General features: G+C 42.4%; 1 protein-coding gene and 1 pseudogene across 3 annotated transcripts; one reads left to right on the top strand and one right to left on the bottom strand.

Annotated features, from left to right (window-relative positions):
* Positions 1–2,396: 2,396 nt before the first annotated feature.
* On the top strand, positions 2,397–8,842 carry LOC118402337 (UAP56-interacting factor-like; annotated as a pseudogene). The gene is made up of 9 exons (XR_008077499.1): positions 2,397–2,611; positions 3,130–3,267; positions 3,441–3,613; positions 3,809–4,044; positions 5,619–5,691; positions 5,805–5,868; positions 6,419–6,496; positions 6,698–6,830; positions 7,297–8,842. The product of XR_008077499.1 is annotated as a UAP56-interacting factor-like (transcript).
* A 5,905-nt stretch (positions 8,843–14,747) lies between these two features.
* On the bottom strand, positions 14,748–55,222 carry LOC118402336 (TSC22 domain family protein 2-like). Of its 2 annotated transcripts, XM_035800467.2 has the most exons (4): positions 52,687–55,222; positions 26,123–26,188; positions 16,042–16,093; positions 14,748–15,762 (listed from the first exon to the last, which is right to left on the bottom strand). In XM_035800467.2, the coding sequence occupies exons 1-4, from the start codon at positions 54,528–54,530 to the stop codon at positions 15,337–15,339; spliced, it is 2,388 nt and encodes a 795-aa protein (XP_035656360.1). In that variant the 5' UTR covers positions 54,531–55,222; the 3' UTR covers positions 14,748–15,336. The 2 variants fall into 2 exon arrangements, with proteins under 2 accessions (XP_035656360.1, XP_035656361.1); XM_035800468.2 differs by lacking the exon at positions 26,123–26,188 and having other exon boundaries at positions 52,687–55,205.
* Positions 55,223–56,088: the final 866 nt, after the last annotated feature.

The raw sequence follows: 56,088 nt of genomic DNA, 5'->3' as shown, positions 1-56,088 counted from the left end.
CAGCTCCTGTATTCTTGTAATGACTGTGACACTCGAAGGTAACTCATATGTTGAGTCATTCGATGCTATCCGAATGATATCCCTCAAGCCTTTGTCCTCCAAAATGCGGACATGCCTCCAAGCTGTAGCTATCCACATGGCTGTTGCTTGTGTTAGCTTGCTGCTAGTCAACTTGTCCATAGGCCTCCTGCGCGCACCCTAGCCTGCCGAAGATGTCCTCCATTACTACTAGTAACGTTACTAGTGTTGCCGGTGTCAACAGTATGTTTCTGTAAGGACCGATGCTGGAGAAGAGAAGCAGGTACGAGGAGTCAACATTTAATTGTAACAGACAGGAAAACAAGACAAGAACAGTGTTAGAACCTGGTAATACACAGACTTCGGTCAATTAATGCAGCAGCGAGGAACAGAGCCGGGGAATTGACAAATATAGGGGAGGTAATAAACAGGTGATTGAGTCCAGGTGAGTCCAATAAATTGCTGATGCGCGTGACGAGGGAAGGCAGGTGTGTGCAATGATGGTGGCAGGAGTGGGTAATGCAGAGCTGCCCCACGCCCTCGAGTGCCAGGGGGGAAGAGCGGGAGCAGGCGTGACAGTTTCGCTTGTAAATGATAACAAAGACTCGATGTACTTTGGTAATAAACAAATGAAGCCTTGCAGTGGATGCAAATTACTTTGGTTTTATTCAGAGAGCCATCTATGAGTGATTTGAAATTGAATTTGCCTTACTAGCATTCTCCATCATTCAGTCATACAAGTTGCTATCTAGTAAAGTGGCTGTCAAACCAGCGCATTGGCTACCAGACTTGAATTTGAACTATGGATGGTTCAGGGGGTCAAGCTAAAAAGAAAATGCGTCAATTAGAACGTCTTCGGGATCGGTGTCCCTTCCACCGGACGGTTGAGTTAAAGTAGGCTAATGCGATTAGCATGGACGGTTGAGTTAAAGTAGGCTAATGCGATTAGCATGAGGTTGTAAGTAACAAGAACATTTCCCAGGACATATCTGATATTGTCAGAAAGCTTAAATTCTTGTTAATCTAACTGCACTGTCCAATTTACAGTAGCTATTACAATACCATGCTACTGTTTGAGGAGAGTGCACAATTTTGAACATGAAAAGTTATTAATAAACAAATTAGGCACATTTGGGCAATATTGAGGCAAAATGTTGAAAATAAATGAAAATGTTAATTGGAACAGTCTAAAACGTTGCACATACAGTGATGCCATCTATTGGCCAAAATCTAAATTGCACCTGGGTTGGAATAATATATTATGCCCTTTCTCTTGCATTTCAAAGATGATGGTACAAAAAAAATACAAAAGAACATCTGTTTTTTTTTTCTTTGTATTAACTTTTACCAGATCTATTGTGTTATATTCTACTACATTCCTTTCACATTTCCATACATTCCTTTCACATTTCCATGCAGCAGAGGCAACTCTAGGTCTTCCTTTCCTGTGGCGGTCTTCATGTTTTTTTGCGACAGCACTTGAAGAAATGTTCAAAGTTCTTTTAATTTTTCCGAATTAACTGACCTTCTTGTCTTAAAGTAATTATGAACTGTCGTTTTTCTTTGCTTATTTGAGCTGTTCTTGCCATAGTGTGGACTTAGTCTTTTACCAAATAGGGCTATCTTCTGTATACCACCTCTACTTTGTCACAACACAACTGATTGGCTAAAACGCATTAAGAAGGAAAGAAATTCAACAAATTAACATTTAGCAAGGCACACCTGTTAATTGACCTAAAACAGGGAATATTTACTGGTATTTAAATGTCAGGAATTGTGAAAAACTGAGTTTAAATGTATTTGGCTAAGGTGTATGTAAACTTCTGACTTCAACTGTGTATATATATATATATATATATATATATATATATATATATATATATATATATACACAGTGGTGGGAAAAGTACCCATTTTCATACTTAGTGAAAGTCACCCAGTAAATTCCTTATATCAAGCAAACCAGATAGAATAATGTTCTTGTTTTTTTTTATTTTTACAGCTAGCAAGGGGCATTTGTGTTTAGTGAGACCGCCAGATCAGATGCAGTAGGGTTGACCAGGGATTTTGTCTTGAAGTGCCTTGAATTAGACAATTTTCCTGTCCTGCCAAGCATTCAAAATGTAACGTGTACTTTTGGGTGTCAGGGAAAATGTATGGAGTAGAAAGTACAATATTTTCTTTAGGAATGTAGTGGAGTAAAAGTAAAAGTTGTCAGAAATATAAATTGTTAAGTACAGATACCCCCCCATTTTTTTTACTTAAGTAATTTACACCACTATATATATATATATATATATGCATTGTGTGTTCTTTCTGTTCTGTAACAGAAGGTTTATTGGGTCTACTGGCATCTAAACTACACATCCCAAAATGCTATTCGTGTCTAGTGCGCGTGTATTAGACGTTTGCAGAGGGAGTTGAATTTCACGTAGATAGCTAGGCTAGCTAGCTTGCTATAGTTTGCAGTTGAAGCGCAGTTTGTAATTTTATCCATAACATTCTCCAGATTTTTACAGTATGAGTAACGTTGGTTTTTCGGCTGTACGGGGGAGCACTTCTGAGGGACCTGATAAGGTTGACATGTCTTTAGGTAAGGCCGCTCGCGACACTTGATGTGGTGGTTACCAGTAGCTCGGGTTTGGTTGTTGTAACTAGCCATAGCTAATGTTCGCATGTAAAGTAGCTGGCCAGCTAATCGGTTATAAGGTCATAATATACATTGTTATATAACTAAATATATGTATATACATTTCACTGTCTATTTCAAAGTCTAAAAGCTCTTACTACTCTGGCAACTTTGTTAGCTAGCTGCGTTCATTCAATGCGACCAAGCCAGCTAACGTTAGCTACAGTAACGTTAACTAGTTACTATTTTGTAGGTCTTATGAGTTGAACATTAAGCTATATGTATATATTTGGCCCATCCAAACGTCAGTGTGAGTAATGAATGTAGCTACAGTTAGCTATAATGTACAAAGTCAGTTCAGACTTCCAGGAGTCAGACAAACTTTCATTCATATGCTTGGCATTTAGATTTTACATTGACTACAAAAAGAGCTCACTGGCGAGTCGATTTATAATATTGTTTTGTTCATCTTACTTCCCTAGATGATATCATTCGTCTGAACAAGAAAGAGCAACAAGCACGGAGGCCAGGCCCGGGGAACCGCAGGCCATTACAGAAAGGAAAGGGCTTTGTGCAAGGGAAACCAGTTGGAGCGAGAGCTGGAGGACAGACCCAAAGAGGTGGGTACAGTATCTTTGTTTGTGGTGCTCATTAATGCAGCTAGTTTTCTATTGTTGAATAACTTCATACAGTCATTCCTGTGATATTTGAAATGGCAGACTTTAGCTCCACTTATAATATCAATGAACCTGTTCGAGACATCACATTTAGATTGTCCACATGTCATTTCCAGGAGGTGGTGTAGCAAGAAGGGGGGTAACGAGAGTGGGTGTTGGAAGAGGCCGGAAGATTCCCCCTCTGGTTGGTCAAAGCCGGGGTCAAGGGGTTATCACTGGACTGGCGGCCTGGAAGACGGCAGCCGTACAGAAAGGAATCAGTCCACTCAACCGACCGACTGTCAACCAGGTACTAAGGGCTCGTACATCGGGGACATGTTCATCAGGGCAAAATGTTGCACTTGGTTTTGGACCGTTTTCCTGTTTCATGCCTAATGAACACAAACAACCCTTGTTGGGAATCGAAGAGTAAGAGGAGTGAGTTAGTTTTCAAAGGAGCCCTCGCTCCTCTGCTCACCATCTCTATTTACGTCTTCCCTCTTAGAAGTCACGGCCCTTCAACAACCAACCGCGGCCCTTCAACAACCAACCGCGGCCCTTCAACAACCAACCGCGGCCCTTCAACAACCAACCGCGGCCCTTCAACAACCAATCGTGGCCTTTTATCCAATCAGCCCAATTCAGACAGACGCAAGGCCAGAGGAGGCCGTACAGACAGACAGACGTACAGAGAGGCCCCAACACGATGACACAGACAAGACCCGTTCAGCTGCGGGGACGGTAACAAAATTACAATTGCAGAATTTACTCTTGGAATAGTCCCCTCCATGGAATATAACCACGTCACACTGTCAGTCAGTACAAATTCACTATTTACCCCTTCCCCTTGACCTTAACCCTTCTATGTTTGCAGATCTGTATCATTCAAGTAATGTGGTGGAAGCGCCATATCATGTTTTCCATTAGAAAAATGTGGCGTCGGACATTTGACCGGCAAAATTTGAATTTACTGAACATTTTATAAATGTACCAGACCCATGTGCATTGGGTGCGTAACCTGATTGCAGCGTCCAGCCGCTGTGCTCAGAATGACAGAAATCATATTTAGAATAAGGTAATTCATATTAACAGAACGTGCATGTCGAGAATGCAACAATGTGCGGTCCTTCTTACCGAATTCTGATTTAAACATGTTAGAATAACTGGCCACATTTCCTCAGCCAACAAGACGATTAACAGCTTATTGTTTGGAATAGGCTATTTCTTTCTCAGACTATGGACAGTTGGGGGACGATAGATCTGAAATTCATTTTTTTTTTGCCTAGGCTAAAAAAAAGTGTTAAAAAATAAACTTTAAAAAGCAATCAGTCTGACAATGCGCACAAGGCAGTAGGCTACGTGTGAATGTTTGTTCCATAATGCAATTAGTGGGAAAACACTGTTTTCAAAAGGGAACTGCAGATGTGAGCAGTTTCTTGTCACAGAGATTACATTTTGAAGCAGGGTAAGATATTGCCTCATAGTATGTATCAAAACATTCAAGTTTCAAACAATTAAGTATATGTTTTCACTATGCATACTGCCTCCAGTTCATTGCAAAGTGGTGTGTGCCAAGCTGATGAAGCCTCCCTGCCTTCTGTTTCCGTTTGAGTCTGCGTTCAAAACAACTCTGAGCTCTGACTCATGACCACTGGGGAAAAAAAGAGCTCCAACTGGGCAAAATCGGTTTGATCGGTCATCCAACTCGGGAAGAAGATCACTAATGTCATGATTTGACCTATTCCCCCCTCCCCGAGTTCCTAGTTGTCTTAAAAGCGCCACAAGATGCAGCAGCTCTTGCGCTGTCTGACAGATTTTCCACTCAAAGGCTCTGTATGCTGTAGGTCCTACACGTGATAAATAGATTATGCAAATATCAACTAATAAAAATGACCAGTCAAATGAATGTACATAGACTGATATTTCCATCAGTGATTAGGCTAAAAAGCATTCATTCTCAATGGGATTTTTTCTTCCTTATGTTGGCCGGTGCCAATTTCATTTATCGTCTTCTATTATTTTTGTTGGGGTCAAAAGTCGGCTATTACTGGTTAACGAAAAACCTGCGCCATACTGTATACACACCGTATACGTATTCAGGCCTGTAAAATCTGCAAACATCGAAGGGTTAACTTCAAGGTGAAAGGGTAGGGAACGAATTGGGATTGGCTCAGTCTGACACTGAGAATCAGTGTCTCCTGTTAAGTATTTCCAAGTGGTCTCCAATGTCCTTCGTTTGTGCAATGACGTCATGGATTTAAAAAAAATCTCCGTTCCTGTCTCAACCAACCTTCCATCTTGTGTTCTCCTTGTAGGCCTCTGCCCCCTGTCCATCAAACCCAGAGAGAAGCCCGCCAGGCCACGTTTCTCTTCCACAGGGGCCTCAAGGTATGCTCTCTATTTGTCTGTAGGTGTCTGATCGTAGGCAGCCTTTTTTTTTTTTTTAGAACAGACCCAGTGCATGAAAAGTTGTCTCACTTGTACATTCGTCCATACTGCAGGTTCATGCCCAGGTGCAGAAGCCAGCTCCAACATCTCTACCCCTACTCCAGTTAGATCTCGCCAGTGAGTATTTGACCTGTGTGTTGATTAGGGCTGTGAATATCCATATTGCAAGAGGCTGCGATTATTTTTGAAATGCCACTTAGCTATCTGTAATGGCCATTTTATAAAAAGGCTTTGTTTATTGCTTAATCCCACACACACCAAGCCCCGCCCCCTGTCACTCAAGCAGGCAGTTCCTAATGCTCAAATAGACTGGTACCAGTGATGGAGTGTAACAGCTTGTTCTTAATCAGAGAGGATAAAGTGAAGAGTATTCTAAAATCTTTGTCGCAAGTATCTAAGTATCTCTGGTCTATAATCGCAAGTAAAATCACAATATTCGGTACAGAAATCTCAGATTTTTTACCATATCGTGCAACCCTAATGTGGATGGGTGTGTTTGTGTGTGAGAGAATGAACACACCGACTCACCTCTTGACAGACCACATATTCTTCTGTATAATTTGGTGCACCCTCATCATTCTTGAATACCACAAATGTTACCTTTGCTTGTCGTTATCCACAGGTTGTCTTTACGCTATGTTTGTCTGTTTGCCTGTCTGTCCACCAGATGGCGCACGTCAACAAACAGCAGTGGGATCCTGACCGTTTCCATCGACAACCCAACTGCCACCATGATGCAGCCTGAGTGAGTCCCATTATGAGCTCACATAGACCACTTTCAGATCAGAGGCTGACTGAGTACACAGGACCAGTAGTTTTTCCTTAACATATGACCTGATCATAATGAAGGGCCAGAGTTTTGCCTGGACAATTCACATAGTCAAGAAATACTCCTGGGCTGAGATAAACAACCACTCGCCATGTATTTTCTTCTCTGTTCCCCCAGGCCTCCCAGTGCTTGGTCCCTGCACCCCTCGGCACCCATCAGCCCGGCCCCAGTCAAGGTGGAGGAGGAGAAGAAACCAGTACCACCTAAAGGAGTCCCCCTGCAGTTTGACATCAACAGCGTGGGGAAACAGGTGAAAATAAGATAAAAGTGCACAATCACACAGTGGCTGTGTTTACACAGGCAGCCCATTTCTGAGTTTTTGCCCAATTGTTGACGAGTCGATCTGATTGGTCAAAATACAGATTAGTGGAAAAACATCAGAATTAGCCTGCCTGTGTAAATGCAGCCCAAGTGGCTCGGATCTTGTCCTGATGAGCATATACATTTTAAGAACTGTGTTTGAACTAAATAGTCAAGAGTATAACTCCCCCAGGTGGTTCAAAATCAAGGTTTCACCCTGTGAATTGGTGAGTACAGGGTCCTATTCATTAGGGCATGCTCTATCAAAATGTGAAAATGTTTTAAAACATGCAATGCAAAGGTAGACAAGCGTTTGTTATTTGAAATGTTCAGATTGCATACATTTTGTGCCTAGTCAACATGACCCAGTTGTGTGACGTGAATTGTTGGTTTTATCCAAACTGTTGTCACAGCAGACGGCGCTGACTTTGAATGAGCGATTCCGCATCCTGAAAGACCAGCGCATCGCCACTGCGCAGACCAGCAAAGGCAGCCGATTCGTCACCGTGGGTTAATCCAACGATACGAAGGAAACCTTTGTGTTCCACTCAGACAGACACGCACTCTGACCCACACTTATCTAATTTGCTGGAACCATTCAAAAGGTCCCTGCACTGATCTTAAGCTGATTCTCCTGAGTGACTTTCCTCATGGAGCAGCAGAATGAGATACAAAGTGCACTACTCCTCAAATGTGAGAACTATATACGGGTGCAGTTATTGTGGAATATTTTTTTTTTTGTACCATGATAGGACACTCATTATTCATAACAATGTATACTGACCAAAAATATAAATGCAACAATTTCAAAGATTTTACTGAGTTACTGTTCATATAAGAAAATCGGTCAATTTAAATAAGTAAATTAGGCCTTAATCTAATGATTTCACATGACTGGGCAGGGGTGCAGTCTGGGGAGCCAGGCCCAACCAATCAGAATGAGGTTTTTTCCCACAAAATGGCTTTATTACAGACAAATACTCCTCAGCTTCACCAGCTGTCCGGGTGGCTGGTCTTGGACAATCCCGCAGCTGAAGAAGCCAGATGTGGAGGTCCTGAGCTGGCTTGGTTACACGCTGTAAGGCCGATTGGAGGTCCTGCCAAATTCTCTAAATCTACGTTGGAGGCGGCTTATGGTAGCGAAATTAACATTATGTTCTCTGGCAACAGCTCTGGATGACATTCCTGCAGTCAGCATGCCAATTGCATGCTCCCTCAACCTGAGACATCTTATGGCGTGTTCTGTGACTGCAATTTCTTTTTTTCAGCACAAGGTGCACCTTTGTAATGATCATGCTGTTTAATCAGATTCTTGATATGTTACACCTGTCAGGAGGATGGATTATCTTGGCAAAAGAGAAATGCTCACTAACATGGATGTAAACAAATTTGTGCACAAAATTTGAGAAATATTTTGTGAATATGGAACATTTCTGGGATCTTATTTCAGCTCATGAAACGTGACCAATGCTTTACATGTTGCGTTTATATTTTTGTTCAGTGTACTTAGCTGTTGTCTTCAGGAGCTTCAACATTTGTCTGGATGTAAAGGAAAATCCCCTTTCTCACAAGGAGTGCAGCTGTGGGAGTTGTACTGAAGAACATTGGAAGAATGTTTTTCAATACGGATGTTGCTTTGTGCCAGAAGGAAAGGGTTTTGTTTAGTGTCTTTTATTAAATTCTTTTTTTATTGATGGGACATTTTTTTAAATACTATTTGTTTTGTTTCAAATATAGAAATGTGGGACTTTGTTTCCCTCTCTAGCTAGATTTCCATCGAATTCACAACTGATTGTTCATGCTAATATTCTAAAGTCTACATAAAGGAAATACACATTTTCCCACCTGTGGAGTTTTTCCACCAAACAGACTTGTTGCAGATAAAAATCAGGGGTGTGTGATGACGAAGTGTAGACAATTTACTTTTAAGTTTTCATGTACCGAATAAAAATCTGAAGTTCATTGTTTTTATCTCATTTTCAACTCTACTGATAGTTTTGACACACTGTTACTTGTATAGACTACATTTCCATCCACAGTTTTTATGTTGTAAAAGGAAGTGCTGAAGTATTTTTGCCCAATACAATCCTTAACCACAGTTCACTTCACCTTTTAACACCCATCACAGGTATAAAATAACGTAATTTATGTAACATAAATGTGGTAAAAATGTGTATTTCTTTTGGTTGTGATAAATGTGGGCTGCTGTCCTATAGGAAATGCTGTTCGGTGTATCTGTGGCATATTTTTTTGCTACCTTTTCATACCCAAGTAGAGAACTGTAACCAGGTTTCCTTCCAACCTTTTATAAACTCTGCAACAACAAAAAAACATCCTCTGCCAGCTGCGTTTATTTTCAGCAAACTTTGTGTAAATATTTGTATGAACAAAACGAGATTCAACAACCGACATCAACTGAACAAGTTCTCTCCTCATGGACTGCACCAGATTTGGCAGTTCTTGCTTGGGATATTACCCCACTTCCACCAAGGCACCTGCAAGTTCCCAGAGATTTTCTGGGGGCGATGGTCCTAGCCCTCACCCTCCGATCCAACAGGTCTCAGACGTGCTCAATAGGATTGAGATCACGGCTCTTCGCTGGCCATGGCAGAACACTGACATTCCTGTCTTGCAGGAAATCACGAGCAGTATGGCTGGTGGCATTGTCATTCTGGAGGGTCATGTCAGGATGAGCCTGCAAGAAGGTTACCACATGAGGGAGGAGGATGTCTTCCCTGTAATGCACAGCGTTGAGATTGCCTGCAATGACAACGAGCTCAGTCCGATGATGCTGACACATCCCCAGACAAAGACGGACCCTCCACCTCCAAATCGATCCTTCTCCAGAGTACAGGCCTCGGTGTAACGCTCATTCCTTCGACGATAAACGCAAATCCGACCATCATGGTGGTCCTTCTGTAGCTCAGTTGGTAGAGCATGGCGCTTGTAACGCCAGGGTAGTGGGTTCGATCCCCGGGACCACCCATACGTAGAATGTATGCACACATGACTGTAAGTCGCTTTGGATAAAAGCGTCTGCTAAATGGCATATATTATTATTATATTATCATCCCTGGTGAGACAAAACCGCAACTCGTCAACGAAGAGCACTTTTTGCCAGTCTTGTCTGGTCCAGCGATGGTGAGTTTGTACCCATAGGCGACGTTGTTGCCGGTGATGTCTGGTGAGGACCTGCCTTACAACAGGCCTACAAGCCCCGAGTCCAGCCTCTCTCAGCCTGTTTTGGACAGTCTGAGCACTGATGGAGGGATTGTGTGTTCCTGGTGTAACTCAGGCAGTTAACATCCTGTACCTGTCCCGCAGGTGTGATGTACCGATCCTGTGCAGGTGTTGTTACATGTGGTCTGCCACTGCGAGGACGATCCTGTCTCCCTGTAGTGCTGTCTTAGGCGTCTCACAGTACGGACATTGCAATTTATTGCCCTGGCCACATCGGCAGTCCTCATGCCTCCTTGCAGCATGCCTAAAGGCACATTCACGCAGATGAGCAGGGACCCTGGGCATCTTTTTTTTTGGTGTTTTTTTTGGAGTCAGTGGGCGATAGATGCCATGATCAATGGTCAAATGTGTAGAATTGCAAGAAATTTAAAACTGCAAAATATTCTCTCATCCTCATGGCAAAATCAGCATGAGATTATCTATAAAACAGCACATTTTTTTCTCCGCCCCATGGCAAACTGTAGATTTGCAGGAAATTAGCTGTTTAATACAAAAAGTGGTAGTCCTGCTCCCACTACAACTTGGGAAAGCATGCAGTTTATTAGGCTACAGATTAAATAAATTATGACGAGTGTGTTGAAAGATCACGGTGATGAGCCTAATGCTCTTTCCAATTAATAGCCTATTCGGGTCTTATTCTGGTGACATGATGATCAATGCTTGGCTGCCATTTGAAAATAAAAAGTATCTTACTCTTTTGTACATAATATAACGTAGGTAGCCAGAGGCGTCATGCCCAAAGATTTATTTGTTTTTTTGTTGTAAAACAAAACATTTTGTTTCTCTAATACTGCTAGCCACCTAGTAATTTTATGAACTTGGCTTTAGCTAGCACAGATAGATTTCCAATCTCCCAAACTCATAACTAGTTACCAACAAGCCACTTCAGCCTACCAATCAAGTTAGAGTAGCTAGCTTGTCTGACTATGCCTGCTGGCAAATTTGGTAGACTTTAGAAAAGCAAGCAAATACGAAATGTACTGAATAAGACTAATTCCTTTCAATCTTTTACCCAGATTTTAGCAGATAAGCGTATTTAGTTTCTTAAAAAAAAAAAATAACCACCAGGAATGCTTAGACATGCAGAATTAAGCATAATGATTATGGCTCTAGATTGCAGGAAAAAAGCCATTTCAGATGTTTAAAGTCATTCTACATTCTCCAACTTTCGGACAGGGGCATAGCCCATCTTCGGACCACCCTCACGTACTTTCTGCCCCCTCAGATGTTTTTGGTGCATGACTCCCCTGACGGGAGACTATCTGCTCTGTCTGTAAATTGTTGGCTGGAAGGCACTGACTAGAGTGCACATGCCAAGACCAGATTGGGCACATTTGCTGTATAACGCAAAAAAATGTTTATGACAAAACCATCAGTAGAGTTGAAAATGCAATGGAAATCCATTTAACTTGTATGTTTTATTCGGTACATGGGGATTAACCTGAAAGCATTATTTTTATTTACACTATGTCATCACACAGCCTTTTATTTGCAATTAAATCCATTTTTTATTTATGATTAGGCATCGCTCAATACTAACTACAAAGTCATTATTCAGTTGAATACATCCGAAATGAATGTACTTAATCCCGGTAGGCGTTTACCCTCCACTACACCACTGCTACAGAGCATACCCAGTGTTAAAAATAGAAAATATATTCCTTAGGAAAACACCATCCTGTCAGTACCTTCACAGATGCTGTTGTGCTAGGCTAGCCACCTAACATTTGCTTCCCAGTTTATTTTAGGAGAGCAGTATGCCTCCAAAAGTTTGGTCGGGATCAAAGAGAGAGAGAAGGGGCATTGGTTGGTTGGCTCCGATCCATATTCTTTAAAAAAACTCTGTAGCAGTTGTTTCTTTGGTCTTGAATGTAACAGAAATGGCAAAAACAGAAGACGGTATGTCCCAAACGGCACCCTATTTCCTTTATAGTGCACTACTTTTGACCATAGCCCTGTTTGTTACTTTGGCTCAGCATGGCTTATTGCATCACCATGGCATATCATGTGGTCATCATGGGGTAGGCTAGAAAAGGTTCGAACAGCTGTTTATAACTCAAACACCTGTTTTATGATTTTCTGGACAACCTGCTGTTAGCCTACTACTACAGCCTGCCACTTGCTTGTGATCATGTATTGTCATAGCCCAATACCTCGGCTCTCATCTGCAGAGAGCCAAACCATAGACATCCACCCCAAAAGCCGCTTGGGTGACCAGCAGGGACGGATCACAATGCAGCCGCACCAGCCTATGCTCCAGTACCAGCACCGTTGAGTCATGGCCCTTCTCGGTCTACCCATGGTGCGAGGACATTGTTATCCACCACAAGAGGGTACCATCGCTTGAGATGGTGAGAAAGGTGTCCGGTAAGTGCCGGGCCAGGTCGGCCCAATCACTGGGCTCCGGTGCCTCGGAGCAGACCCTCGCCAGCATCCCAGAGGATGGCCCCATCCTGGTCCAACACATCACCCAGGCCGTGCCCGAGGAGACTCCAGGAGGTTAGAGCTGAGCTGGCTGAGGACGCTGCACCTAAACCTGCCAAGAAGTCCTTCTGGAAGAGGCTGCGAGGTTACTTCAAGAGGACGAAGACCCGTGCCAAGAAAACTGAGATGCAGCAAGAGGACGACGGACAAAGACGCAGATAAAGATTTGACCAGGGGATGCTGCTTCCCCTACCTGGACTCCCTGAAAAAAGGTATTACTTAAAAAAAAAAAAAACTGTGGAAATGTATACTAGTGTTTTCTTGATAGGCTACGTTATAACAGGTTCTCTACACTTCATGAATTTAAATATTACACAAATTGAAAATTCAGGTTGGGTTATTATAAGTATTCAAGCTCTTCATAAAATGTTAATAAGTAGGGTCCAATGTCAGCCGTGTGGAGAGTCCAACTGCTATGACATGGCTAATAGTCAAGTCATGAAGTGAGCGGACAAACGTTTTCAGCAAAATAAATTTGAGAACACTTACAAAAATTCCAACTGAGGGTTTGTTCTGTACAGGTCACAGGTAATTGCAGAAGAGCCAGGGGCTGATTTGGGATTGGGCATATTTTCAGACCAAATCGTTCAGTAAGGAATGAGTTGCTCTCGACAGTCTGGCAAACCAGTCTTGTAGGAAAGACTTTTTAGGCCAATTCCAAATCCTCCTGTAAACCCTGCGCCCTATAGACGGGTTGGTTGTTTAGCAACCAAACTGACGAGTGCACAACTACAGGGCAAAACAGACAGGATTGGCTTAGACTATTAATATGTATTCTATATTTAGTTACTAAAAGTTTAAAACAAATACATTTGCACAATGAACATATCCTTTAAATGAAACTTTACAGTCAGCTAGTTAGCTAATTTTAGCATAAACATCAGTCAAAACACAGTATCAAGATACAAGCCACCTACGATTCCCAGCATGGCAGATTCTTGCCATCTGACCGTTCAGAATCATAAACACCTTCCAGCCACATAGATGATTTGATTGGTATAAGCAATATGGTGAAGCTCTCACCTAGCCTATCAGAGGGCAAGATGGCGCTATTACCAGTTAGATTACACCTGTCAATTCCTCCTAGGTGCAGGGTTTAGGGGAGGATTTGGGATTGGACCCATTACTCTTCTCTGGTTAAGTGTGTGACGTTTGCTAAAGGCAAACTAATTAGAATGGTACATCCTTTAGGCATTTATGGAAAGACTTTAAAATACTTCAAGTCTCCTGTGGTTCCTAATGGGTAGTCATTTCACAAAAAGTACTCAGGTTTTCACAAAATTTGAATCGGAAGATTGCATTTATTTAAATAGATACAAATTTGCAATGTAACAAAACTATTGGCATATGAAATTCAAACACCATTTAAATGAAAACATGGCTCACTTCATTTCTTTGCAGCTAGTGTCTAACACTAGTTTGTGTTGCTCAACCAAAACCCTAGCTCTGTCTCCATGTCTTCCCCCATTTACATTGTTCACAGATCTTACAATAAGAGTGCTGAAATAAAAATGAGGTAAGAAAGTGGTTTGAAGCTTACAGATCATGCAGAACATGCTAAACAGCAACAAAAATATTTTGTTGTGAAGGAGTAAAAAGTAACAAAATACATAGAAGTGTGCAAAAATAATAGAATTACACAGCTTTGCATCTTTGGTTACAAAGTAGGTTTTGAACGATTTCACAGCATTTTTTTGCCCCCATCCCGGAATCAAATGCACAAGACGATATTAGGGTAGGGGCGGGGAAGTATGGCAATAAACTGTCAATTTGAGACAAAGAAACTAGCAATTGGATTGGAAGTTGTCGTCAAAATAGCCTACCGCAGATTCATGTTCAGATTTCCTGTCACAAGAGTTGGTGTTCACCTGTACAAACTTTGCTATGAGCATAATACTTTACACTCTATACAAAATGTACATTCAAACTAGATCTTGACTGATGCGGATAAACAATTTCATTGTTAAACAGCCCATTTAGTGTTAGACGTGTCAGAGTTTCTTTATTATTGCCTACATATTCGACTGGTTAATGCAATAAACTGCCCATTGGATGTAGGGCCAGTTATTTTTAACACTAATGACAAAAAAAAAGTAATACAAAAAAAAAAAAAAAAGGCTCAATGTTTATTTTTATATATATATATTTTTTTTACATGTTTTTTTTTTGTGAGACATTGTTCCTTTATGAAAATAGCAGCCCAGTAATAAATAAACATTAACAGTAGAACTTTAGAGACTGATGCATGGATTGGACTTATGTCGAAGAAGAAATGGTGGCGCGGCTCCGAAAATAGATCTCTCCCACTTACTTACAACATGAAACTGCAAGGCTAAAAATAAACCCCTTCGACTCGATTCTCTGAAAAAAAATAAAAAATAATCTGGGACACGATGATTTGTCCTCGTGAGTATCCCCTCTCCCTTTGTGTGTTGCCCCTGGGTGGGGAGGGGCGGGGGTCAGTCAAAGCTCCAGCATGGCACCACACAAGAAATACCTACCCCCCTTTCTCTCGCTCATACTCTCACGATGATTGCATTAACACTGGGAAGGCCGAACAGCCGGCATACAGTACACACACAGACACAGTGAAGCACTGCTCTTGGATGTGGAGGTCAAGCTGGTGGCGAACAAGACAATATTGTTTTTTGCTTCGTATGCCAATTTAGAATTGGAGGATGTTTTTTTTACTTTTTTTTCTCCCCCCTCTCGATAGGGAGGGAGGGTGCACTTCAAGCGGAGTTGAAGTTGGGCTGCGGTTGCTGCGAAGGCGGGGGCTGGCTGGTGTCAAGCTGGAGCTGGGGTTGAGACAAAGGCTGTAGTTGCTGGGACTGGAGCAGCACTTGAGGCTGGGTTTGAAGTTGCTGGGACTGGGCCTGGAGTGGAGGCTGTGTTTGAAGCGGGGCTTGCGGTGGAGCCTGTAGTTGTAGTTGCGGCTGGCCTTGGCCCACCCCTTGCTGTGGAGTCGTGCTGCAAGAGGAGTTTGTGTCGGCCGGCCGGACAGAGAGCTGAGACAGCTGGTCGCTGTTGGCCAGGGATTTCAGAACGGCGTTCTCCTGTTCCAGCATAGAGTTCCTCTCAAACAGCTCCTTGATCTGCTCCTTCAGCACCTCCACCTCCTCACGCACTGCATACATCAGATGGCTTTTCACCAGGTCCTGAGGAGATAGAAAACAAGGGACATGCTAACAGTCATTACAAGAGGACAGAACAGAAAAGTAGTCCTCGTCATCAACACAGCGACCAGCTCAGAGCAGGAAAACTAGGTGATGGGGTCTCTAGATGGCAACTTATTTGAATTAGTGGCACCTGAGCAAATTAGTTGAGATTCATTCCTTACCAATACAGTAGTTCCATTTCATCAACACGATTTAAAACCAAAATGAGAGCAAAATATGATACTATAAAAATGATTATGATTCAATAAAAACCCTTACCATGGCTTGTTCTATTTTATTATCAATGGCAACAACACTGGCTCCAGAGGCACTATAAAAGAAAGAGAATATTAGAATGAAGACAAATCACAGGTGAATTATTTAACCAATCATTATTTTTCAATTGTATTTCACCTTTATTTAACCAGGTAAGCTAGTTGAAATAGGAAAAAGAAAGAAAGTCTATATACAGGTGTGTGAAAATGGCATGAGGTGGTAAAGGCAATAAATGTAAATAGGCCATAGTAGCGAAGTAATTACAATTGAGCAAATTAACACTGGAGTGATAGATGAGCAGATGGTGATGTGAAGCAGAAATACTGGTGTGCAAAAGAGCAGAAAAGTAAATAAAAACAATATGGGGATGAGGTAGGTAGATTGGGTGGGCTATTTACAGATGGGCTATGAACAACTGCAGAGATTGGTTAGCTGCTCAAATAGCTGATGTTTAAAGTTAGTGAGGGAAATATAAGTCTCCAGCGATTTTTGCAATTTTTTTTCCCAGTCATAGGCAGCAGAGAACTGGAAGGAAAGGCGGCCAAAGGAGGTGTTGGCATTGGGGATGACTGGTGAGATATACCTGCTGGAGCTAGTGCTACAGGTGGTGATGTTATAGTGGCCAGTGAGCTGAGATAAGGCGGAGCTTTACCTAGCATAGAATAGGTGACCTGGCGCAAGTGGGTCTGGCGACAAATATGTAGCGAGGGCCAGCCAACGAGAGCATACAGGTCGCAGTGGTGGGTGGTATAAGGGACTTTGGTGACAAAACAGATGGCACTGTGATAAACTGCATCCAGTTTGCTGAGTAGAGTATTGGAAGCTATTTTGTAAATGACACCGCTGAAGTCGAGGATCGGTAGGATAGTCAGTTTGGCGGGGGTATGTTTGGCAGCGTGAGTGAAGGAGGTTTTGTTGTGAAATAGGAAGCCAATTCTAGATTTAATTTTGGATTGGAGATGTTTAATGTGAGTCTGGAAGGAGAGTTTACAGTCTAGCCAGACACCTAGGTATTTGTAGTTGTCCACATATTCTAAGTCAGAACCGTCCAGAGTAGTGATGCTAGCCGGGCGGGCGGGTGCGGGCAGCGAACGGTTGAAAAGCATGCATTTGGTTTTACTAGCGTTTAAGAGCAGTTGGAGGCCACGGAAGGAGTGTTGTATGGCATTGAAGATCGTCTGGAGGTTAGTTAACAGTGTCCAAAGAAGGGCCAGATGTATACAGAATGGTGTCGTCTGCATAGAGGTGGATCAGGGAATCAAGAGCGACATCGTTGATATATACAGAGAAAAGAGTTGGCATGAGAATTGAACCCTGTGGTACCCCCATAGAGACTGCCAGAGGTCTGGACAACAGGCCCTCCGATTTGACACACTTAACTCTGAGAAGTAGTTGGTGAACCAGGCGAGGCAGTCATTTGAGAAACCAAGGCTGTCGATAAGAATATGGTGATTGACAGAGTCAAAAGCCTTGGCCAGTCGATTGTACTGTGCAGCAGTCGGTCTTTTATTTATTATTATGGTCATATGACAAAAATAGAGGTCTTTGGCCACGCACACCAATGTGTTCTCCAAATAATGTCATTAGCCTCACAAGGGGAGGGTGCTATAGAGTAGCCTATTGAAAACCGGGGATCCAATAGTATTTTTTCAGATTATTTGTTAAACATTTTTTCTCTGAGACATTGTATTAGTATAAATTATTTGTAAAATGTATTTAACAGTATTTCTATTTTTTGCTAATCTTTATAAAGGGATCCAATAATTCCAGACCCCACTGTATATACTGTGCTTTTCACAAATTGAATGTGCAACGGAAACTGACAAAACTACAGCGAACACATCGTGTGACCCTATCCATCAAAGTTATGAGGACCAGAATGGAAATAAGTCTCAACTTTTTGTATTGCATTGTTTGACGCAAGAATGCATTTTAAAAATCTGTCAAATGCATTCATTCATTCAACAGGTGTAATAATTCTGCAATGTGACCTTTAATCGTCTATTGCCCTGTAACTCACATCTGTAATCATGAAGCACTTTAAAAGCTGGTCATGGCACACATCAACACCATCATCCAAGACCCACTCCAATTAACATACCACCATAATAGATCCACAGATGACGCAATCTCAATTGCACTTCACACTAGGGCTGGGCGATATGGCCAAAATGTCATACTATTTTTCTAAATTCTTGACAGTGAATGTTAAATATATACACTGCTCAAAAAAATAAAAGGGAACACTAAAATAACACATCCTAGATCTGAATGAATGAAATATTCTTATTAAATACTTTTTTCTTTACATAGTTGAATGTGCTGACAACAAAATCACACAAAAATGATCAATGGAAATCAAATGTAATCAACCCATGGAGGTCTGGATTTGGAGTCACACTCAAAATTAAAGTGGAAAACCACACTACAGGCTGATCCAACTTTGATGTGATGTCCTTAAAACAAGTCAAAATGAGGCTCAGTAGTGTGTGTGGCCTCCACGTGCCTTTATGACCTCCCTACAACACCTGGGCATGCTCCTGATGAGGTGGCGGATGGTCTCCTGAGGGATCTCCTCCCAGACCTGGACTAAAGCATCCGCCAACTCCTGGACAGTCTGGATGGATGGAGCGATACATGATGTCCCAGATGTGCTCAATTGGATTCAGGTTTTGGGAACGGGCGGGCCAGTCCATAGCATCAATGCCTTCCTCTTGCAGGAACTGTTGACACACTCCAGTCACATGAGGTGAGGTAGAGCATTGTCTTGCATTAGGAGGAACCCAGGGCCAACCGCACCAGCATATGGTCTCACAAGGGGTCTGAGGATCTCATCCCGGTACCTATTGGCAGTCAGGCTACCTCTGGCAAGCACATGGAGGGCTGTGCGGCCCCCCAAAGAAATGCCACCCCACACCATGACTGACCCACCGCCAAACCGGTCATGCTGGAGGATGTTGCAGGCAGCAGAACGTTCTCCACAGAGTCTCCAGACTGTCACGTTTGTCACATGTGCTCAGTGTGAACCTGCTTTCATCTATGAAGAGCACAGGACGCCAGTGGCGAATTTGCCAATCTTGGTGTTCTCTGGCAAATGCCAAACGTCCTGCACGGTGTTGGGCTGTAAGCACAACCCCCACCTGTGGACGTCGGGCCCTCATGGAGTCTGTTTCCGTTTGAGCAGACATGCACATTTGTGGCCTGCTGGAGGTCATTTTGCAGGACTCTGGCAGTGCTCCTCCTTACACAAAGGCAGAGGTAGCGGTCCTGCTGCTGGGTTGTTGCCCTCCTACAGCCTCCTCCACGTCTCCTGATGTACTGGCCTGTCTCCTGGTAGCGCCTCCATGCTCTGGACACTACGCTGACAGACACAGCAAACCTTCTTGCCACAGCTCGCATTGATGTGCCATCCTGGATGAGCTGCACAACCTGAGCCACTTGTGTGGGTTGTAGACTCCGTCTCATGCTACCACTAGAGTGAAAGCACCGCCAGCATTCAAAAGTGACCAAAACATCAGCCAGGAAGCATAGGAACTGAGAAGTGGTCTGTGGTCACCACCTGCAGAACCACTCCTCTATTGGGGGCGTCTTGCCTATAATTTCCACCAGTTGTCTATTCCATTTGCACAACAGCATGTGAAATGTATTGTCAATCAGTGTTGCTTCCTAAGTGGACAGTTTGATTTCACATAAGTGCGATTGACTTGGAGTTACATTGTGTTGTTTAAGTATTCTTTATTTTTTTGAGCAGTGTATTTTCTGAGGTCTTGGCTGATTTCTTTTGATTTTCCCATGATGTCAAGCAAAGAGGCACTGAGTTTGAAGGTAGGCCTTGAAATACATCCACAGGTACACCTCGAATTGACTCAAATGATGTCAATTGGCCTATCAGAAGCTTCTAAAACCAGGACATAATTTTCTGGAATTTTCCAGGCCGTGTCACCTTAGCATATGTAAACTTCTGACCCACTGGAATTGTAATACAGAGAATTATAAGTGAAACAATCTGTAAACAATTGTTGGAAAAATGACATGTCATGCACAAAGTAGATGTCCTAGCCGACCTGCCAAAACTATAGTTGGTTAACAATACATTTGTGGAGTGGTTGAAAAATGAGTTTTAATGACTCCAACCAGATATGGATGTGGTTACTTTTACCAGCACAGACTGATTGCATGGGTTGACATTTGGTGCCATTCTAATCAGTGTGTCAACTAATTGCACCATGTCATGATTAACACTTCAGAAAGCTGTCCTGCACATCCGCTTCTTTTTTGTTTACTCGGGCTCTAATGCTCACACACACACACTCAGAGGTTCCCTCAAAATAAGTGTTGATGAACACGGCGAAGCACAAGACATTATGTTCTTTCACCATCCACATGTACTTGTCCAAGAGGAGCGGAAGCACAAGCAGATTACCATCATACGGGCTCCTCCAGGGAGGAACGTTCTCCCAGCCCTTCAGCCAGTACAGTGACTTTTTGTACCACAAACCTACACTTTGGTCTCGCTGACAAGAGGATGATGGATAACCAAGGCTGAGTAAGACAAAACATTTCACATGCAAGGAGGCAGTAGGCACACTTCCCCAAAACGTATAAAAACACAATGTACACACAAGCTTGAGGCAAGCTCAGTGCACACTCACTACACCAGACATGGATTCAAATACTACTTGAAATATTTTCAAATACTATATCTGTGATTGATTGAGCTTGCCTGTTGCAATTGAAAAGACTTGAAAAGTATAACCCCCCCTCCACCACCACCTGGCCCTTCAGGCAGGCTAAAGCGAACGCTCTAAGTATTTGAAAGATTTCAAAACAGCCAAAGAGTTATGTATACCCAGAAAAACAAACCTCACCCTACACTGCTCAAATTTGTTTCAATTAGGTCAGTTCCTAGCGTGCACACAGTCCCTCCTATTAGGTTTCCTGCCTGCTGTGAGTTTTCAAAATGGGTCTGACCCAACGGCTCTCTCCCTCTAAAAGCACAGATCTTGTGATGGGCCCCAAGCCCAAATACCTCCAGACTAGTCCTGTGTCAGTATGAGACCAAAACAATAAATCAGTTCAAATGATTCAATCAAATGCATGGGCTAGCCTAAATCATTTGAAGTAGGCCTAGTCATTTTCCTAAACCAAAACACTTAGTCACTGGTCCTATTGCACTTTAATGACAAGACAATCAGGCTCGTAGTGCATTAATAATATCAAAAAACAACCAGTAATAAAACATAAGGCTCTCTAGCGAGCTACTGTACACTAAAACTGCCTAACTGGGGGCGTAAACCTTTAATACCAGCGTTCCGGAATTCAGACACTGGGACAGACCGAAGTGGAGTGCGTTTATTCATTTGAATTAAAGACGGCTTGAAAAAGAACAACACTAGAGAACACGGGCCTGGTTTACAGGAAACGATATAATGGAGTACATTAGTGTAGTTTTTCCATGTTCAATAAAGAGTTTGGAAAAAGCCAGCCACTGGCAGGGCTATGGTGGAACCTCCACCATTTTGGGGTGGATGGTAGAGTAACTACACAGCTGTGGCAGAGTTGAATTTACACTAGACGTGTGACCATGAGGACAGTGACACCTCGGTCAGTTCTGGCCAATAGGCACAGTAAATAGAAGAGACTGTGCTATTCAGTGTAAAGGACATGTGGGGGGGGGGGCAAAAATAGCTGGTGCTGGACCAGAACAGGTGGTATTCAGCACAGGTAAGAGCTGCCACAAACCAGCTGATCATAGATCAGTCTGGGCAGTGCCTACTGCCCACTCAAATTAAGCTACTTTAAGAATTTGTGTTTGGTGAAATCCTACCAATTACATAATCCTTGCACTCCTCAACAGACCAAGAAAAATAACAGAACTAGCTACCAAAGCCAGAATGGCAGCATGAGTGTCTAAAAGTCGTACACAAATTGTCAAACAAACTAAATTACTCCTGAGAGTTGTGAATTTTTTTGGTTTAAGGCAAAACAATGTGTGGCCAGGTGGTGTAACAAGCTTCAGTTTTCTCAAGCCCCTTTGAACATGTGACCTTCTCTGAGCCACTGACTCGTTAAAGCCACGTAGGCCTAACTCTTTGCTAAAGCTTCTGGCTTCAAACACGTACAGTACGTAGTGTAAAAGGTACTTCTCCGGCTCTACCTGGGTAAAGGTAAGCGGTGTAAAACCGCCTCTGTTCGTCAGAGCCCACACAGGACTCAGGGTTGGGTTGAGATCAAACAAAAAGCTGAAATCGTCCATTTTGCGCAACTCTAAAGTTTAGCTTGTACAATCACTGGACCGAGCTTAACTTCTTATGGTATAGGGGACGCTTGCGTCAGGGAAAATGCTGCGCAGCAAATTCAAATAAAATGATATGAAAATCTAACTTCCATTAAATCACACATGTAAGATACTAAATTAAAGCTACACTCGTGAATCCAGCCAACATGTCAGATTTTAAAAAGGCTTTTCGGCGAAAGCATAAGCAGCTATTATCTGATGATAGCACAACAGTAAACAAAGACGGTAGCATATTTCAACCCTGCAGGCGCTACACAAAACACAGAAATAAAATAAAACTTACCTTTGATGAGCTTCTTTTGTTGCCACTCCAATATGTCCCATGAATATCACAATTGGTCCTTTTGTTCGATTAATTCCGTCCATATATATAAAAAATGTCCATTTATTTGGCACGTTTGATCCAGAAAAAAACTGATTCCAAATGGCGCAACGTCACTACAAAATATTTCAAAAGTTGCCTGTAAACTTTGCCAAAACATTTCAAACTACTTTTGGAATACAACTTTAACCTGTTAATCCTACCCCCTACCTTTTATAACATTGTTAAAAATCGCGCAACATTTCAGCGCCCTGCTACTAATGCCAGGAATATAGTATATGCATATGATTAGTATGTGTGGATAGAAAACTCAGACGTTTATAAAACTGGTTAAATCACGGCTGTGACTATAACAGAACGTGCGTTTCATCGAAAAGCGCAGGAAAATCTGATCACTGAAAATGGAAATATATATCCATGCGCGACTTGAACCCATTGATAAAGGTGAACCACATTTAATGGGGCTGAGGTTGCAATACCTACCCATACGTAGAATGTATGCACACATGACTGTAAGTCGCTTTGGATAAAAGCGTCTGCTAAATGGCATATATTATTATTATATTACCTACAGCTTCCACACGTTGTCTAGAGTCTTGTCATTTGCCTAGGCTTTGTTTCTTGGTCAAACAGACTGAAGGCAACGCATTTCCTCCGGTCTCCAACCGGATATTTTGGTTGAGAATTACACAGAATTTTTTTCCAGACGGACAGCTAAAGAATATTCTTCGCCTCGTGATCAATTTGATCGCTTATTAACGTTTAATAATACCTAAAGTTGCATTACAAAAGTATTTCGAAGTGTTTTGTGAAAGTTTATCTTCGACTTTTTTAATTAAAAAAAATGACGTTACGTTATAAGACGCTATTTTTTTCCGTTTATCACACAGTCTTCATAGATCGATATCTAGGCTATATATGGACCGATTTAATCGAAAAAAAGACCCAATAGTGAATATGGGACATCTAGGAGTGCCAACAAAGAAGATGGTCAAAGGTAATGAATGTTTTATATTTTATTTGTGCGGTTTGTGTAGCGACGACTATGCTAATTATTTTGTTTACGTCCCCTGCGGGTCTTTTGGGGTGTTACATGCTATCGGATTCACAACGAGTGTAGCTTTAATTCAGTACCCTGCATGTGTATTTTAATGAACGTTTGAGTTTTAACTAGTACTATTAGCATTTAGCGTAGCGCATTTGCATTTCCAGATGGGACGCCTGCGTGCCAGGTAGGACCAAGAGGTTAAGTATTTTTAAACGTTAATAATCGATCAAATTGAAGACGGGTATATCTGTGTTCAATACAGGAAGACAACAACCAAGCTACTTTTCAAGTCTTGCGCAACTCTGTGTTACGCAGTTCCTAGATGGCTGTACTTCTTCATTGCACAAATGAATAACCTCAACCAAATTCCAAAGACTGGTGACATCCAGTGGAAGCGGTAGGAACTGAAAACAAGGTCCTAAGAAATATCGTTTCCCAATGAGAACACAGTGAACAGAGACCTAAAAAATAAATTCTGAACTGTTAGTCCCCAGGGTTTTGCCTGCTACATAAGTTCTGTTATACTCACAGACATTATTCAAAACAGTTTTAGAAACTTCAGAGTGTTTTCTATCCAAATCTAATAATAATATGCATATCTTATATTCTTGGCATGAGTAGCAGGAAGTTGAAATTGGGCACGCTATTTATCCAAAAGTGAAAATGCTGCCCCCTATACCCTAAGAAGTTAATGGAGCTTGAATTAGGGTTTGTTGTTACAAACAGAATGACCGAGACGATTTCCGAAACTCAAGGGTTCAAGAGAGAAGAGGAATGTGAATCAAAAGATGCATTAGCCACCAAAGAGTGGACAGTCACAAAGTGCTCCTACATTGACTGAGGCGGGAGCAACGGAGTAGGACCCTGGGATAGTTGTCATACCTTGCCCCTGGCCACTGTTGCCATCACTGGGATCAGTAACTTCAGTGAGAGGGAAGCCCAGTTGGGGCCTCTGGCTCAGCTTGGCATATGATAAAAACAGCTCAAAAGCGAGGCCAGTCCACATGTTCAGTATCTGCTGGTGGGCTTGACTGCCGTGACACCTTTGAATGTACCTACCTGCTTCTACCATGAAAGACATTTCACAAACATGCGTGACTACAAGCAGATTAATTTCGTAACTAGAAGGAATTTGACGGGATACACAAACACACTAGCATTTCTTCATGCAAGAGAACGGGCTATTTGGATATCCATCTCGTTGTTACAGTGGGGGAAACATCAGGGGGAAACAGTGGAGCATGATGTTGAGAGACATCTGAACAATCTCTATGGTATCATGTTGAGAGAGCCCAATTGGTTACCAAATGAGGTCGATTAACTGACATTAAATACAAACTCAGAGCACCAGGGGCAACATTGAGATCCACAGATGACTTGCGCACAAAGCCTGGCCTGTTTGCCTTTCTGCCATGGAAACAGGCACTCGTGGAAGTGTGTACCCACGGAACGCTCTTACAATCAGCACCTCTAAAACAGGAAGTGAAGCGCAACGCCCCTGCCATCCCGCAGTGGTGCTGGTGATGGAAACCAACAAGAGATATGCAGTACATTCCAGGTGCTTGCAGTAACAGTAAAGTCTCCAAACACAGCACAACTGAAATCTGCATGTACTATTCCAGGCAGAAGAAGTACATGCTGTTACTGCAGCGTCCCAGTTAGAAAGCACTCAGTCAGTGCTCTCGAAGTCAGCCAGTCAGTCAGTCGGTCAATCAATCGATGCTTTAGTGCGAGTGGGTTTCAGGCACACAGTGTAATTGGCTGGAGGTGGTCAGGTGTATGAAATTACTGCCTGTGTGTACAGTTCTCCTCCGTGGTGTCTGTCAGCAAGGAGATGCTTTAACAACACACTTTCATTTCCCGTCTGGTGCTCTCCTGTCAGATAGTTTTATATGGTTCCCTTTTCATTTGTATAGAGGCTTCTCAAGAACGTCCTGCCTCCTGAATGCACACTCAATCTAGCACTCAAAAAGGGCTATGTGAGAGGTCATAATAGACTGGCAAATCTGCTTTGTAAGTGGGAGTGTTAGGGAAAGGTATTGGCTTTGGTATGTTCGATTTAAATCACCCGACTATTCCTATTGATGACTTCATATTATGACTAAAAGTGGCTTGCCCTTTATAGCACCCCTCTGTTCCATGTCATACACTGACCAGCGTGAGTCAGTTGAGGGGAGGTTCAGGGAACAACTGTTTGTTTATGGGCTTTAGTGGGGCTTCGTGTTACTGAGAAGGCAGCTATTAATGTAGGCCTATTGGCGGAGTGTGAGAGGTTTGGCTGGCCAACACATCTCCGCTGCCATGCTCTGTTTCCAGCCATGCACATCCACAAAGGAAAGCTCACTATTGCTGCTGAGCTGCAAATGCACTGCACCATAACCACACACAGGCAGGCCTGTCCCATCCAGTCCAGTACCTATCACTGTGGGCCCGCAGCCTGCTGCCAGACTGGAAAGCCTGGTAGAACGCAATGGAGGGGTTCCTGTGCCAACAAAAGTCAGAGAAAACAGGGAGAAAAAGAGAGTGAGGGGGTGAATCAGAGAAGACAGACAAGAGAAAGCAAGGCTCGTATTGTAAAATGTCTTAGAGGTAGAATACCCTGTGTGCAAAGCTAACTAGTTAGGAGGATAGAGACTAATGTATGCCTAAAAGCCTTTCACTAAATTGAGTTCAAGGTAGCAAACAGAACAGTACGCAATTCACAAATATTCAAATAAAAAAAATGGGGGGGAAAAAAAACCTCACTTATGGGGAGTTTCAAATACAAAGTGCCTGTAGAGTGAAACACACTGTACTTGCTTAACCCCGACTTTAAATCTTTTGAAAGCAGTTCAGGCAACGGAGGCTAAAACTGTAAAAACAATTTAAGTGTTGAGGTCTACAGAGTAAGAAAATTATATATTTTGCCAACCGCTGTTGATAGGGGGGTCGAGCTCAGATGGTTAACATTACTGCTTATGTCCTGACTGTGGGGCCTTTGAGGCCACAAGTACACTGTTTAATGATGAGAGACATATGAGAAGGGAAATGGCCCACCCCCAAGCTACTGTTGATTGCGTAAATTGAGGTCAAATGAAAGTAAGAGACTGTGCCTAAGTTTTAATATTAAAAAGAGGACTATGATAAGAACGGTGGTTCGGCCAAATGTAGGCTGTGCGCAACTTGAATGGATTTATTTTTTAATATTTAGAAACATTTGTTTTATCATCATTACTATTATTATTATTACTGTAGGCCTATTTAAACCAATTCTTTAAATATTCAAAACGTGTTTGTTTTATTCTGTTAAAACATTTGTTGGCTAAATTAAGTTTGATAAGCATTTTTAATTGTGTGCTCCATATTTAGCTTAAGATAGGCCTGTATTTATATTTTAGATTCTTCAAAGTAGCCACCCTTTGTCTTGACAGCTTTGCACTCTTGGCATGCTCTCAACCAGCTTAACCTGGAATGCTTTTTAAAACAGTCTTGAGGGAGTTCCAATGCTGGGTACTCTGGCTGCTTTTCCTTCACTCTGCAGTCCAACTCATCCCAAACCACCTGAATTGGGTTGAGTGATTGTGGAGGCCTTTAGAAAAACACATTTTAGTCCCACTAAGCACAAACCAGATGGGATGGCGTATCTCTGCAGATCGCTGTGGTAGCCATGCTGGTTAAGTATGCCTTAAATTCGAAATAAAAATCACTGACAGTGTCACCAGCAAAGCACCCCCACATCATCACAATACCTCCTCCATGCTTCACGGTGGGAAAATGCAGAGATCATCCGTTTCCCTACTCTGCGTCTCACAAAGACACAGAGGTTGGAACTAAACATCTCAAATTTCGACTCATCTGACCAAAGGACTGAAATCCACCGGTCTAATGTCCATTGATTGTGTTTCTTGGGCCAAGCAAGTCTTTTCTTCTTATTGGTGACCTTTAGTAGTGGTTTCTTCACAGCAATTCGACCATGAAGGCCTGATTCACGCAGTCTCCCCTGAACAGTTGATGTTGAGATGTGTCTGTTACTTGAATACTGAAGCATTTTTTGGGCTGCTTTTTGAGGCTGGTAATTCTAATGAACCTATCCTCTGCAGCAGAAGTAACTATGGGTCTTCATTTCCTGTGGTGGTCCTCATGAGAGCCAGTTTCATCACAGCCCGTGATGGTTTTTGCGATTGCACTTCAAGAAACTTCCAACGTTCTTGAAATGTTCCAGATTGACTGACCTTCTTGTCTTAAAGTAATGATGAACTGTCGTATTTCTTTGCTTATTTGAGCTGTTATTGCCATAATATGGACTTGGTCTTTTACCAAATAGGGCTCTCTTCTGTATACCACCCCAACCTATTGGCTCAAATGCATTAAGGAAAGAAATTCCACCAATTAATTTAAGGCACACCTGCTAATTTAAATGTATTCCAGGTGACTACCTCATGAAGCTGGTTGAGAAAATGCCAAGAGTGTGCAAAGCTGTCATCAAGACAACGGGTGGCTACTTTGAAGAATCTCAAATATATTTAGATTTGTTTAACACTGTCTTGGTTACGACATGATTCCATAGCTGTTATTTCATAGTTTAATGTTTTCACTATTATTCTACAACGTAGAAAATAGTAACAATGTTATAAAAACTTGAATGAGTAGGTGTCCAAACATTTGACTGGTACTGTATACATCACAAAAATCACAATATCAAACAATTATTCATATCATAATTGGATCAGAGGTAATCTAATATTCAAATACATTTTTCATGCACATACATTTAAAAAAAAGCCTACATGTCAAAGTACAGGTGATATGCATATTGTCTACAGCCTTATGTCCAAACCGATGCGGACATGAGGCGCCAGTAAAAATGTAGCCAAGCTTTATTTGGACTTTTAATTACATAGATATATGCTAAATGAAGGTCGTGTGACAAATGAAGCAGCCTTGACTTTAATACTATTTATTGTAAAGATCATTGTATTATTACTTAAGGAAATAGTTTCCCAAGGTTTTTTGACAATAACTAGCTTGTTAAAAACGCTAGCTTCAACTTTCCTGACCTTAGAATGTCGCAACAGACTTCGCCCCTTCAAGATAACATGCTACAGATCAATTAAATCAGGCAGGTTTAGACACAGAATAAATAACGAAGCTAGTTAGTAATGTAGAATTATCAAAGTTGTAATTTACAATCAACAATGTAGTTATGAATACAATTGTGGCGGATTTTGTGTATAAGTAACTGTACGCCGGAGCTAATGAGTACTGCTCATAAGAGGTTCACACTACTTACGATGTTGCTTGATCAGTGGGTAGGCCTATTAGCTGGGCAAAATTACGTGAAAAGTGATCAAAATATATTAACAGTATTGAAGTGATTTTAGCAGTTCAGAATTACTTTTTTTAAATTATAAGATTTTATAAAGCAAAGCAATCGATATCCTATCCTAAACTTGTTGGAAGCGAGAGTCATCTTGCGGTCATTGGTTAGCCAGGTCGCAGTTGTAAATGAGAACTTGTTCTCAACTAGCTTACCTGGTTAAATAAAAGGTGAAAAGTCATTGAGCAGCATCCCATTTCTTGCGAGCTCTGGCCTTTGGCCTTAACTCCTGTTAAAGATGTAAAAGCATTGGGTCGGTGTAGATGGTCTACCAATACAGTCTACATAAATGTGGTCATACGCACATCCTTGAAAACATACAGTGCATTTGGAAAGTATTCAGACCACTTCCTTTTTTCCACAATTCGTTACGCTACAGCCTTACTCTAAAATTGATTTAATAAAAATGTTGGTTTTCCGCAATTTACACACAATACCCCATAATGACAAAGCGAAAGCGATTGAACATGATTTGGAAAAGGCACACACCTGTCTATATAAAGGTCCCACAATTGACTGTGCATGTCACAGCAAAAACCTAGCCATTACATTAAATTAATTGTCTGTAGAGCTCCGAGACAGGATTGTGTCGAGGCACAGACATGGGGAAGGGTACCAAAAAATGTCTGCAGCATTGAAGGTCCCCAAGAACATTGGCCTCCATCATACTTAAATAGAAGTTTGGAACCACCAAAATTCTTTACAGAGCAATCGAGGGAGAAGGGCCTTGGTCAGGGAGGTGACCAAGAACCTGATGGTCACTCAGAGTGCACCAGAGTTCGAGTTCCTCTGTGGAGATGGGAGAATCTTCCAGAAGGACAACCATCCATCTATCTATGCAGCACTCCACCAATCAGGCCTTTATGGTAGAGAGGCCAAACGGAAGTCACTCCTTCCTTACGATGAAGCATGGTGGTGGCAGCATCATGCTGTTGGGATGTTTTTCAGCGGCAGAGACTGGGAGACTAGTCACAATCAAGGCAAAGATGAACGGAGCAAAGTACAGAGAGATCCTTCATGAAAACCTGCTCCAGAGCGCTCAGGACTTCAGATTGGGGCGAAGATTCACCTTCCAACAGGACAACGATCCTAAGCACACAGCCAAGACAAAGCAGGAGTGGATTCAGGACAAGTCTCTGAATGTCCTTGAGTGGCCCAGCCAGAGCTTGGACTTGAACCGATTGAACATCTCTGGAGAGACCTGAAAATAGCTGTGCAGCGAAGCTCCCATCCAACCTGACAGAGCTTGAGAGGATAGGCCGAAGAGAATGGGACAAACTCCCCAAATACAGGTGTGCCAAGCTTGTAGCGTCAAACTCGAGGCTGTAATCGCTGCCAAAGGTGCTTCAAAGTACTGAGTTAAGGATCAGAATACTTATGGAAATGTCAATTTACATTTTTTATAAATATGCATACATTTCTAAAACCCCATTTTTGCATTGTCATTATGGGTTATTGTGTGTAGATTGATGAGGGGGAAAAATTATTGAATCCATTTTAGATTAAGGCTGTAACATAACAAAATGTGGAAAAAGTCAATGGGTCTGAATACTTTCTGATTGCACTGTAGGTTCTGGGCTAACAAAGGCGTGCACACTGTTGAAGCTCAATTCACCACATTATTGACTACGTTTAGAACTGAAACAGATCTTTGTCAGTACCGAAACACTGCTTTCAATCCTTTTTTTTTTGGGGGTGCACAGTCGAGAAGGGTTGCATGCACGCCGTCTTCCCATTTTCTAGTTAGTCAACAATCCTTGAAGCCGACTTCTCAGACAAATAGCGTTGTTGCTTGTTTGATTTTAGCTAGTTGGTTGTCATTAGTCAGACTCAGAGATTCAGATTAACGTTATCAGCCCACCAGTGAGAAACTAATTTGGTCATGTGCTTAAAAAGACGATACTTAAAACAAACAATACTTTGAGCAAAACTGCAACTAGGCTCAGAATTACCGGTAATCATGTATTATACGAGTGGTCCCAACGGGATCGTTTGTCAAATCAGATCATGGATGGAGAGATGAATCTTCAACAAGGGGCAAGCAAGGTAAGTTAACATCTTTGGGAAGGGGGCAGTATTTTCACCTCCGGATGAAAAGCGTGCCCAAAGTAAACTGCCTGTTTCTCAGGCCCAGAAGCTAAGATATGCATACAATTGGTAGATTTTGATATTATTTTAACAGTTTTAGAAAACACAAAAAAATCTGTCTGTGAGTATAACATAACTGTGATGTCAGGCTAAACCCTGAGGACAAACCATCCAGGGAAATTTATTTTGAGGTCATAGTATTTTCCAAATGTTTTCTATGGGATACTCTTATTATTAGGAACCTGGTTGCAGTTCCTATGGCTTCCACTAGATGTCAACAGTCTTTAGAAATTGTTCAATATTCTTCTTTTGGGAAATGAAGAAGTAGTCCTATTCATTGTAAGTGTCACTCCAGGTGGACTCGACTGATTTGGTGCGCGTGAACTCGAGCGCGCTTCACGTTTTTTTTATCCGGTATTAAACAATTTATTCCGTCTTAAATTTTAGCGATTATTTACGGTTTAGGATACCTGAGGTTGGATTAGGAAAGTTTTTTGAAACGTTTGGACCAAGTTTACAGGTAACTTATTAGATACTTTGTAGGCATGTTGGGGGAGTTGAAACTAGTGTATTTCTGAATCAAACACGCCAAATAAATTGACATTTTTGGGACATTATCGAACAAAAAAGGACCATGTGTGATGTTTCTGGGACATTTGAGTGCCAACAGAAGAAGATCTTCAAAGGTAAGGCATTCATTTTTGGCTATTTCTGACTTTTGTGGCGCACCTGCTTGGTTGAAATATGATTTATGTGTTTGTATGCGGGGCGCTGTCCTCAAAGAACCGCATGGTTTGCTTTCGCCGTAAAGCCTTTTCAAAATCTGACACAGTGGCTGGATTAACAAGTTAAGCTTTATTTTGATGTATCTAGAAGAAAAAGAAACGCACACCTATTAGGCGAGGTGCTGGCTAGCGGAGTGGAAAACTTGAAAATAAAAGGAGAGCCGCACACTCTAGGAGCTCAGATGCAAAAATGTAATGTCCAACGTTTCGACAGCCAAGCTGTCTTCATCAGGGTATAATACCCTGTGTGTGCGGCTCTTCTTATTTTGATGTATAACACATTTTCAAGAATGTTAAAAATTTTAAATTTGGTATTTTCAAATTTTGTGCTCTGCAATTTCACCGGATGTCGGCCGTCCCACCTGCCCATAAGAAGTTAACCTGTTGGGGCTAAGGGGGGCACAAGGAGTTCCCTAAAGGGAAGCTACTTAAACACAATGCATTAGCATTGAAGATGCAGGCCTTTACTACCTGCATTTCTTTGCATTGTTCAAGGCAGGCTGTAGCCAGTGTTGTTGGAGTGACCGTACTATTGAAGACAAGCTGCTATAGCTAACGTTAGCCTAAATGTTTCACTGACCAGCCATGGTATTTTTCATCCCTGTAACCCACAAAACAAGTTTGGAAGCTAAACACATTAATGTTAATTTATTGAAGGAGAGAGTGGTTTGAAAAGGAAAGAGCCCCTTTGTGTGATTTAAAGACATTTGGCTCTTCATGACCATTTAAATTTGTTGTGGACCCAAAATGATGACCTAGTAGTTTGTGTTTGTTAGAGATCTCTTTGGTTGTTTGTCAGAGAGAGAGTCAATAATCATGACTCTCGAAATGAATCATTAACATCAATATGAATTATATCCTTCTTGTCTACTGCCATCCGGGCCTTCAACAACAAGGTCCAAAGGACAAGTGTGGGGGGGGATTTAGTCATGCCTTGCTGTCTATTTACCACCACAAACTGATGCTGGCACTAAGACCACAATCAAAGAGCTGTATAGGCCATAAGCAAACAAGAAAATGCACATCCAGAGGGATCGTTTCTCGTGGTTGGTGATTTTAACACAGGGAAACAGAAACCTGTTTTACCTCATTTCAACCAACTTCTCACCTGTGCAACTAGAGGCGACAAAACTGTCACTTTTACTGTAAGCCATTAGTAAAAAAATATATATATATTTTTAAATGAGCCTAGTTGATTCAGCCACAGAAAAATACAGAAATCCTCCCACTAGCCATGATCGGCTGAGAATGAATGGGCTGGACATGACGAGAGATAAGTTTGGACTGGTCTGCCATGTAGCACGCTTCTATCTATAACATGAGCTGCTAAGTATGTGTGGATAATCCTGTCTACCACGTCTTTTTTGGAAATGTATGAAGAACTGAAAGTTTTGCTACTGTTCTCAACATTGCTGCCTTGAAGTTATTTGCGCTATCGACAAAGCTAAGTGGCAAAACGTGATGGCCTACTTTCTGGAGGATGATTGTGCCATGCTGACTGACAAAGAGGAAATCCACGATTTAGGAAAAACATTTATTGAACCAGACATTGTAGAGTCTTCTGATGACAATGGTGGGGGAGAAACAGTGTCGTCATGGAAAATTGACAGTTTTGAAATGAGTGAAATGCTCGGTGGAAGCAGAGCGATGATTGCCAAATGCAGAGAGTCCAAAAAGAGAACACAGAAAGAGGGCTGTTGTATAAAAAACACTCGTCTCCGGATTACAGCCTCTACTTTTATCCAATGTAAAAAATAAAAAAAACACCATTCCAAACTTTGCTACATATGACCGAATCCAGGTGTTGGGTCACAAATAATACATATGGGCTTCTATAACAATTAGACAGCAGAGAATCCTAAAAAAAAGGCCCAGATTCCTGCATTCAAAAATCTATTTTTATTCTGACAGGATATTTTGCACTGCTTTGGTGAGACTCTTAGCTCGGTCTACATTGTTCTCTTGCTTTATGTAAATAAAACATGTATTGAAATAGGCTACAGCAAATAGGAATAGGAATATAGGCAATGTATCCTCGTTACAAGGGGGAAGTATTTTCATTTTTTGGAAAAATAACGTTCCCAAATTAAACAGGATATTTTGTCAGGACAAGATGCTAGAATATGCATATAATTGACAACTTTGTTTTCTATCCTCTCTAAAGTTTCCAAAACTGTAAAAATATTATTGTCTGTGAGTATAACAGAACGGATATTGCTGGCGAAAGCCTGAGAAAAATCCATGTTTTGAAAGCTCTGCGTTCCGATGCGTCCCTATTGAGCAGTGAATGGGCTATCAACCATATTACATTTTCTATGTATTCCCCAAGGTGTCTACAGCATAGTGACGTAGTTTTACGCCTTTATGTTGAAGAATAAGCGTAAGCGGCTACATTGTGCAAGTGGTCACTAGATGGCTCGGAGTGATTCTCACGTAAAATACAGGAGGTAGCCATTTTTCCTTTCGCTCCTACTGAAAAACCAATGGATATATTATCAAATAGATATTTGAAAAACACCTTGAGGATTGATTATAAACAACGTTTTCCATGTTTGTCGATATTATGGAGCTAATTTGGAATATTTTTCGGCGTTGTCGTGACCGCAATTTCCGGTCGATTTCTCAGCCAAACGTGAAGAACAAACGGAGCTATTTCGCCTACAAAAATAATATTTTTGGAAAAAAGGAACATTTGCTATCTAACTGGGAGTCTCGTGAGTGAAAACATCCGAAGCTCAAAAGGTAAACAATTTAATTTGATTGCTTTTCTGATTTGTGACCAAGTTACCTGCTGCTAGCTGGACATAATGCTATGCTAGGCTATCGATAAACTTACACAAATGCTTGTCTTGCTTTGGCTGTAAAGCATATTTTGAAATTCTGAGACGACAGGGTGATTAACAAAAGGCTAAGCTGTGTTTCAATATGTTTCACTTGTGACTTCATGAATAGGAATATTTTCTAGTAATATGTGTGCGTTGCGTTATGCTAATTAGGGTCAGTTGATGATTACGCTCCAGGACCCGGAATGGGGTGTTACAACAGGTTAATCAATGTCAACCATGCACTGCCTGATCCAATTCTGATCGGAGTAATTGTTTGATATTGTGACTATACCAGGCGGTATCAGAGGACTGCCCACAACATTTTTAGAAGACTCCAGCCACCCTAGCCATAGACTGTTCTCTCTGCTACAGCACAGCAAGCGGTACCAGTACTGCAAGACTGGAACCAACAGCACCCTGAACAGCTTCTACCCCCAAGCCATAAGAATGCAAAACATGACTGCTAAATAGCAAATCAAATGACTACCCGCATTGGCCTTATTTTGCACTGGACTCTGCACACACACACATACAGTACTTACACTGACACCCCCACTACTATATGGCCACACAAACACACTACAGTTGAAGTCAGACGTTTGCATACACTTCGGTTGGAGTCATTAAAACTCATTTTTCAACCACTCCACAAATGTCTTGTTAAGAAACTATAGTTGTGTCAAGTCGGCTAGGACATCTACTTTGTGCATGACAAGTAATTTTTCCAACAATTGTTTAGAGAGATCATTTCCACTATTCCAGTGGGTGAGAAGTTTACATATGCTAAGTTGACTGTGCTTTTAAAAACAGCTTGTAAAATTCCAGAAAATTATGTCATGGCTTTAGAAGCTTCTAATAGGCTAATTGACATCATTCGAGTCAATTGGACGTGGACCTGTGGATGCATTTCAAGGCCTACCTTCAAACTCAGTGCCTCTTTGCTTGACATCATTGGAAAATGTAAATAAAATCAGCCAAGACTTAAGAAATCAATTGTAGACCTCCACAAGTTTGGTTCATCCTTGGGAGCAATTTCCAAACGCTGAAGGTACCACGTTCATCTGTACAAACAATACACAAGTACAAACAGCATGAGACCAATAGGCATCATACCACTCAAGAAGGAGACCTGTTCAGTCTCCTAGAGATGAACATACTTTGGTGCGAAAAGTGCAAATCAATCCCAGAACAACAGCAAAAGACCTTGTGAATGTGCTGGAGGAAACCGATAAAGTGTTTATATCCACAGTAAAACGAGTCCTATATCGACATAACCTGAAAAGACGCTCAGCAAGGAAGAAGCCACTGCTCCAAAACCGCCATAAAAAAGCCAGACTACGGTTTGCAACTGCACATGGGGACAAAGATCGTACTTTTTGGAGAAATGTCCTCTGGTCTGATGAGGCTTGCAAGCCGAAGAACACCACCCCAACTGTGAAGCATGGGGGTGGCAGCATTATGTTGTGGGGGTGCTTTGCTGCAGGAGGGACTGGTGCACGTCCCAAAATAGATGGCATCATGAGGCTGGAAAATTACGTGGATATATTGAAGCAACATCTCAAGACATCAGTCAGGAAGTTAAAGCTTGGTCGCAAATGGGTCTTCCAAATGGACAATGACCCCAAGCATACTTCCAAAGTTGCAGCAAAATGGCTTAAGGGCAACAAAGTCAGGGTATTGGAGTGCCATCACAAAGCCCTGACCTCAATCCTAATAGAAAATGTGTGGGCAGAACTGAAAAAGCATGTGCGAGCAAGGAGGCCTACAAACCCGACTATTACACCAGCTCTGTCAGGAGGAATGGGCATAAATTCACCCAACTTATTCTGGGAAGCTTGTGGAAGGCTACCTGAAATGTTTGACCCAAGTTAAACAATTTAAAGGCAATGCTAACAAATACTTACTGAGTGTATGTAAACTTCTGACCCACTGGGAATGTGATGAAAGAAATAAAAGCTGAAATAAATCACTACTATTATTCTGACATTTCAAGTTCTTAAAATAAAGTGGTGATCCTAACTGACCTAAAACAGGGAATTTTTACTAGGATTAAATGTCAGGAATTGTGAAAAACTGAGTTTAAATGTATTTGGTTAAGGTGTATGTAAACTTCCGACTTCAACTGTACTTTGTGTTCCTCATTTACTCAAGTGTTTCCATTATGTTGGCAGTTACCCGATCACTTAAACACTGCTCACCTAAATGCTGTGCATAAATAGCCCTTTGTGACGTACAGTAACAGTACTTCGTACAGTAACAGTACTTCCCCATGAAGGAACTGTTTAGCCAGTCTATTATTGGTAGCGAAGCGCTGACATGCCTTCCTCTCCAAACAATGGAGGGCCTCTGTACCTGGAGCAGAGTTGATGACTGAGGAAGAACCTAAAGACGGGGACAGGCAGAGTGGGTCCGCGGAGAACAATACACCTTTCTTTAGAATAGCATTAAAAAGGCAGATGGGACTTAAAACAAACCACAAGCAGTTAAAGGGAGTTCAAAGCAGTGCAAAAGATTACCGGTGGTAGGCTAATTCTGTTCACCTGTTTTAGACAAACCAGCCCCCTTGCCTGCTGAATGGTAACAAAGTAAAGCGTATGGGGCTGGATGTAGACTTATGCCTTCATGTACAGGTAACTGCCAAAATAAAGGAAACGTCTACATAAAGTTTCTTGATAGGGCGTTGGGCCACTACAAGCTGCCAGAACAGCGTCAGTGCGCTGAGACAGGCAAGATTCTACAAGTGTTTGGAGAAATTCCATCATTTGGTGTTTGGTTTTTTTGGTGGTGGAAAACACTGTCCCAGGCACCACTCCAGATTCTTTCTCCCATAAGTGTTTAACTGGGTTGAGATCTGGTGACAGTCACACACACATACTTTAAACCCCATATGCTCCTGAGACCCTCCTTTTTTAAGTTACTGAGATCTCTTCTTCTAGCCATGGTAGCAAAAATAAAAGGGCAACTGGGTATTTGTATTCATGGCCTTCTGCATAATGGGATGTTAATTGCTTAATTAACTCAGGAGTCACACCTGTGTGGAAGCACCTGCTTTCAATATACTTAGTCTCCATCATTTACCTGTTTCCTATATTTTGTCAGTTACCTGTACATTGCTACTCATTTACAGGAATGTCCCCAGAGCTGTTGCCAGAGAATTACATTTTTATCTCTCTACTATAAACCACTTCCAATGTCATTTTAGAGAATTTGGCAGTACTTCAAACCAAAACCGCAGACCACGAACAAACACTCCAGGCCAGGACTTCCACGCTTCTTCACCTGCGGGATCGTCCGAGATCAGCCACCCGGACAGCTGATGCAACTGTGGGCTTGAACAACCAAAGAATTTCTGCACAAACTGACAGAAACCATCTCAGGGAAGCGTATCTGCGTGTTCATCCTCCTCACCAGGGTTATGACCTGACTGCAGTTCGGTGTCATAACCATCTTCAGTGGGCAAATGCTCACCTTCAATGGCCACTGGCATGCTGGAGAGGTGTGAGCTTCATGGATGAATCCCTGTATGACGTTGTATGGGCATGCGGTTTTGCTGATGTCAATGTTGTGAACAGAGTGCCCCGTGGTGGGCAGGCCTAAGTTGCAAAAAACAAACAATTGCATTTTAAATCGATGGCAATATAAATGCAGAGACATCCCGTGACAAGATTGTGATGCCCATTGTCGTGCTATTCATCTGCCGCCATCACCTCATGTTTCAGCATGATAATGCACGGCCATCAAAGATTTTCAGCTTCGTGGAAGCTGAAAATGTCCCAGTTCTTCAAAGGCCTGTATACTCAGACATGTTTGGGGTGCTCTGGATCAATGAGTACGACAGCGTGTTCCAGGTCCCAGTAATGTGAAATCCATAGATAACACCATAATGAATTCACTTCAATTGACTGATTTCCTTATCTGAACCTCTGTACGATCTTTGTTTCATCTTCAGTGTATATTTTTGTAAAGTATCAAAATTGTAACCTAAATGTTCTGATCTGTTGCATCAGCATCATTGCTTTAAAAATGTTTTTAAATATACGTAGCCTAGGCATACTGGTTGTATGAATTTGGGATCTATTGTCCCACAACTGTCCCAGTCCGTTTGGAATAGGCAATTTCTCTCAACCAACTGACCAATAGAATAGGTGAACTTTTCTACTATTGGGGGATAGTAGATTGACATAGTTTATATAGTGTCCAACCTATAACACATAGGCTAGTGATTTTGCTGTTCGTTAATAGTCTTGTTGGCTGTGAAGTTGATCTAACATCTTCACAGTTTGCAAAGTAATTCGGAGAAGACGCACGTCGTTGCATCCTCGAGTTACAATGTACTGTTAAGATGAATTACCATAATCAACGTGTTATTTGTTATTCTGAGCACTGTGGGTAGACACCCAAATCAAGTTACGCACCCAAAGCATACAGGTCCAGTAAATTTCTCAAAATGTCCAGTCATTTACATAACGGAAACCATGGTCAAGACCGTGATCATACCCCTCTTCTCACTCTCTGGTGAGCAAAACAGGAAACAGCAGGATACCCGAGGCCAATTGTTGTCACAGAGACACTCAGGAAATACATAAGACTTCCCTTAACACGACTGTTCTATTCAAAAAAGTGAATCCCCACCCCCATCTTCCCCCACCTCCTTGTCCACCAACACATACGGGCACATTTCAGTGTCAATCACTCCTTCACTTCTACTACCCCACTCCCCCCCTCTACTACCCCCCAGTTTGGGTTCCGTGTAAGGCATTAACAGATGTAGTCACTGCGACAGCAACAAGTCAGACACCTAATTTTACCAACACCGTTGATGACATTTGCTAACTATATTGTGAGAATGGGAAACCTACAACTGGTTAGGCCTGGATGTTATATTCCCGAATGTTACCAAGGAAGATAGGAGCTATGTACTAGGCCTATCACTACCCTACACACTCATCTGGGACCATTATATCAAATATGACTGTGGATCTCCACTCACTCTGTAGCTTCCTAGAGTTCTGGGAATACCTCAGTCACAACTGCCAGTTTGCCTTGCCTCTCTATGCCGGGCAGTCAGTCAAGGGGCCTGGCTCTAGACACTGCAACAGAGGACGTTCCCAATGGCACGAAAGACAAGAGGTGGAACAGACGCAAAGTTAGGCAGGTCTCGACAGCCAGTGCGGTTTTGATTCCGGACAAGGGGAGGTGGGTGACAACGATGAATTTCGATTATATTTCAGGCAGATATTGAGAGAGTGAGAGAGAAATATATGGCAGATATAGTGTAGTGACTGACGTCCGACACACCACGTTGACGGGGCCTTATCTGTAGAATGGGGGCACGATGGAAAGACCACTTCGCTGCCTGATAGGGCTGCTCCTATCATGAGACCCCCACTCAAATCATTTGCAGAGAGAGTTTTAATTCTCACGAGCCTAGGACAAGCAGCTGCTTGCTTCACTCACAACAGCTAAAAGAAGATAGGCAGTCACTTTGTTGCAAGGCGTGAATCATTGCCGTTTTAAACACAGCAACTTAGAAATCGCAAAACTGAAAAACTAAGTGGCCTATATTCAAACGCACTACTAAATAACTTTAAAAGGCAAGTTAGGCTCATGAAATCAACAAAAGGCAGAACCAGAGCCTTCAAATGGCAAAAGCCTGTGCTGCAAAAACGCACTAAAACAACTTTCTGAAAAAGCTTATAAGGCATGTCACAGCCAATCTGTAAATAGCACACCCAACTACCTCATCCCCATATTATTACTTACCCTCTTGCACCCCAGTATCTCGGCTTGCACATCTATCACTCCAGTGTTAATGCTAAATTGTAATTATTTCACCTCTATGGCCTATTTATTGCCTTAACCTCCCTACTCTTCTACATTTGCACACATTATACATACATTTTTCTATTGTGTTATTGACTGTACGTTTGTTTGTGGAACTCAGTGTTGTTTTAGGTCGCAATGCTTCGCTTTATCTTGTCCAGGTCGCAGTTGTAAATGAGAAGTTATTCTCAACTGGCCTACCTGGTTAAATAAAAGGTGAAATAAAAAAAAGTATGCTTGTAAAACAAAAAAAGGGCTAAACTAGGCCTCTAGGCCATATGTCACCGAACGCAAAATGCCTGCGCTGCTGCATAGGATGCCGGGTCTATATTTGTCTATAAAACCTGTATATGGAAATTACCAACAGATTCAAGCCATTTTACCATTTCCTCTCACGCTTGCCAACCCAGGCAAGCGCTCAGCTCAGGAACTGAAAGTTTTAGCATATGAAAAGGAAGTGTGAGCGACACCTCTCAACCAAATCTGTAGATTAACATATGCACTAAGATTCTGTGTAACGTTAGTCTGAACTGCATATCTACACTAAAAGACTGTTTTCAGTCAAGGTTTAGTATCTGTAACTTATGTCAGAATAGAGTTGTTCCATGTCATTTCAGCAAGCCATGACACCCACCATCTTAGATGGTTCTGAAAGCGTTTCTGTAGTTAGAAACCGATAAGATTAGCATTCCTACAACATTATTTTGTTGAAACAATTTGAACTGAGAAATTAAGATAATTGATTGCACCCCCCAAAAGAAATTGGCCATTTTAATTCATAGGATTCTTAGAATATTCAATAAATGTAGTACCGAACATACGATTTGGACCAAACTTTTTCTAACAATAAGACATGAGGAATCCAAAAGAGACTCACCCTCCCCCACCCTACGCCAATCCCATCCTAACAATGACTATACAGTATCAATTCTCCCCCTCCCATGACATGTAAGCAGTTTATGAACAAGGTATAACACCAACCTGTTTGGTTGTTTACCTGGCCACTGTTTCAAATGCTAACTTTTTAGCATTTGTGGCACAAATTCAATGCAAGTCAATGGTACCTATAATTAGCATTTGAGCGTCATATCCACAGCTAGAAGAAACATCCGAGTTACACAATAAATGTGATACTTCAGGATGATTTGGACATGAAGCGTGAAAATGCCGACATACTGTAGGTACCATCGACTTGCGTTTAATTTGTGCCACAAATGAAACAGTGGACAACAAAACCAACACATGGATTGCGGTCATATATCTTGTCCATAGACTGTTTAGGTAACCAATATGTAATTTTGTATTTTGGGGGAACTCTTTGTAATATCAGGATGTAGGATTGGACCTAACAACTTCAATGTCTAATTTCTCTGGACGGGGAGGGGGACGGGACGGGACACACACACACCATTAAATTCACTGGGAATACATTACAATACTCTGAACCGCAGTGCCATACTACTTGTAAGACATAGCGAACAGACTCGTTGTTGGGGTGGGAGGCTTTTGACAATTTCTTTGGATTCCTCACTCATTGCTAGGTACTGGATTTATTGAATATTATTTGAATCCTATATATCAAAAATATGACCAATTTGGGTGCAATCAATTAGCTTAATTTCTCAGATCAAAATATATTTCAGGAACGGTAATTTGATCCATTTCTGAAATAAACAATTATTGAACAATCTGAGATGGTGGGTGTCGAAATCGACTTGTGCTTTGAGGTGGACCGACCCACCAACATATCCTTCCTGGATATTAAGTTAATCTGTTAGCCGGCGAAAATAACATTTACAGGTCATGCTTATCTGTCTGTTAATTTGCACATTTTAGTGGAATAAAAATTGGGCCGTGTATTTTTGTTAGTCCTCGTGCGTCTTATTTAATCACACACAGAACCTAGTTTGGAGTGGAATATCAGGGACATCAAAAGCTGCTGCCCCTCAAACAGCTGGTTGCTGCTGGAGTGAAACAATTATTATAATCATTGCGCAACAATTCTTTAAAAAAAAAGAGTTTAAGAGGATACCAGCTTTAATGCTAATATTTGTATCAACTACTAATTGAAGTGTGTCCTCCATTCGCCATTCGAGTGCATAGGCAATCCAGTAGGCAGACCATCAACGAGGTACCCACCACCTCGCAATCGGAGCTGGAAGTATTTTGAAAACATACTTAAAATTGTTTTAAACCTGGACATTTTAACTCATGAGGCATGTCTTACCTTGCTTCCAAGTAGCCTAGCCAAAAGCGGACTATAGAAACTATTTTATATAGACTTCCTATTATGCCATTGAAACCAGCATCTCTCCTCCTCTATTGGTTTTCATATCAACTTTATTTTGTTGTCCAGAAGCCAAAGGCACAATCCAAGTCATATTAGCAACCCGCCGTAGTTCTTGCATCTTTCGATTTTCCTTCTAAATTTCTGAGATTTTAATCTCTGTGTGTCTTTAGAAGTGTATTCCCGCAAATTGTATTTTGGAATGAACAATGAAGTACAATGAAGTGTTACATTAGCTGCTTCATTACAGGAGTTGCATGTATAAGAAAATAGCATTTTGGCTGTGAAACGTAGCCGTGCTATTATTGCATTTTTCAATTAAGCTCTTAAATGAAAAATTCCATGTATGCATAGTATTTTCTGTTGATGAAGTCATTTTGCTGTTTGAATGAATTTGAACCATTTGTTAATGGTTAATGAGGGTCGATTAGTCTACAGCAAAATTGACCAAAATTTGCAGCCCTACTTCCAAGATGTCATACTTATGTTTGTAGGCCGAGCTTATCCCCAAACTTGACTCCTGTATCAAATGTATACATATCATACAGACTAGCCACAGTTCTTGAGAAATCCACTTGGCAGCAACCACTTCTAGAAGCATGCACCAACTCCTGGCCCATCTTCCCAGAACATTTTCATAAGGGGGAGGTCTACTACGTGAATATCATCAGGCAGCTAGGTTCCCGGGACAAAAACCCTTTGCTATACTGGAGCATGAGTAAAGGACAATACAAGGCTGTCCAACAAAAAAAGTGATCAATTATTTCAGGGGGCGGCAGGGTAGCCTAGTGGTTAGAGGGTTGGACTAGTAACCGAAAGGTTGCAAGTTCAAATCCCCGAGCTGACAAGGTACAAATCTGTCGTTCTGCCCCTGAACAGGCAGTTAACCCACTGTTCCTAGGCAGTCATTGAAAATAAGAATTTGTTCTTAACTGACTTGCCTAGTAAAATAAAGGTAAATTAATTAATCAGGCCTGGGACGCGGCTGTGAATGACTCAGCAGGCTACTGGCATTACACATCTGGCTAAAAGACTACTGTAGCTCTGTTGGCATATCTATAAATGTTAACTTTGACACCTTTTGGAAACAGAAGATGCTTTACAGGAATGACAGAGTCCATCCAAATCATTTTGTCTCCTGTCCTAGCATTTAAAGGCTGCTTTGAGACAATGACTTATCAGTGACGTTGGCAGTCATAATGTAAATAACATAATTTATGTCCCTCCAACTCCCCTGAATGCCTCGGGCAATCCTACAGCTATTGTATGCAGTAATCATGAGCCTGAGTTATACTATTACCACTGAGGCTGTTTGACCTAGTTGGAAGTCCACTAGGTGCAGTTCACCCTACACTATCAGCTCAAACATAAATATCAGTGTCATGTCTACTTCTGATAAGCCTCCCAGTAAAGCAATAAAAACAAGTGCTAAAAATAGCCCACATTAACATGTAACCTAGGAAACAAGGTTCATGAAATCGATCATTTGCTAGAAGATAACGTTCATATACTGACTCTCTCTGAAACTCACTTAGATAATACATTTGATGATACAGTGGTAGCAATACATGGTTTCAACATATTCAGAAGAAACCAGAAGAAACAGGAATGCCAATGGTGGAGGAGTTGCTGTTTATGTTCAGAGTCATATTCCTGTAATGCTTTGAGGATGTCATGCCAAATGCTGTTGAAGTAATATGGCTACAGGTTCACCTGCCCCACCTAAAGCCCATTCTTGTGGGAAGCTGCTATAGACCAAGTGCCAACAGTCAGTATCAGGATAATGTGTATGAAATGCTTTATCAACAGGTGACCAAATATTAACTGGCTTTCATCAAGCTGCCCACTCAGGAAAAAGCTTTACAACTGTAACGTTATCAGCCAACCTACTAGGGTTATCAGTCAACCTACCACAGGAATTAATGGAATCCTCTCCAACATAATCCAGTTAGAATCAGGCATTCCCCAGGGCAGCAGTCTAGGCCCCTTTAAAATCTTTACTAATGACCTACCACTGGCTCTGAGTAAAACCTGTATCTACTGTAAATATTGTAATGAATAATGTAGAAATTGTGCAAATTGAAGAGACTGAACTCCTTGGAGTAACCTTGGATTGTAAACTGTCATGGTCAAACATATTGATGCAACAGTAGCTAAGGAAAATAGCTAAGGACTTAGGAAAATTGCAATTGGCCCAGAAAAGGGCAGCATGGCTAGCCCTTAAAATGTACATGAGAGCTAACAATAATATGTTTATCTCTCCTGGCTCAAAGTACATGAGAGATTGATTTCATCACTGCTTATATTTGTGAGAAGTATTGACATGGTGAATGTACCGAGCTGTCGGTTTAAACTATTAGCCCACAGCTCAAAAACACATGCATACCCCACAAGACATGCCACCAGGCCTCTTCACAGTCCCAAAGTTGATCAGCTTTAATATTGCAGATGGATTGTAGCCTCCATCAAAACATACACACAGTATTTAGACCCCTTCCCTTTTTTCCCACTTTTGTTACGTTACAGCCTCACTCTAAAATGTATTAATGTTTATCTACACACAATACCCCATAATGACAAAGCAAAAACAGGTTTAGAAACCATGGAAATCTGCTCCAGACTGCTCAGGACCTCAAACCGGGGTTCACCTTGCAACAGGACAACGACCCTAATAAAAACAGCCAAGACAAGGCAGGAGTGGCTTCGGGACAAGTCTCTGAATGTCCTTGAGTGGCCGAGCCAGAGCCTGGGCTTGAACGTCTCTGGAGATACCTGAAAAAAGCTTTGCAGTGACACTCTCCATCCAACCCGATAAAGCTTGAGAGGTACTGCAGAGAAAAACCGGAGGAACTCATCAAAAACAGTTGTGCTAAGCTTGTAGCGTCATACACAAGACAACTCAAGGCTGTAATCTCTGCCAAAAGGTGCTTTAACAAAGTACTGAGTAATGAGTCTGAATACTTATGCAAATGTTATAGTACTTCAATTAATACAAATTAGCAAAAATCCCTAAAACCTGTTTTTGGAACATCATTTTGGGTTATGCATTTATCACAGGTGGACTCCAATCCAGTTGTAGAAACATCAAGGATGATCAATGGAAACAGGACGCATAGCAAAGGGTCTGAATACTTGTCAATAAGGTAAATATTTTTTTATCAATTTGCAAAAGTTTCTAAAAACCTAGTTTCACGGTCATTGTGATTGTGTAGATTGCTGAGGATTTTTTATGTAAACCATTTTAGAATAAGGCTGTAACGTAACAAAATGTGGAAAGTCAAGGGGTCTGAATACTTTCCGAAGGCACTATACACAATCTTTAAGATATATTTTCCACTAACCCTAATACCCCTCCCCTAATTGGAGTAAACTGATGAACAGCAGCACTTAGGCTTTTACCTCTAGCTTATACTTACTAAATACATTTTACGAACAATCTTTTGTTTGTTTTTACTCCTATCCTTCCTCTACCCCTCCCATCCATTTCTAAAGACCATCCAGTTTAACTGTGTTGTGATGTTTCACAAAAGTTCTGAACCTTTCCAATTCTCAGTTTTAGCAAAATGTTATTGATCGATTGACTGACTTTTCAAAATCACCCAGCCGTGCCAACTGCAGAGTTAGAGCCACGTAAATGTTGCAATTCTTCAGCCATTCCTGGACCTACGACCAAAAACAATCTTCATATGGACAGTACCAAAATAAATTATCTAATGATTATCTAACCATTTCCCTCATGGAGCGTGACACATCTCCTTAGCATAGAGTTGATCAGGCTATTGATTGTGGCCTGTGGAATGTCATCCCACTCCTTTTCAATGGCTGTGCGAAGTTGCTGGATATTGGAGGGAAGTGGAACACGAGGTCATACGTCGATCCAGAGCATCCCAAACATGCTCAACGGATGACATGTCTCGTGAGTATGCAGGCCATGGAAGAACTGGGACATTTTCAGCTTCCAGGAATTGCGACATGTGGCCGTGCATTATACTGCTGAAATGAGGTGATGAATGGCATGACAAAGGGTACCAGAATCTCATCACGGTATCTCTATGCATTCAAATTGCCATCAATAAAAGGCAATTGCGTTCATTGTCCATGGCTTATGCCTCCCCATATCATAACCCCACCGCCACCATGTGGCACTCTGCTGATGTTAACATTGTGAACAAAGTGCTCGACCACGCGATTCCAAACATGTGGTCTGCGGTTGAGGCCGGTTGGCAGCACTGCCAAATTATCTAAAAACAACATTGGAGGCTGCTTATGGTAGAGAAATTGACTTATCTAGCTACAGCTCTGGTGGACATTCCTGCAGTCAGCATGCCAATTGCACGCTCCCTCAGAACTTGAGACATCTCTGGCATGGTGTTGTGTGACAAAACTGCACATTTTAGAGTGGCCTTTGTTCCCAGCACAAGGTGCACCTGTGTAATGATCTTCTTGACTTGCCCACAACTGCCAGGTGGATGGATTATCTTGGCAATGGAGAAATGCTCACCAACAGGGATATAAACAAATGTGTGCACAAAATGAGAGAAATAAGCTTTTTGTGCATATGAAAAATCTCTAGGATCTTTTATTTCAGGTCATGAAACATGAGACCAACACATCAAGTTGTTTACATTTTTGTTGCGTATAAAAGTGGACATCCATTCAAATTAGTGGATTCGGCTATTTCAGCCACACCCGTTGCTGAAGGGTGTATAAAATCGAGCACAGCAAAATTTGTACATTTTTCCCCTGCTAGATCTGCGCTGGTCAACTGTTATCGCCGTTATTGTGAAGTGGAAATGTCTAAGAGCAACAACGGGCAACAACGGCTCAGCCACGAAGTCCTCGGTTGCAACACTCACTACAGAGTTCAAAGCTACCTCTGGAAGCAACGTCAGCACAAGAACTGTGTCGGAACTTCATGAAATGGGTTTCCATGGCCGAGCAGCCGCACACAAGCCTACGATCCCCATGCCAAGCTTCTGCTGGAGTGGTGTAAAGCTCGCCGCCATCGACGCAGTGGAAATGCGTTCTCTGGAGTGATGAATCACGCTTCACCATCTGGCAGTAGACGGACGAATCGGCGTTTGGCGTGAGTAAGCTACCTGCCTGAATACATAGTGCCAACTGTAAAGTTTGGTGGAGGTGGTATAATGGTCTGTGGCTGTTTTTCATGGTTCGAGCTATGCCCCTTAGTTCCAGTAATGGGAAATCCTACAGCATACAATGACACTCTAAATGATTCTGTGCTTCCAACTTTGTGGCAACAGTTTGAGGAACACCCTTTCCAGTTTCAGCATGCCCCCGTGCACAAAACAAGGTCCATACATAAATGGTTTGTCGAGATCAGTGTGGAAGAACTTGACTGGCCTGCACAGAGCCCTGACCTCAATCCCATCGAACACCTTTAGGATGAATTGGAGTGCCGACTGCGAGCCAGGCCTAATCGCCCAACATCAGTGCCTGACCTCACATAGCTGAATGGAAGCAAGTCCCTTCAGCAACATTCCAACATGTAGTGGAAAGCCTTACCAGAAGAGTAGAGGCTGTTATAGCAGCAAAGGGGGACCAACTCTATATTAAAATGGCCATGATTTTCAAATGAGATGTTCAACAAGCAGGTGTTCACAAACTTTTGCTCATGTAGTGTATATCTAACTTAAGCTAATGGTGATCCACAATAAATACAAATTCTGATAACATGAAATGTGGCAATATACAAGCCAAGGGTCGCATTAATGCAGAATTCCACAAAATAATTAATTACAAAACGCTTAAGAAGTATCTTGCTGCATTGTCAATGCAGATCTAAAATGCTTCTTATTGTAATTTCTGCTTGGCATCAGACTAATTTTCTGCTCAGTTGCACTTCTACACTCGGATGAGAATACATTTTTAAGTAGATATCACTGACTGATGTGTAGCTACGTTTCTCAGGTAAAACACCAGTTTAACTTCAAGCAAAACATTGTGAAATGTAGCTGGCTGCATTCCTTCGATGATCAACAGAAATAAAAAGACCAGCCAAATAGCGTTGCACTTCTGTTGTCATCTGATGAAAATGAAGCCATTTTCTGCACTAATGCATTTTCTGTGAAGGAATACGGTCGGTGCATGTAAGCTGTCCGACCAAAAAATAAAAATATTGATGACCAAAAGTCGTCTGTTTTTCAACCAATTGATTGGCCAACATTTTTCAAACACATTTCTCTAGATGTAGACACACCCTTCATGTTTAAATAAAATCCACTATATGGGCTGAGCTTGTCTGATGCTTTAAGCGCACTGTTAGATTAAATATTTAAGACAAATAACTAGAGGGAGTGAGATTTTTGGTTGGTGGTGTGACTGTGCTTTTCTGGTAACACTGTCAGTGATTTATTTAGAATTCAAGGCACCCTTAATCAGCATGGCTACCACAGCATTCTACAGTGGTATGCCATCCCATCTGGTTTGCGCTTAGTGAGACTATCATTTGTTTTTCCAACAGGACAATGACCCAACACACATCCAGGCTGGTAAGGGCTATTTGACCAAGGAGAGTGATGGAGTGCTGCATCGATGACCTGGCCTCCAACAATCCACTGACCTCAACCCAATTGACATGGTTTGGGATGAGTTGGACCGCAGAGTGAAGGAAAAAACAGACAAGCGCTTAGCATTTGTGGGAACTCCTTCCAAGACTGTTGTAAAAGCATTCCTCATGAAGCTGCTTGAGAGAATGCCAAGAGTGTGCAAAGCTGCCATCAAGGCAAAGGGTGGCTACTTTCAATCATCTCTTTTTTGTTACTACATGATTCAATATATGTTATTTCATAGTTTAGATGTCTTCACTATTATTCTACAATGTAGAAAATAAATAAAAACCCTTGAATGAGTAGGTGTGTCCAAACTTTGGACTGGAACTGTATATGGATGACTTAAAGTCAGGCACATTTAACAGTTAGGCTATTGATTAGACCTAATTAAGTTGGGGTTTATCCCTCTCCTCACTTTTCTTAGACAATTAAGGAAAGGGCTCACTTTTCTTAGACAATTAAGGAAAGGGCTGTTTTCCTGTCTCCTAATTCTACTGCAGCCTCCTCCGCATTGTTCTCAACACCAAAATACTGGTTAACTTCGCTATTATGCACATAGCAACATGAAAAAGGCACCAATTCAACAGCGCACTGGCGTTTCAGAACCATGGACAGCGACCGCTCTAGAGGCAGGAGAAAGCACGATATAAAATTATATTTTTATTAGTTGCACCATTGTTCTAATATAAACATATACAATTTCAGTAGCACAAAAGTGACATCCCCACAGCCTCCGCAATGGATTTAGTCTACTCAGACAGGTGCGAATCAGACAGGTATCGTGGGCACCGTGATTTTTTTTTGTGACTGTTCAACTAGTGAAATCTAGGTCGACCAACAGCCTATTGACTGCACAATTGACCAGTCGGTAAAAAAAAAAGTTAGGGGTCAGTCCTAGTTGCAGGCCCCTGATCGGACAAAAAAAAAAAAAAAAAAAAAAAAAAGTCACTACTTTCAATGTAAAAATTCAGGTCAAAAAAGGTTTAAAAATGCAGATTTGATGGTCTGCGCTTTGAAAATGCTGATTTCTTAACTCTAAAATTGACCCATGTACATCGTGACAAATTTCATTATGCCTTAAGTCATCTTCATGGAGTCTTGTCCCACTACTGAACGGACAAGTGTTCGTAATGCAAGATGGAAGGAGAGCCGGTCTCTCGTCAGAGATGGCATGTATTTTGGGAGATTAGAAAATGTGAATTTCTCATTCATGCCAAATACAGTTTCAGGTGATTGTAAAAAGGTTGTTTAATTACTTTTTCCTCAACTTGTTTCTCAAACTTTATAGCAAGTCAACCTAGCTTGCACTGCAGAGCAGCTAGCTAGCAAGCTAAAAGAGATGCTAGGTTGAAGATATCATTGTAGCTAGAGAGCAATTGGGGGAGAAGGGTCTTGGTCAGGGAGGTGACCAAGAACCCGATGGTCACTCTGACAGAGCTCCAGAGTTCCTCTGTGGAGATGGGAGAACCTTCCAGAAGAACAACCATCACTGGAGCCCTCCACCCATCAGGCCTTTATGGTAGAGTGGCGAGGCGGAAGCCCCCAAAGGACTCTCAGACCATGAGAAACAACCCTCTCTGGTCTGATGAAACCAAGATTGAACTATTTGGCCTTAATGCCAAGTGTCACATCTGGGGAAAAAAACATGGCACCATCCCTACGGTGAAGCATGGTGGTGGCAACATCATGCTGTGGGTATGTTTTTCAGCGGCAGGGAGACTAGTCTGGACCGAGGGAAAGATGAACGGAGCAAAGTACAGAGAGACCCTTGCTGAAAACCTGCTCCAGAGTTCAGGACCTCAGATTTGTGCGAAGGTTCACCTTCCAACAGGACAATGAACCTAAGCACGCAGCCAAGACAACGCAGGAGGGGATTCAGGACAAGTCTCTGAAAGTCCTTGAGTGGCCCAGCCAGAGCCCGGACTTGAACCCTTTGGAGAACATCTTTGGAGAAACCTGAAGATAGCTGTGCAGCGACGGTCCCCATCCAACCTGACAGAACTTGAGAAGATCTGCAGAGAAGAATGGGAGAAACTCCCCAAATACAGGGTGTACCAAGCTTGTAGTGTCATGCCCAAGTAGACACGAGGCTGTAATCACTGCCAAAGGTGATCAACAAAGTAAAAGGTCTGAATAATTAGGTTAAAAAAAAAACTATTTTTCGCTTTGTCATTATGGGGTATTGTGTGTTGATTGAGGGAAAAAATTATAATACATTTTTGAATAAGGCTGTAAAGTAACAAAATGTGGAAAAAGTCAAAGGGTCTGAATACTTTCCGAATGCACTGTGTGTCCAGGGAGCTGGCTGCCACATAATTTCAAACAGACCCTCCCCCATGTGAACACACACACTTAAAGTTCCCACACCCCCTGCACTTTATAAAACCACTTCACAGCTGCAATGTTGTTATTCAACACTGATATAAAAACCTGCCAACTGTACTGCATACAGAGAGAAACGGTACCAAAATGATTTATACCTCAACCAAGGAGATTGAGCTATTGTTTCGCTATAGCTAATAAAATCACATTTTATTTTTAACATAAATACAACAGGTGTAGTACAAATGCTTGCCTACGAGCCCTTCCCAGCGACGCGGTTTAAAAATAATTAAAATAAAATAGTGACACGAGGAATACAATTAAATGCACAAGAATGGACATGTATACAGGGAGTACCAGATCAATGTGCAGAGGTAAAGTATTAGAGACAGATATGAAGGCAAGGTAAAGTGACTAGGCATCAGGATAGATAAGACTAAAATAAAGAACAGAGTAGCAGCAGCAAATTAAAGTGCGTGTGTGTAATGTGTGCATTTGTGTTGTCGGTATGAGTGTGTGGGTGTATGTAGTGTATTTGAATGCGTGCGGGTTTTGTGTGGGAGTGTCAATGTAGTGTGTATACATAGTCTAGTGAGTGTCCATAAAGGCAGTGCAAGATGGAGAGTCAGTACAGATAGTTTGGGTACCATTAATTGACTATTTAGCAGTCTTATGGCTTGGGGGTAGAAGCTGTCTCAAAGCCTGTTGGTCCATTTGCCAGATGGTAAAAGAGTGAACAGTCTATGGTTTGAGTGACTGGAGTCTTTGGCAATTTTTGGCTAGGCCAAAGTCATGTATCTGAATGGCTCTGCCCCTGAGAGTCCATAGTATGTGGCCTGGCAGCCTTTAGTTGACTTTCTAGCTAGGCTATTACATTCTATGGTGAACTGTAACAGAGTGAACGATGGTGGTGGGGCCTTACCTGTCCTCGTCCCAGTCCATTTGTATGGGTATTCCAAACAGGCTGTTCACAGAGGGGTTGTCAGCCTGATGCAGGCCCTCTGGGGTCTTCATCAGGTTTTTCTCAGCGATGGCGGGAGGCTGGGCCGTCGCGAGGCCCTCCACCTTCCTACTGCCCTCCTCCACCTGGTCAAACCCGGCAGCCAAGAGGTCCTGCACCCCCCCGCCATTGCAGGCCGTGGGGGCCTGTTGCCCAGGCAACAAGAAGGCGGTCAGGTTTGACATGGTGGCAGGGACTGCTGCAGCAGTGTTGGAGGCACTGGGCACAGTGGTGGGCATGCCGGCGATGCTGGTGGTCACGGCTACGGCGGCGGTAGGCGCGTTTTGGGCACTGGGGGGCATGGAGTGGAGCCCGAGGGGCTGAGGCATCCCTGTGGGGGCATACTGACACACAGGCTGCTGCAGAGTAGAGGCTCTGCCCAGCAGTGTGGAGGCCCCAACACCTCCAATAACTGCACCCATCAAGCCTGGAGCTGGCTGACTAAGGGGTAAAGGGACTCCTCCCTCCGCTGCTGCCAACTCCCCTACCTGGCCCTGCATCGGCACCCCGGCGGCAAGAGTCATGACCGGCGATGGGCCCTGACCCATAGGTTGTCCCATGGAGAGGCTGGTCATGGAAAGGGTCTGGCCAGCCGACACCACTGCCTCCATGACAGGTTGGTGGTGTTGGTAGTAGTCCGCCTGGTTCTGGGGCAGGCCTGGGGGTTGGTTGGATAGATGTTGTCCCAGTGGAAGATGCTGTAGAATGGGTTGCTGCTGCTGGAGAGGGTAAGCCAGCGGCTGGGTCTGGGCTGCCGGGGGAACGCTATGAGATTTCTGTATGTGGATGCCAGTTTGAGGCAGACCGTTGAACCCCACAAGGAGGTTCTGGGGGGCAGCGGGTTGGATAGTGCCCGGTGCTGGCTGCTGAACTGAGACAGCCACAGGTTTGTTGGTGGGGAAAGCATTGGCTGTGGCTGTTCCAGGCTGCCCCATGTTGTAGTTTTGGTGGTGGAGCTGCTGCTGCTGCTGTAGCAGTGTGTCCACTGGGTGAATGTGCGAGGCACTAAGTGCAGCAGCATCCACTAGAGAGTCTAGGCCCTGGCCTGAGAGAGTCGCCGGTGCGACCACCGAACCACCTGTCAACCCCAGCCCGCTGTCCCTGTCGGCGCTGGGGTCCAACGCATTGGAATGCCTAATGTTATCCGCAGTCCTGTTAACCACTGTGTTACCCTCCGAGTCCTTCTCATAGAACTCTGTGCAAGTCCATCGGCCCCTTCTGAAGGGCTCTCCAGTACCATGATCAAGTTTGATGACCCTGAAGCGTGAACTGCAACTTGTTGTCGACGTCGTAGAAGTAGGGGTTGAACTAGTTACTACTGGCTGAGATGTGCTCACTGACACGTTGGTAGCCACCCCACTGGTCACTGGGGCAGGCTGTTGCACGAGCCTGGACTGAGAGATAGTAGGGAGGCCGCTTGAGGAACCAGTTCCCAGAGAGCCTGCCACTCCCACCTTTCGAATAGCAAAACCCTCATTTGGGGGACCCAACATTGCAGGTAGCTGCCCAACTTGAGGTATAACGCCAGGTGCCTCTTGCTCCCCTACATGGTTTAGGGTTTCCTCAGATGAACTTCGATCACATACCTCCGGCTCGTAGTCAGCCCGGGACATGTCGAATATTTCCGAAGACACGTCTTCAGTCCGTGATTCGTCTGGGTCGTCCAGGCTCTCTGTGTCATCCGTGGCACTGCTGGCCGCCACCTGAGCCTGTGTCACACTTGTGATCTGAAAACAGCTCTTCTTTTTAGCCGGCATTTTAGACATTTTGAGAGCCTGCGTTTACAACTCCAGTCTAAATATCCTGCGTCAAACGCGAGTGGGCTAGTATCAGCTGACAAATGGCTATCTGAAACAGCGTATTTGCATCGATTTCAGTTATTCTATTATCAAGACGAGTATGTCATCCTACCTCCTCTCCTGTTGCATTTTACGAGTTCATAACATTGAAGACCGACCCTCTCAATTCAAGCAATGCGGCGTTTGCCAATATAATTAGCTAGCAATTAAATAACTGATCCAAAGCTTTGATCCGTCAGAACCGGCCTGCCCAGTAAGTAATGTCCCGACTCCGTAGTTGTCAGATGGCCGCTGTCGCAGAGAGAGCTCCCCAGCTGCAGGAGCTACTTTAGTCTGAGGCGGGCCCGTACCCCTCCACTCCACTCAAAGTGCTAACGTTGGCTGGCTAGCTTGCTAGCTGCAACACTGCTCTACGTTGGGACAAGTACGTAAGACATCATGCGGATCAAGTCTACTCTCCCCTCTTGACTTGCGAATTAAAAATTATTCAATACTAACACTTGTTTAAAAGGTAATTGAATCACATTTCCAAGAATACACTGTCACTATTTCCCACTTCATGGAACTGACATTCCAAACAGCGCCTACCTTACTCTTGTCAAGAAGATGGCTAGCCAGTTATATCAGAGAGGAAGAGGCAAAGCGAGAGGGTTTACTCCGCCCAAAATCTGTCCACGAAAATAAGACAACCAATGAGAAATTGTTGTAAGGAAGTCAATGACAAGTGTCGAATTTGGTCAATTGTTTGATTGTCACGAACGCACTGATATAAGTAGACGCACATGAGATTTCAGCAACTTAGAAAAAACAACTTTATATCGGAGTTGTGACTGTTGTTCACACGCGTATTTGCCCTCTTATTAGCTAGAATGGTCCCACAAGAAATCTCACTTTTCGCCTGCCTTCCATCTTCATGGACATGTATTTCCATTGTTAGAGCAGTCACTCGACTGTCTTGTCAATATAATATAAAATATTTGGTTTACGTACAATTGCACTGCATCGTGGGAAGCGGGAACGCAACCATATTTAGGTACATAATGATTGAGAATTTAATTTCTCTCTCTCGATATATATATTTACTACACTTTTAGACTATTTGTCTTGTTTATTTTTCGACCACTTTTATTATTTGAAAGGGAGACTGCACCCCTTACTATCCGTTCCCCTCAAGGGATTGGTGAAGAACACTATTGAAGGGAGCAGGAACAATCAAAAACTAAAACTCTGCCATGGACCCCTGGTGGTCTTTGTATCTTTGGACCCCTGGTGGCCAATGTATACAAATCTTAACGTATTCAGTCAGTTCAATGAACTATAGATGGCTGTGAATCCCTCGAAAATTGACTATATATACAAAAGTATGTGGACACCCCTTCAAATGAGTGGATTCGGCTATTTCAGCCACACCGTTGCAGACAGGTTTATAAAATCGAGAAAACAGCCATGCAATCTCCATAGACAAACACTGGCAGTAGAATGGCCTTACTGAAGAGCTCAGTGACTTCCAACATGGCACCGTCAT

The sequence above is a fragment of the Oncorhynchus keta genome, chromosome 23, assembly GCF_023373465.1.
Source record: "Oncorhynchus keta strain PuntledgeMale-10-30-2019 chromosome 23, Oket_V2, whole genome shotgun sequence".
In the NCBI taxonomy this organism is placed as follows: domain Eukaryota; kingdom Metazoa; phylum Chordata; class Actinopteri; order Salmoniformes; family Salmonidae; genus Oncorhynchus; species Oncorhynchus keta.
Note: the sequence above shows the minus strand (reverse complement) of the source record. Positions and strands in the feature narration are given on the sequence as shown.

Coding starts and splice junctions, on each gene's coding strand:
- LOC118402336 (XM_035800467.2), bottom strand. CDS start 54,530: ATGTCTAAAATGCCGGCTAAAAAGAAGAGCTGTTTTCAGATCACAAGT. Junction 16,094..26,122: donor CTGCGGGCCCACAGTGATAG/GTACTGGACTGG, acceptor TTTCTTTTATAG/TGCCTCTGGAGCCAGTGTTG. Junction 15,763..16,041: donor ATAAAATAGAACAAGCCATG/GTAAGGGTTTTT, acceptor CTATCTCCTCAG/GACCTGGTGAAAAGCCATCT.